Source organism: Mustela putorius, unplaced genomic scaffold (genome assembly GCF_011764305.1).
Source record: "Mustela putorius furo isolate JIRA1106 unplaced genomic scaffold, ASM1176430v1.1 tig00001059_pilon_pilon_pilon, whole genome shotgun sequence".
NCBI classification, from domain to species: Eukaryota; Metazoa; Chordata; class Mammalia; order Carnivora; family Mustelidae; genus Mustela; species Mustela putorius.
This window is the reverse complement of record NW_025421553.1, coordinates 4,111,913-4,184,001: the sequence shown is the minus strand read 5'-3', so window position 1 is coordinate 4,184,001 and position 72,089 is coordinate 4,111,913. Positions and strand designations below refer to the sequence as shown.

The 72,089-nt window shown below is 41.7% G+C and overlaps 1 protein-coding gene across 2 annotated transcripts; it reads right to left on the bottom strand.

Moving 5' to 3' along the window:
• Positions 1-28,642: 28,642 nt before the first annotated feature.
• LOC101687358 (neuronal regeneration related protein) lies at positions 28,643-57,424 on the bottom strand. Of its 2 annotated transcripts, none has more exons than XM_013060857.2 (5): positions 57,341-57,424; positions 56,905-56,946; positions 55,516-55,580; positions 34,701-34,778; positions 28,643-30,407 (listed from the first exon to the last, which is right to left on the bottom strand). In XM_013060857.2, the coding sequence occupies exons 3-5, from the start codon at positions 55,516-55,518 to the stop codon at positions 30,282-30,284; spliced, it is 207 nt and encodes a 68-aa protein (XP_012916311.1). In that variant the 5' UTR covers positions 55,519-55,580; positions 56,905-56,946; positions 57,341-57,424; the 3' UTR covers positions 28,643-30,281. The 2 variants fall into 2 exon arrangements, with proteins under 2 accessions (XP_012916311.1, XP_012916309.1); XM_013060855.2 differs by lacking the exon at positions 57,341-57,424 and adding an exon at positions 57,098-57,285.
• Positions 57,425-72,089: the final 14,665 nt, after the last annotated feature.

Here is a 72,089-nt window from a genome sequence, read left to right as displayed (position 1 = left end):
ACAAGCCAATGAAAAGCATTAGCATAGAAGGATTTTTGCCCCACCATAGTCCTGACATCAGTTCTGTACGTTCCTTAAACATACTGTCAGAGGAAAAGCAGTGTGCCTGCTGGGCAGATGTGGCTTCAAGACACTCCCCAACAATCCACCATAGCCAGCCTCCTTTTCCATTGAAAACCTCTTCTGTAGACATCTTGGACCTCACCCCGTCTCGCCAAGTTTTCCAGGTAGTTGTGGAGGCAGCAGAAGAGCAGGCGATAGAGGATTCAGCCCAAGGGCTAGGAATTCAGGTTTCAGTGAGCAAGCCTGAGAAGCATCCCACAGGCACATCTGGACTCCCCACTGCAAGGCTGGCAACTCCTCCTAACTTCTGCCTCAGAGGAATGCTACTCCTTATTGGGCCTCCCCGACTGTGAACACTATAGAGCAAGAGATAATGCATGCTTCCGGCATCTCATTTTGTCTAGGTTTTCCATATTTTCTGAATTTTTTTCCTCCTGTAATCCTAAGCATTGTTTTTAATCATAAGACAAGATTTAGTCTAAAATTTTAAAAATGTTATCCCCAGGGAAGCTCTCAAAACTTCCAGGAAGAGTTTAAAGGAAGCTTCATGGGTATTTGAATGAATGAGTAAGTTCCTAGCACTTAGGAAGTTGTGGCTAGATGTCAGTTGTTATTATTACCATTATTATGATTGCTATTACCATGCAAAAAGAACCCATAAGCAGGTAGAATTAGCCCTGAGGGAGGGGCACACAGTTGGTTCTACAGTCCTTTCCTCATCGGCTCCGATTAGCCACATTTATGTTTGGGGTCTGCTGAAATTAGCCATATTTACCTTAAGGAACTGTATGAGAGGTTTTCAACTAGTGAGGTTCCCAGCAGCATGAAAGATGCTGATAGCTTGATGTTTCTCCCTGTGACTTGGATGGTGGCCCAATAAAAAGGAACTTTTATCAACATAAAATACGGAAGAGAGACTAGAAAAATTGGAAGAGGAGAAGGGAAGGGCTGGAAGGGCTGCCTTTCTACCTGATCCTGAGGCAAAGAAAGGTCATCGGTCTAGTAACAACTGAGGGGTGTGCTAATCATATATACGTAGGCTTTTCTGAGGTAGTTCTGATGTTAGATACTCTGTCCCCTCAACACATACAGGCAGGGGTTCTGATATTTAAATCAGAAAGCACGACCACCATATGTCTCTGTAAGCACAGAAAAATTTCTAGATGGTGCATGACTACTCCCTCTGTTTGGCATGCATTGTAAATCTCACATGCCCAAAATATTTTGAAGTTTCCCTTCACCAAGAGGAGTAGAGGAGCAGCAGCTCAGTGGTGCACAAGTTGTTGAGAACGCATTTCGACCAGAGGGTGCCGGGGCTTCCGTGGCTTCACGCCTCCCGTTCACACACAGGGCTTCCGCTGTTTGGGGTGCCAGGAGCCCTGCTGGGGATCCAAGTTCTCAGGGCTAATGAAGATGATTTAGATGTGACATCTGAAAGGGCTGTGTGGCATAAAGCCTTCCCTGTATGAAATCCTGGCACAGCTGTGTGGAGAAATGTGAGTGGGCGGGGTTGGCGGGGACATGAGAAGGCACAGGGCCATCTGCAGCGGGGCTGGCCGTAAAGACGAATTAGAGAGCACAACTCCTTTTTTTTTTTTTTCCTTGCTTTAGCTCTATCAATTTAATCATCATCATCATCATCTTCTTCTTCTTCTTCTTTCTTTTTTTAAGCTTCACTTGAAATAGTTGGCACTTCATCCACTCAAGCATGCCTCTGTGCCTAAGTAGTGAGATTTACTTTTTAAAATACAGGATTTATGATTACAGGGTGAATAAGAGACAATACAATTATTGGAACAAATGGCCACTGACCACACAGTGAATCAAAAAAACTTGAACCATAGGAGAACAACAGGTGGACTCTCATCTAATCACTCGTGAAGCATCACAAAAACCTGCATAATCCCAGAGGGAACACTCTGGAGTGTATATTGACTGGCCACGCCCTTAATATAAATACTCATCAGATACCGAGAAACCTAGAACCTTCCAACCCAGTAAGAGCAACACAACAGCCTGTTCTCATCCAATGGGGGTGGGAGGGAGGATGTATAGCCTTTCCCCTCGTCTCTTTGCTCTCAAGCCTGACCTTTTAGCCCCTTTTAGAGATGGTCAAGCCCAGTACAGTCCCTAATGCCCAGTGAGCTCAGCCTGTGGGTCTGAGAGCCTGACTTAGCAGTTAAACTTCTATGCTAACTGGTCTCCTTAGGTTTCTTCGTGTAGAAGGAGCATAGGAAAAGCTCTGTAGTAATAAGGAACATGGCTGCATAGCCACTGTTACTGCTTCACCAGGCTGATTTGTAAGATGAAAGTAAGCAATTTTAAACCTTGCTGTATTTTTCCTGAAGATGGTATTAATGCTTTTTCCATAGTTAAAACCAGAATGATCTGAGCTGATTTAAACCTCCCAAGACAAGTTGCCTTTACAGGAAAGCCTTTAATGACATGTTCAGAGTACAAAGAGAGTCACCAGTCTTGGTGTTTAGGAAGAGATCCCACAGGAAAGGCCTTGCTCATGTGTCTGTCCATTCCTTTAGCACCATGGCGTGGCACCTGATGGCATGGGACCAGAATGTTCCCTATTTTAAAGAACACTCACAGGACTTTCCTACTTCTTGGAGTTAGGCCCTTAATTATCTACTACCATACATTAGTGACTTTCTAGAAAGGGACACTTTCTTGATTTTTAATAAATGAGGACATTTATGAAGTGCTTTGTTAGACATTAAGCACAGTATATGGATTTTCTCTTTTATGCTCACAAAAACCCTATGGGGTCACTTTTATTCTCATCCCCATAATATGGATGAGAAATTGAGGTATTGAGGCATTAAGTAGCTTTTCCAAGGGCACAGAGCAATCTTTGGCAACACTGGGACTCTTCTGAAGATCTAGCCAACAACACAGTCCCCTGCGACTCTGTTTTTGGGGTCTGTTTACAGAGAACTTTGTCACATGTACTTCAAAACAGCCTTGTACACAAAATATTATTATTCTCGTCTTATAGATGAAACCTAAGGTCAAAACATATACTTAGGTCCATTAGCTTTTTAAGTAAATAATTTTAAATGCCAATCATATGAACCATTAAAAATTCTTAAATATGGTATTTTTCACAGGATATATTTTAAATATTCATCCCCTAAGAAAATGTTAATGTTTAATTTTAACATAAAATTTTGCCAGTTCCCTTTCTGGATAGGGATGCCAGGTTTAACAAATAAAAATACAGAACTCCTAGTTAAATTTGAATTTGAGATAAACAGCAAATGATTTTCATGGGGCACTTATACTAAAAAAGCATTCATTGTTTATCTGAAATTCAAATTTAACTGTGGGAACCCTGAATTTAATCTGGCAACCCTATTTCAAGAGACCTTTTAGTATGCAAAAAAATGAGGAAACTTGAAGCCAGTTGGAAAAGATGAGAAAACTATTCCTTTATCATCAGCTATGTTTGTACTATGCACAGAGTTGTGGAAGGCTGCGGCCCTAGCAGCCACACAACTCTGTGGTCTGGTGTCTGCCCTCCAGGAGTTTATGGTGTCAGACAATCATTATCAATGTAAAACACAGTGATAAAGGATGATTCTTTTGTATGCTTTCCTTTCTTGCTACTAGAAATTAATCATAGGGATTGCTACTTATATAGCATTTGATGATTTGTGCTAGTTTAAGCTTTATAAAATCGTAGGAAAGGTTTTCCCATTTCACAGATGGAGAAAAGATGGAACGGTGACCCGTCTAAGGAAACAGAGCTCATAAGAAGCAGAACCGGGTACAAGTCTCCTGATTGTGCACTCAGTCAGCCTTCCTCTACACTCCACAATACCATGCTTCTCAGAACAGAGGGCTGGTCACAGAGGAGGACCACAGAGAGGGTGCTGCTGGTTAAAAATAAATGCTCTGCCTTCCTGGGCACTGTTGTGATGATGCCAGATGGAGCCCCAGGTGACAGTACAGGGTGATGATTCTCCAGAGAAGTGTCTTTAGGTTGGCCTTGGGCCCCTCAGACTGTCAATGGAGCAGTCAGGATGGACTCAGGTAAACAACATGGAAGGCAAGTTTGTTTGGAGGAAAATGTATCCCAGGAAAAAGCTCAGGTCCTCTAGGGGTGGTCTGGCCTCCATCCAGGTCACATTTCTCTACGTGGATATGATGGTTAATTTCATGAGTTACCTTGACCAGGCAGCAGGTTCCCAGATAGTCAAACATTATCTGCAGTGTTTCTGTGAAGATAAACTATCTTTGGATGAGTTTAATATTTAAATCAAGATTATTTATTTATTTATTTATTTGCCAGTGATAGAGGGAGAGAGAGCGAGCAAGCACAGGCAGACAGAGAGGCAGGCAGAGGTAGAGGGAGAAGCAGGCTCCCTGCCGAGCAAGGAGCCCGATGTGGGACTCGATCCCAGGACGCTGGGATCATGACCTGAGCCGAAGGCAGCCGCTTAACCAACTGAGCCACCCAGGCGTCCCAATATTTAAATCAATAGACTGGTAAAGCAGATTGACTTCTCTAATGTGGGTGAACCTCATTCAATCAGATGAAGGCCTGAAGAGAACCCAGAACCAAACCACTGGCACTACTCCAAATAAGAGGAAATTCATCCTGCCTAATGGTCTTTGAGCTAGAAATCCTTTTTTTCCCTCTTGCTTTTGGACTTGAAGTATAGCATCTTCTCTTCCTGGGTCTCTTTCAAGCCTGTTGGCTTTGAATTGGAGCTATACCATTAGCAATTCTGGGGCTCCAGCTTGCCTACTGCCAATCTTGGGACTCATTAGCCCCCATAATCACACGGGCTAGTGAGCCAATTCCTCATAATCCCTTTCTTTCTCCCTATGTGGTGGGGGGGGGGGAGAGAGAGAGAGAGAGTATATGTATGTGTATGTGTGTGTGTGTGTGTGTGTGTGCACGCGCACGCGCGCACACACCTGTTTACACATCCTATTAGTTCTGTTTCTCTGGAGGATTCTAAAAAAATACAGTGGATGTCCCCATCACCACTTCTAGATCTGACAAGGAAAGCAAATGGGTCTTACCTCTTAAAAACCCAGCATGGCTTTATTCCCCAGTAACTCATGTTGTCCTGTCCTTACTGCATTTATCCAAGGCAAAGTTTTTCAAAGCATTATTTTTATCAAGTCTATTTTTTGCTAAGCTTACAAAGAATCTCAGTATAGAAAGTAGATAAAAAGGGGATCAACTCTGATGAAATTGGAGACCCTGGTGCAGGGTGGGGTGGTATGGAGGTCCCCTCTTGTGCTGGTAAATCCTTGCTCAGGGCCTGTAGGTTTTGTTTTCATCATGTGGTGCAGAACTTTATTTTTTAACCTTTTTTTCCTTCTTGAAAAAGATTTTTATTATACAGGTGACATATACTTACTGTAGAAAATATAGGTGTGCTCAAATAAAAGCAAGAATTACCTATTATCTCAAATTCTCCCACCCAGAAGAAATGAACACTTTCCTGTTTCTGAATTGTTAACACGCATGGACAAATAAACACATGCCTATTCATATTTATATTTGCATAATATACATAGACCAAAGCCCTTCTGAACTAATTCCTTTCAGAAAGGGATAGCCATAGAATTAGAATTCATCCTTTCATCACGAAGTGGTAGAGTAGAATTTAAATTGAGTAAGAACAGTTTCATCTATTTAAGCTGACTTCTGATTACACATACCAGAGTCTTTATATACAGACTTTATATATATATATCCTTTTCCTAACAGGTACCTAAATTCCAGTAATGCTGAAAAAGTTTTTTTTTGTTTTTGTTTTTGTTTTTTTTTTTAAGATTTTGTTTGCGTGATAGAACACAAGCGGGGGGGGGGGGGGGGGGTGGCTCGGAGAGGGAGAAGCGAGCTTCCTACTGAACAGGACCCTAGAATCATGACCTGAGCCAAGGCAAACGCTTAACAAACTGAGCCACTCAGGTGCCCCTGAAAAAGTTTTTTCTAGAATGTCTAGAGTCCTCAGTAAATTTCTCTTGAGTATTTCTATATTCTTCAAATCTCTATTCTTTAGAAGTGACTCAAATGTCTGAAGTTACGATAGACAAACGGTCTTTGAGGGCAAACATTTTGCAAGAGTGCTGATGGCCTTCAGTTCGGTGTCCAGAGTACCCCTCCAGTCTTTACTCCTGCTTCTTGCCTACATGTGCCTTACACTCTTGTTGCTTGGGTTCCCTAATATCTGTGAGTTTTCCCGCATCTGTGCTCTTGACCTACCATTCTATGTCATCTGTGGAAAGCATACTCATATTTTGAGCCAGTAGTTCTCCAATATCTGTGTCCATCAGAATCACCCAGGTTCTGGTTTGTAAAGTCACAGCTGGCAGGGCTGCACTCCTGGAGTTTCTGATTTGGTAGGGCCAGAGTGGGGATGAAAAATTTGCATTTCTACCACGTTCCCAGGAGACACTGATGGAGGTCATAGGTTTAGAAGCTCTACTCTGCAGGGATTCTCAAATGTTGTTGTGTCTGTGATCATTGGAGCATCTTGTTAAATGCAGGGTCTTACTCAGTAGGTGGGGGGTGGAGCCCGAGTTTTAGCATTTCTAACATGCTCCCAGGGACCCCACTTTGAATATTTTGATGACAAGGCTCAGCTCAGAATACCTCTAGTTTTTGTTTTGTTTTGTTTTGGAGGAAGAGGGCTCCCCTTTTCTCTTCTGTGTTCGTCTGCACACTGAAATCACCTGGAGAAGCTTCAGTACCTACTGGTGCCTGTGTCCCATCCCAGAGATCATGATGGATCTGATTTATGGCCTGTGCTTTGGGCTTTTTAAAGATCCCCAGGTGACTCTAACATATAAGTTGAGAAACTGCTACTCTAAACACTCAAAGTACCTCGCATGCCTCCATGATATTTTCCTTCCACCTAGTGCCCATTTGCTTATTTTGTCTTTGTTTTTGTCTAAGCTGTCCCACCAGCTCATTAACCCCCTGAAAGGAGGGATGGAGTCTTTGTTTCCCTCACCCTGTTTTATGCACACTAGTGATTAGTGTTGGTTGAATAAGTAAGTGACAAAAATGAAAATCAAAATGAATATGAATAAGACATTACCCAAGCCACCAGCCCTCAGTAGAGTAGAATTTTCTGAAAAACACTTTATCTACAATAATGTCTGACATTCTCAGAATAGACTTTTGGGAACTGCTGCTCTTTACATGTTCAACTTTCTCACCTTTTGCCTTATGAATTCCATCAAGAAACTTCTCTGATACAGGCTTTATTTCACACGGTTGATTTTTTTCCCTTGCTCCTGTGGGCAGGGAACTCAGCACCACCCCAGATCGGGGACCCCCAACAGCCAGCTCCCGGGGTTCCAGAAGTGCAGGTGCACAGACCCTCTGCCACAGGGAGGCTCTGTTCCTCATCTGCATGGGACCTGGAACATCAGGGCTTGGCCTCCCCCCTCTTCCCACGAAGGGGGCCCTCCCAGGGGCCAAATACCTGGGAGAAGATGCGCTCAGTTTTGTCTGCTGTCACTCTCCCCCGTTCTGGACCTCTCAACGACTGCAGATACAGCTAGGTCAGCTGAGTGTAGGCAGCTGAAGCCCGGGGCTCAAGGTCCTCTGTCTTGTGATGAAGTGACCACTTCACTAGATTTGTGATGACAAGCATGGTTTCCTGTAGTCCTGTGGCTCCATCGTCCCATCTGGAGAGGGCAAAGTTTTTCACCCAGCGTTTATTCTCTGAGGACTAGGAAGTCTTACACTCACCCTCTGTGTTCCTGTCTACTGCATTCACTTCCAGGTCCTCCGGCTGCTTCCTGAGGTTCTGAGTAGATTGGACCCAGTCCCACTACTGTGCCTCACCCGGGAGCAGCGCTGAGGCCCTGTAGCAGAAGGGAGCTGCTCAGAACAGAAAACCAAATCCCCACTTAAGCAAGTAGGACGTAATTTGTTTTTCCTCATCGAACAAGGCTTTTTGGTTGATGGTGCAACTCAAAATACCATTTGGAGTAAGGACCCTTCTATTTTCTTCTCTACTATCTTCACTTCTCTTCTACTGAGAAGACATTATGGTTCCATGGTTGCAAAATGCGTGCTGCCTCTGTGTGTTTCATGTGCTCCCTCCTAGACAGAAAGAATAAGGCAGAGGCAGGAGCAATCCTTCCTGAAATTTCCAAGAAACTGAGCTCATGTCACAAGGCTACCCGAGGCTGCAAGAGAGTCTGGTAGAGAGGAGTTTCGATTGGGCACAGGGCCAACGAATCCATTAAGCATAGCACCTTGAGCCCACCATAGTTTCAAGAACCTCAAAAATGTCTTAATTTTTCTTTTCCTTTTAAAATCAGAAGTAAAAAAGAATGTAGTAAACATGAGTATCAAATAATGAATCCATCCTGGATTGTATTTATCTTTCTACCAAAGCAATTGTAAAATACAGTTTTAGTTTTGGTTTTTAAAGTAGAGAAGGGGCCACAAAGGCAGAAGCCCCTAAGGACTTTCAGAGTTCTAATACAGCCCTGGTTGGGATGACCCCATTGCATTCCACGCTGGAGTGATGCCAGCCCAACACTGTAGTGTCTTTGTTCCCACATCTCGAAACCAGGTCTCATAAGATTATGAGCATTAACAAACCAATACAGGTAAATAATAACAACAGTTACGTTGTGTACGCTAGAAGTATTCTCTAGTGTTCTAGTATTCTCTAGTGTTCGTGTTTCTGAATGGTATACAAGGCAATTTTTTATTTTTCTTAAAATAAGATGCTATTGTGCAATGCTAGCTAATTCTCTTGACATCATTTTCCAACCCAAGAATCTCAGTAGCTTCAACCTTTGGCAACTCATTATTTATCATTGCCCACTCTGCCAATTCTTTTTCTTGCTGTTTTGTCAGTAAATTGAGTATGACTTAGACCAGTGACTGCCACAGGGTATGTACTTTCTAATTACCTGTGTACCTGCACAGCTCGCCACCTTGGCCCTTTCCCGAAAGACCATTTAAGGAGGGGTCAGGCTAGTAATGACGGTATTTTCATTTGTGGTTAGAAAAGAATGGGTTTCTCTGCTCCACAAACCAACTGCCAGAAGTACCACTTATGAGCCATTTGGAAGAGCTGCTGGTCCTTAATTGTTTCCAGATGACATTTAAAATGAATCATGTGGTTGAATTTGATTCCTGTTCTAGAGTGCAGAGGATAAGCTTAGCACCTTAAAGCCTCAGACCTGAAACATTCTACAGAGAGCACGTACCATGTAACCCATCCCTAAAGAGGAGACTTCAGCCAACAATACTAATGCAGAATCCTCAAACCAAGGACATTCACTTGTTCAACTTGGTATCCCATGGCACAGTGTACAAAGTGGCCTTTCCAGCCTCTCACTGAATCTTGGTGAATTAAATTACCAACCTAAAAGAAGTTGACCTTAAAACCATTTTATGCTTCCCAGACCAATTTAGGATATTAGGTTTTCCTGGGAAAAACAAACTGTCCTTACTTACAGTCTTGGCTAGGAGGAATGCCAGTATCCAATTAAATAAAGTATCATTAGACAAAAGGATATCCCTAGAATCAGCTTAAAATGAAAAAAGCAAAGATAGTGAAGGTTAAAAAAAAAAGATTTCTGAGAGGTGACATTAATGGGGGAAATGCTTCCCTTTCTAAACTGTTTCTTCATCTAGAAAATGGGATTATATTCCCAACTTGAGAGCAGGTTGTGATGAAGAGCCTCAGGAGAATGTAAAGTAAGATCACAGGGCCCCTCACAATTTGAGACCCAGAGAGGTGCTGTGTGTATTGTTACTGTTGCTGTTTTCACAGGGCAGTGCAGTTGCCAGTCTGGCTCAGGAAATCATAGTCGGGGTGTTGGAAGCTCAGAGCTGGGAAAGAAGAGTATGAGAAAAGCATGGACTCCTGAGTGCTCTCTCTCCTTATCCCTAAATGTTCTTTCATGTGGAAAGGTTTTCTTCTTCCTAGTTCACAACTGTCAACCACCATGAAGAAAACCTTTAAAGTTGTAACCAGAGGCACATTTCTTTTGCTGTCTACCAAATCAAGGAATGGAGTCCCGTGCCGATCAAAGACATTTTCTGTTTTTTTTTTTAAATTAATTTTTAGTTAATTAACTTAGTGAACCATCTCCTGTGTAACTTCCTTCCTTAGGTTACACAACAGTGTGCCAGATTTTGAAAAATGAAACATAGGAGTGTGGGACTGCCCTATTGTGGATGAAACCATACCCTGTTGGTAGATGCAGGAATGTTCTCTGGAGGGTGGAGATTTTCCTCTGCCAACCATCCAGGACAGATTATAAATCATGCCTTGATCCTCGCTTCAGAACAGTTCCCTTTTTTAAGGAATGAGATGATTTGGGAGGCCTCCGATCTGGCTAAAGGAGAGCAAGGTCAGTGCTCTTGTGTATAGAGGTAAGATGGTTCCTTTGTGGCACCTCAGGACCAAGATAGCCTAAGGAGGACCCAGTGGAAGCTCCTAGGAGGAGATTTTAGTAGACTCCTATCTAGAAACTAGTTTTTAATCTTGGTGGGGTTTTTTTTGTTTTTTTCTTTTTTCTTTTCTCTCTCTCTCTCTCTCTTTTTTTTTTTTTTTTTTTTTTTGGCATGATTATTGCCTAACAGTCTATACTTTAATAACCCTTTCTTAAACATTGCTACATGGCCTCAGCTGGTACACTTGGAGGAATTACCAGTGTCTATGTGGGAGAATCCAGCGTTCCTACTTAGAGAGGAAACAGGTTATAAGATGGTAAAAGGTGAATGGCTAGTTAGCAAGGAATGTCATTCAGAGCAGGAAGGCTGGCTGAGGGGTTTAGGTTCATCAAGTCATTTAATGGAACATGAAAACATTCCTAAGTGAATTCTCTAACAGGTAGTAGGGGCAGTAGGGTAGGTAAGAATCTGGTAGCACCAGACCTCTATCTCTCCATCACTCGGAATGGGATTCCAGACTATTGGTGTGTTTGTTTGTTTGTTGTCATTGTTTTCTGAATTGAAAGGATTACCCAAAAAGCTGGAGAGTTTGCTAACACTGGGGTTATATTAGTTTGCCGGAGCTGCCATAAAAAGAATGGTTTAAAGAATAGAAACTTATTTTCTCACAGTTCTGGGGGCTGGAAGTTGGGATCAAGGTGTAGGCAGGACTGGTTTCTTGTGAGGCCTCTCTTCTTCGCTTGCAGATGTCTGCCTTCCCCCTGTGTCCTCATGTGGTCTTTTAGTCTGGGCACCAGCGTCACTGGGGTCTCCTACCCTTATAAGTACTCCAGTCCTGTGCAGCGAGGCCCCACCCCCATGGCTTCATAATCCCTCCTTAAGACCTTATCACCACACACACTCATATTCTGCTCGAGTGCCAGCATGCTAAGGCTTCCACATATGAATTTGGGAGGTTAGGAACAATTGAGGGGTTCATACAAATGTCAAAATGTAATATCATCCAGGCCCCTAAAAATAAAATGAGGAGATGCAGGAGACATCAGTGTTGGGGTAACGCTCTTCCTTCTTTTCATTCTGATCTTCTCTCTTGTAGGCAAAGCGTGCATCATTTTTAACTGATTGTCTTTCTGGAAACCGTAGGCTGTCTTAAATGCTAACATTCTAGAGTTTTTGGGAGGTCTCCCTCAGGAATGAGTGAAATGGTGTGATGGACAGGACTGCAGGGTTAAACTCAGGAAACAAATGGAGCTCCCTACCCTGGGCCCAGCAAGAGGGCCTTGGCCAAGACTCAAGTAGTGCCGCTTAAATCTGCTTTCTGCGCTCCCAATTCCCAGGTACCCCTGGGCCATCCAGGACTTCATTCAAACACACTCAAGACAGGGCCTCCAACACTTGTGGAACATTTCTCTGGCAGGTTTCCACTGCTTCATTCTTCTTGTTAATGGTGGCAGAGGAAATTACACAGAGTGTCCAGGATGTTGATTTGCTACTTGCCTCACAGATTACTTCAAAGTCCCCTCAGAGTTTTTCGAATTTTACTTTCTAGAACAAATATTACTGGCATAAACTTCAAGTATGCCTGTGCAATTATTCTTAATGATTGTGGTAAGCAAGCTCTGGATTTTCAGGTCAGAAGCAATCTGCCTTTTAGCAGTTAGCAGTTCATGGCCATGTCGTAATACGTTTAGTTGGCACAGGCTCAGGTCTCCAGTTGACTGAATCAACAATGACAACAGCAACCACAGAGTATGAAGATGAGCAGGTTTCCATTGAGTTCTCTCCTTTAGCTCTTGTCTTTACACTGTAACACTGCGTGGCATTGCCCAGGTTCTCTTCTGGTTGCCTTGACTGAAGATGGTATCAAAGGAGACCAGTTTGATTAATCAAGCCATAAAATTAGACAGGGGCACAAGAAATTGTTCCATTAAATCTTGTAGGAAAACTCCAATGCAACCACACCATTGAAGTTTTCCAGGGCAGAAAGGCAGTATTTCCTATATATTTCACTGTCAGGTTTCTTGGGTCAAAGTCACTCCCCTGCCAGTGTCTGAACTTGAATTAACTCTACATATTACCATATCTCCTGACTGACAGCCAGTCTCAGGAAAAGGCCTGGTATTCCAACATTTTGGAAGAAAATACACTAACTGAACTCTGAACAGTGACCCTGGGTTACCCTTGAAATCTTGATTCACAGCATTAGTCATGGCTATGATAGAAGGCACTTAGCCTATGGGTGATCTAAAAAGTCTTGCTTAATCAGTGACTCATATGGTCAATCCCTTGAAATCTGGTCATAAATATGAAATTCCAGGGAAGCCCTCTGTAACATTTTTGAAAGCCAGTTGTTTTTCTTTTATGTCAGAAATTTGGCTCTTGGGGCGCCTGGGTGGCTCAGTGGGTTAATCCTCTGCCTTCGGCTCAGGTCATGATCTCTGGGTCCTGGGATCGAGCCCCACATCGGGCTCTCTGCTCGGCAGGGGGCCTGCTTCCTCCTCTGTGCCTATGTCTCTGCCTACTTCTGATCTCTGTCTGTCAAATAAATAAATAAAATCTTAAAAAAAAAAAAAAAGAAATTTGGCTCTTTGCTTATCACTTTTCTGTGCCTTTGCATCAATGATCAAAGCTTATTTTGTTGGGTTTCCTTCTTTCTGGGGTCTCCCATTCTGCTTTCTTTACATCTTTGACAAAGACGGGTGTTTTTAAGAGTAACACCTGCTCAGCTGGCAATAGGATTGGTCAGTTCTGGCTCTAGATCTCAGCCTGTGCTACTGGACAAATAAGAGGTGAGGTTTGCTCGGTGATCTGCTGTTTGCAAAAATGTAACCAAGGCTTAGTGACAAGTGGCCAGGGAAGGATTTGGACTGTACAATATTGAATGTTAAAATCCGAGATTTCTGGGCATAGAATCAAAGTGGGAATGCTTGGGAGCTGTCAGCATAGTTGAACGGCAACCTTCACCACTGCCACACCTCTCCCAGCTCAGATCCTGATTGTGTAGGTGAGGAAACTGAGTCTCAGGGACATATATGATCATTTGCCCAAGTTCATATAGTTCACTGCTGTAAAGTTGTGTCTGTAACTTGGGTCTCCTGACTTTCAGCTCAGCATTTACGACATCATACTCTCGGTGGCTCTCAAGGTCTTCTTCACCATCCTCCCCATCTCACAACGCCACCCTAACCATAGAACTGTCCAAGTCAGTTAAACAAAATAACAAGTCTGAGTACATGAGCTGTGCAGCCAAGAAAAACCCGAGTGTAATCTCCTTTCCACACCTCAGGAATTGTCTGCCTCCTCACTAACCAACAGTGGTGGATTTACATACCTGTTCTACGGAGAACAAAGGGATTAAAGAAAACAAACAGGGGCGCCTGGGTGGCTCAGTGGGTTAGGCCGCTGCCTTCGGCTCAGGTCATGATCTCAGGGTCCTGGGATCGAGCCCCACATCGGGCTCTCTGCTCAGCAGGGAGTCTGCTTCCCTCTCTCTCTCTCTGCCTGCCTCTCCGACTACTTGTTATTTCTCTCTGTCAAATAAATAAATAAAATCTTTAAAAAAGAAAACAAACATGTCATAGTATTGGTCTCCTCAAATTCCTTCAGCGTTTCCCTACAGAATATCAAACCCCTTGCCTCAGTAGTAGAGGCATCTTTTAGCCTGCCCTAAGCCTCCCTCCTTCCTTCTTTTCAGCTGCTTCTTACCCTGTTCGTCTTTGTCTTGCTGTGTTCTTGCGCCCCTGTTATCCCATTCACCTTGCCCACAGTGCCCCTCCTAAGCTATTCTTCACCTAATTCTAGCTGAACCTCTAGACCCAAATTCTTTTTCTCAGGTTTCGCTCAAGAGGGATCCCGTCCACGTCCTCTCCGAAGTCATCTAAGCACCCCCTGATCCCTGATTATATAATGTCTGATATTGTCTTCTGTAGGCACGTCAACCAGGTTTCTCCTTTCCTAAAGGACCCATGCTTTTCCATACCTATAGGGCACACACTTTATTCTTCTCACCTCTGTGCCATTGCCCATGCTGTTCTCTTCCTTGCAATTCTATTTCTCATTTCTGCCTACTAGAATCCTACCTATGTATCAAAGTTCAGCTGAAATAAACCCTCCATTAAACTTTCTCTTAATTTTCTGTATTCAAATGCTGCTGTGACATTACCACAAACGTAGTAGCAACACAGATTTGTTTTTTTATAATCCTAGAGGTCAGAAGTCTGAAATGGCTTGCACAATTGAAGTGACAGAACTGTTTTTTTTCCAGAGGCTCTAGGGGAGAATCCGTTTCTTTGCCTTTTTCATCTTCTAGAAGCCACTGGCTTTCCTTAGCTTGTGGCTCCCTCTTCCATCTTCAAAGCCAGCAGGGTAGCATCTGGAAATCTCTCTTTGTTTCTGTCATCACATTGCATTCTTTGTCTGAACTTCCTGTCTCCCTATAAATACCCTTGTGATTATATTAGACCCACCCGGATATTCCACGAAGCCTCTGCACCTCAGTATCCTTTACTTAATCACAACTTCTGAGTCCCTTTTACCTTGTAAGTGACATATTCATAGGTTCTGGGAATTCCCCTGACAAACATTTGATATTTTTTATTTCTTTTACCTTATAACATTGTGTTCGAATATCTGTAATTCAGGGTTCCTTGGAGACTGTCTTGAGCTAGAACAGGATAAATTCTTAGAGTGTCTTTATATTCTTAGTCAGAGCCCCAAGCTCAGCCAGTAAAGCTCTGCTACTGAGAAGTGCCTTGTTGGTTTGAAAGCCAGGCCATAGAGAGATTTGCCTTCTTTGCAGCTGACTGACTTGTATTCCAGAACTAGAGGCCCCAGAAAGTCAGGGAGGACAAGGCTTCCCGCTCCACTCGGTGTGGTCTATCCATGACACATGTAGAATGTAAGCATATACACTGGTTTAGCATGATGTATCTACACATAGAAAACCCAATAAAATATATCTGACCCCTGATATTTTTCTGTTGGTAGTTGTGTAAATTTTTCTAATGAATAGTTTGGCAACAGATTTGAACATTTTAATCATGCATAAACTTTTTCCTTATGATTTCATTTCTGGGAACAGTCCTTACTTTCTCTCTGCTGTGATCCCCAGACATGGACATAAAGATAATTTACACAAGTTTTGTTCATTGTAGAAGTATCTATAGTAATGGATAATTGGAAACAAGGTAAAAATCTGTCAGTATGGTTCTAGTTATTGAGTTATGGTATAGTAAAAAAATAGAATAGTAAGCAGACATTCAAAACAAGAGAGAGATACAAAAACTAGCAAGGAAAATGTTCACAGTATGTTATATATTAAAAAAAAACAAGTTGTATACACTACATCGAACACAGTTTGGCCTTTGCAAACAAAACCATATGTATAATATATACAACAGAAAGATCGAGAAGATAAAGATTATTTCTTGAGTCTATGATTTTGGAACATGTTCACCTTCTGTGAATATTTGAACTTGATTTTACAGTTATGGCTTGCTTTTATAGTTGGTAAAAGGGAAAGAAACTTATTTCTGAAAAAATAGAGCAACAGATGCTATGTGAATTCTGGAAATGAGAGAGGTCAGTAACGGGCATTTGGTTAGAGACCAAAACACAAGGCATTTTTTCAGAGGAAATTAAAGCCAAGAAGGAGGTGGCACCCCCCTTTAAACTTACAGAATCAGCTGCTTTACATTTCCTTTCTTTTCCACATTGTGACGGCAGTCACGTAAAAAAAAAAAAAAAATGTTTCCTAGTGGTACTGGGATGTCAAGATTCCACTACTCTCTACATCTGACACTTTTCATTTCTTCTGCAGCTTGACCAGAAGCTTAAGGAGATCTTCCAGAATTCCCAGGGTAAAGAGGAAGAAGAAATTCCTTTTTGTTATTGAATTGTTAACCGTCCTACACCAGTTTGATTATTCACCACATTGGAGGTTTTTCTTAGTATGTTTTCTTTGTTTGCTTTGTGGATAATGATAGCTGTTTTTGGTAGGCGATATTTAGAAGTGGGTGAGATTAGTTACTTCTCCACAAAGTCCCCATCAGTGGTTCATAGAGTCTGAAGTGCCAGCTCTCTGTCCTTGTAGGTAATCTGACCAGATTTTTCATAGAGAAGTCTCTGGAGGCAGATGTGACAATATGTTGGTGGCAGAAATGTGTAACTCTGAAGGAAGAGCTGGCTTTCTAGACTTACAGACTCTCCCAAAGGTACAGACTTTTGGGGCAGCTTAGCAGAACCTAACACAATACTTAAGAGAGAAAAGCCAGACACACACAGACCTGAATTCACACATTGGCTGTAGCCATACCCTAACTTGGGGATGTTACATAATCACGTTTGTTTCCATTTCTTTATCTGTAAGGTAAGGGTGATAAAAAAGGTGTTGTCAGAACTAAAGAAAATGATGCTGTACACAGAATCCAGTAGTCAGCATGTATTAAGTATCCACTATTGTTGTGTTATTTCACTTAGCACAAAGACAATTATCATACAGTTTCACTCATATGCGGAACATGAGGAATAGCATGGAGGAATACAGGGGAGGGGAGGGAAAACCGAATGTGAAGAAATCGGGGAGGAAGAGAAACCATGAGAGGCTCTGGACTCCAGGAACCAGACTGAAGTTATAGAAGGGAGGCAGGTAGGGGGATGGTATAGCTGGGTGATGGGCATTGAGGAGGGCACCTGTGGTGATGAGCACTGTGTGTTCTATGCAGAACACTACATCAGAAACTAATGATGTACTTAATGTTGGCTAACTGAGCATAAAAAACAACAAAACAACTATTGGGGTGCCTGGGTAGCTCAATTCTTATGTGTCTGCCTTCAGCTTAGGTAATGATCTCAGGGTCCTGGGATTGAGCCCCACATCTGGCTCCCTGTTCAGCAGGAAGCCTGATTCTCTCTCTCCCATCCCCCCGCTTATGTTCCCTCTTTTGCTGTCTCTTTCCCTGTCAAATAAATAAACAAAATCTTAATAAATTAATTATCTGTTGTGGTCACTGTTTTGTGTGACTCCAGGGGGGAGAACTAGAATTTATGGATGAGAATCAAAAATAGGAAAATAGTGAGTTAATTCAAACAAAGAATCTTCTGATAATTTTAGTATCATAAAAATAGATTAAACTATTTTTTACTGAAATAAATTCCTATCAAGGGCAGTATCCAAGAAGAAACTAAGTTCTTTTTGAGCACAAGTAGGGGGAGCAGCTGGCCGAGGGAGAAGCGAGCTCCCCACTGAGCAGGGAGCCTGATGTGGGACTCAGTCCCAGGACCCTGGGATCCTGGTCTGAGCTGAAGGCACTTAACCAACAAAACCACTCAGGCATCCTGAACTGTTTAAGTTCTTATCAGAGGTTTACCCAAGGCTTCTGGAGAAATTCTTGCTAAAGGTAGAAGATCGGATATAGAAAGTTCTCTTCACTTCTCTGCAACACAGATTTTGTAATGTTGGCCCATTTTCTTCCCTTGTAGGTATGATTTAGATGTGATTATCCATGTGTAGACACAGGGAGGGTCTTTTGTTTTGTAGTTTTACAGATTGAGAAGTTAGTTGGTGTGTGCCATTTTCCTGGGAACCAGTCAGGAGACCTTCCACTGCATCTCTAGTCCCATTATAAGCAGTATAAATAATTTTCGGCTTCTACATTTATTCAGGTACATACACATTCACCAGCCCGACATTTTCCATTTCTTTATTTACACCTATAGTCGTGCACATCTTCAAATAACCCTAGCCCCACATTTGTTTTAAAAGATCCGTCTCTACTGGAACAATAGGATCTTGTTTCTGGGATTAAATCTGTGCCTTGGGCTCGCTCTCTAGCTTTCTGTCATTTGTACTTCTATGCCATTTGATTCTTACATAATTTTTGTGTATTTACCAACCTCCCTGCTCCTCCCCCCCCCCCCCCCACCAAGGAAAGGCTCTACGGAGCTCTTTACTCCTGACCCCCATCCCCTGCCTCATACTGTTGCTATCTGTACCAATTACTTGCTGACTTCACCTGGACTTGAATCATATCTCATCTGGGCCCTACTTCTGACCTCGCTCTGGCTATGTCTGCTCCTCCTCCTCACTTCTTGGTTGTATTTCAGCTCAGGATTCCCCTAACACCTGTTGGTTGCTTTTGCTATAACCTTTAAAAGATTACAATCAGTTTTTAACCAGCTCATAATGTTTCTTGTGCCCATTGCTTCATGCATGAAGGGTCAGAGGAATCCCTTGGTCTTGAGGAATAGACTAATCATAAAACGATATAAATGGTTTAAAACATTAAAAATGTTCACCCTCACTAATACGAAAGAGGAAATAGATGCAATGGGGTACTATTTTTCACCTGTGAAATTAGCAGAGGTCTGCATCCAGGTATGCACTGCAAGGCTGATGGGGTTTCTAGGGCAGATATACTACCATATTGATAAACTTGTAACTTGGTATAAACTTTTGCGAAAGCACTTTGGCAAAATATAAAAGGAAACACTAAAGATACCCGAAGAGGTTTTGGAGCATAAAGGTTCATCACGGCATTATTTAGAGTGTGAAAGATAAGAAACAACATAAATGTCCAGTGTAGGTAATAGCTAAGTTTTGCTATAATGGAATATCTTGCAAATATTCAGTGTTTTTCTCTTCTTCTTTTTTAAATTAAACTTCCTAATTTAAGATAATTGTAGATTCACATGCCGTCATCGGAAATAATACAGAGGGATCCCATTTATGCTTTCCCCAGTTTTTCCAATGATATCTTGTAAAGCTGTAGCACAATGTCATAGGATATTGGCACTGATATCATCAATATGCAGAACATGTCTGTCACTACAAGGATCCTTCATGTTGAACTTTTTCTTTTTTAAATTTATTTATTTGACAGAGATCACAAGTAGGCAGAGAGGCACGCAGAGAGGGGGAGGAAGCAGGCTCCCTGCTGAGCAGAGAGCCTGATGCAGGGCTTGATCCCAGGACCCTGAGATCATGACCTGAGCCGAGGCCACCCAGGCACCCCTCATGTCGAACTTTTATACCTTCCCTCCTGCCCACCACACCCCCTCTTTAGCCCCCAGCAACCACTAATCTGCTTTTTGTATACGTTTGTCACTTCAGAAAAGTTATATAAATGAAATTACATGTAAGATTTTGGGATTAGCATGTTTTCACTGAGTGTAACTCTCTGAAAATTCCTCCAGGTTGTTGCATACATAAGTGATGCTTGTCTTTTTATTGCTGAGTGGTATTCCATGATATGGTGCACACAGTCTGTTTAAACAACCCATTGAAAGACATCTGGGTTGTTTGGGACTGTCATGAATCAGGCTGCTATAAACATTCACACATAGGCTTCTAAAGAACATAATTTTGTATTTTTCTGGGAGAAATACCCAGGAATGTAATTGTTGGGTCATATGTCAGTATGTTTAGTTTTTTAAGAAACTGCCAAATTGCTTCCTGAAGGGGCTATACATACCTTTTCACATTCCCACCAGCGAAGTATGAGTGACCCAGCTTTTCCTCATCTTCATAAGCAGTTGTCTCAACTATCTCTGATCGTTGTCTAGTGATGCTGCATTGTGGTTTTCACGTACATTTCCCTGGTGGCTAATGATGTTGGGCATCTGTGTACTCAGCTGCCACCTGTATATTTTCTGCAATGAAACATCTCTTCATGCCTTGTGCCATTTTCCAGTGGTTTATTGTTGAATTTTTAAAAACAGATATAATTAACATATGAAGCTCATCCTTTTAAGTATAAAATCCAGCAGTTTGCAGTGTATTCAGAAGACTGTGTAACCCTCACAGTTCTTACAATTCCAGAACATGTTAATCATCCCAAAAAGAAAGACCATTATCTGTTAGGAATCAATCCCCATTCTCTCCTTCCTCAGCCCCTGACCGCTTCTAATCTACTTTCTGTTTCTATAAAAGACTTGCCTATTCTGGACATTAAATACAAAGGAAATCCTACAATATGTGGCCTTTCATGACTGGCTTCTCTTAACTCACGTAATGTTTTCAAGGTTCAACCTAAATAGCCCATATGAATGCTTCATTCCTTTCTATAGCTGCATAATATGGCATTGTGTGGATAAACCACATTTTGCTTAGTTCTTTATCAGCTGACGAACATTTCAGTTATTCTCACTTTTTAGCTGATCTGAATAATGCCGCGACTTATGTTCATAGACAAGTCTTTATGTGCCCCTATTTTCAATTCTTTTGTTCTATACCTAGGAGTGGAATTGCTGAGTCAATGCGAAATCTATGTTTAATTTTTAAAGAAACTGACAAACTGTTTGCCAAAGCTGCTGCCCCACTTTACTTTCCCACCAGCAATGTTATGCGTGTGTAGGACATGTAAAGATTTAAGGAAAAGGCTCTGTGGACTTAGACAAGGTTCATTCTTTCCAGGCAGTGAATTACCCTTCAGCTGAGCTGCTGATTCTGCCCTCACAGTTGGGTCCATATGTGAAGAGATGTAACAGCCCCTCAAGTATCCCGCACAGTGGCAGTGAGCAAGGGCTATCCTATCACACCCTTCCCAGGGGCTGCTACCACAGTTTTTCAATGTCCCTGTGAGCTAATCCTCCTCCACAAGAACTCACATCAAATACTCCTTCATTATCACATCTGACAAAGGAAATCCTAGCTGTTAATGACAAATTAGAGAGTTACCCCTCTCTCCTAGAAAGCAGTGTCCCTCAGCTCTGCAGGGAACATCTGCTTTTCAGAAACTAGTTTTGAGATTTGAAGGCATGAGCCAGCAGGGCAGTCACCCCTGTGGAGGCCTGGGGAGGCACTGCTGCTTGCTCCCCTCTCCCACCAGCTGGCCCCTTTGGCACATACAGCTCAAGGAAGGAACAGCGGGTGTTCTAGGGCTTCTGAAAAAGAAGGGACTGTGTGTCCCCTTCTCAGGGGCCATGAGGGCAGCAGTGCAGGGAAGCGCATACTGGGGGCTTGGCTCAGTACTGGGGTTGCCCCACGTGTTGGGTTGGGGGAGCAGAGCACAAGTATCCTGAGGGCAGCCATTAGGCAGTAACCAGGACTCCCACTTTCTTTTTTCTTTTTTTAAAGATTTTATTTATTTATTTGACAGACAGAAATCACAAACAGGCAGAGAGGCAGGCAGAGTGAGAAAGGGGGAAGCAGGCTCCCTGTTGAACAGAGAGCCCAATGCAGGGCTAGATCCCAGGACCTGAGATCATGACCAGAGCCGAAGGCAGCGGCTTAACACTGAGCCACCCAGGCGCCCCTTTCACAAGTTAGCTATATCACCGGGCACCCTGATGGCCCGGGCCTCATTTACTGTGTGTTTTTTGTGGATGGTTCTGCCATCAGTCCTGTCATTTCTAAAAAGAAGCTGGGTCAGCTGCGAACCAAGGTTCTTGCAAGAGGGCAATAGGAGTGGTGAGAGTTCCAGAAAATGGGTCACAGGGACACTGGCTAAAGGAACTGAGGCAGTTTGGTCTAGAGGAGATAAAGGCAAGGGGAGCAGGATGCAGAAGGCTGCTGTGTGGAAGAAGGAGCCAGCCTAGTCTGTGCAGCTCAGAATGCAGCTAGGACCAAGGGCTGGGTGGAAAGTAATAGAAGGCATTGGGCTCAGAAAAGTTTCAGCTAATAATTAAAGCTGCCCAACTTGAAAGAATCAGCAAATGAATGCATTCTTAAAATTCTCACCTCTGTGAGGCTTTCATTTAGCCACATGGGTCTCGGTGAAATAGCCAAGTCTTGCATTAATGGTACTGTGTATTGTGTGAAGGAAGAGATTAATTTCGTGTTGCTTTCAGTAGTTATGCTTGGGAGTAAGACTAATAGACACATGCAATGAAAGAAAAGGTGACCCCCCCTTTTCCGTCCTCATTCCCGAGCTGCCTGCTGCTCTACAGGCTTTTCCCCAGAAGTGCTGGGGTCTCAAGGACTATGGAGTTGAGCACCTGATGTGCAATCCCTCTTCTCTCACCGCCCAGCCCCTTTCTCTCGTGACCATTAACCCGCCCTTTTGGATATGCTGGGCAGGGGTATAATGCCATGCTTGAAAGAATCTGGAGAAGAGGGATTTTAACACTAAAGAGATTGGACTTTGTAAGGGAATGAAGTAAAGGCTCTAAAAAAAATTGCCAGTCTTCTACAGACTCATCAAATATGCAGCTCAGGAGGGTTGATGTCTAGGATCTTCCCCCTCACCCCCATGTGATTAAGTTGGTGCCTTAGTAGACCATCCACTGACAGGCAGTCTGAATCTTTCTTTTACTTGTCCATCAAAATGTATTGGTGCTTTGTTTCCTCAAGGTCTTATACTTTGCAGTGCCATAAGTTCATGGTCAGCAACTTTGAAGGCTTCCATCAGAAAAATGGGGAAACTTAGGAATTGTGGCTGGTTGGGAAGTATTTCTGCCCAAGAGTGAGTTCCTCAAAACACAGGTGCATAGATGTTTGTCTAGCTCAGAGGTTTCCAGACTTTTTGGTTCTTACACTCTCCGAAAGAATCTTAATAGAATATGAATTATCATGCAATTTTTAAGTTAATAAAGTTTTTCACTATAAGTTTGAATACTTTCAAAGGATGTAATTTGGAGCATATTATAAATGTTAACATTTTAAAATCAAAGTTGAATTTCTTTTGTAAATGTATACAATCAAATCTAAACACTATGGCAATTGATAATACATCATTCACTTTAAATAAATCCACCAGATTTTATTTATTTAAGAGGGAGAGAATGGGGGTAGGGGCAGAGAAAAAGGGACAAGCAAAGTCCCTAGTGAGCAGGGAGCCCAACACAGGGCTTGATCCCAGGACCCTGAGATCATGACCTGAGCCAAAGTCAGATGCTTAATTGACTGAGCCACCCAGATGCCCTATCATTCTATTTTTAAAAACCACTTATTTAACTTGGAGAAATTTGACTTTTTTTTTCTCCTTCAACCCAAATTTTCTTTCCATTGCCCCCAAATTTTACTTTAATATAATTTTTGTTTAAAAAGACTATTAATTACCCTGTTACATTTACTTTACTAAAATGTATTCAAATTAATTTTAACTTTTATTTTCTGTGACCATAAAACTCTAAGCATTAAAAAAGTGTGATTGAATTGTCATTATTAGCAATGTATTGATTAAAATAACAAATACATTATACTAATTATTAAATACAAAAAGTGAAATTATATTGTAAGTGCATCTCTTAATGAGATGAAGAACTTTTGTCAGTTCATGTTTCTGTAGAGGAATATTACTTTTCGCTAGAATGAGATGGGTTGGCTTCAATTCTGTTTTTTGTTTTTTATTGATGTAAGCTGCAGGAATTGAAAGTGTTTTATTATAGCAATATAATTCAATTATTTGAACTTCTTCTATGTTATATGCCAAAATTCATATAATGAGCTATTATCAAAAAATACTTTTAATGCTCAGTCACCTGAAAACTTGATTAGGTTCTTCTTCATTTTTCTTACAATCAGTGAATTGGAAAACACGTGACGTGCAAAGAGCTTTTGTTCTTGTCATTAGCATAATTCACTTTCTCGTTTTATGGGAAGTATACCAAAAGAGCTCTGCTAAGATTCCTCATTGTTTTTATGCCATAACACTTTCACATAGACTCACCTTTTAAAATTCTGTCTTCAGAAATGTATTCTTTTAATTTCATTACAGTTTTGCTAAAACAATGCCTTTTGATAAAATACTTTGACCTTGTTTTTGCTTTAAATGTGTTACTATTACTTTAGAGTTGCAGATTCAACTCATTTATAGAAAATGTCTGTCACAAACCACATTGGCAGAGCCAGGGTTCACTGCCAAACCAAGTAGCCAAATCAGGTAGCCTTTCTGTCAGAAAAAAACTTTGACTTCATTTTTCAGTTCACTTAGCTGTTTTGAAGACTATGATAATCAATGAAGATTAAAAACATATCTTGTGAAGCTGATCACTAACACAATAAAAATTAAAATGATATAGTTAATTCCATGTTTAAATTATAAAAACAAGATAATAGACTCTTTTCATATAAAATAAGAATGGAAACAATCTGAGAGTTTTGGAGGGGAGGGGAGTAGGAGGTAGGGAGAGCCTGGTGGTGGGTATTATGGAGGGCATGTATTGCATGGAGCACTGGGTGTGGTGCATAAACAGTGAATTCTGGAACACTGAAAAGAAATTAAAAATATAATGATAAAAGGCAGTATGTCTCTGGTAAAAATGGTATATATGGCTGACTGGCTTTGGAGAATAAGAACTAGTGTAAAAAGGGCACCTGGGTGGCTCAGTGGGTTAAGCCTCTGCCTTTGGCTCAGGTCATAATCTCAGGTTCCTGGGATGAGGCCCGCATCGGGCTCTCTGCTCAGAAGGGAGCCTGCTTCCTCTCTCTCTCTCTGTCTGCCTCTCTGCCTACTTGTGACCTCTCTGTTAAATAAATTAAAAATCTAAAAAAAAAAAAAAACAATAAAAAAACAAACCCTAGTGTAAAAATATTAGTAGAAATACTACTAATAATATGGAAAGGTCCTATGCTGCTAATCAGTCTGGCTGCACATAATTTTTTATTATTATGAAAAAGATATTAAACAAGAGAATATGATGAAAACTATATGACTATAACTGAAATAATTATTTCAGTCTCTGGTTTGATACAACAGGTTTTGACAACTGTATTAACTAATGTGCATTGACTATGAAAATGCACAGGAAAGTTTATCCTTGGGTTTTATCCATCTTATCTTGTAAAAGTTAGTATTGCCTGAAGGCATTCTAATTACATTGATAGTAGTCACCATTGCAAACCTATATATTGCTGTAGCTGCTCTAAGTTGCATTTCTTCCCAGTTCAGATATATCCTAGGGATGAGTATGGAAAATTGTGGAAAGTAATTGTGTACAAGTGCGCAAAGAGGCCATTTTTGGTATTCAGTTTCTCTGATTTTCTCTGTGCTTCATTCTCTCAGGTCTCCTCCCCCTCAAGAGCAAGGCGTTCTTTGAAAAGAGTGAAGAGATGGAAGAGGAAAAGGTATTAAATAAAAATTGTCTATCATTCCACTTTACCATATATATCTGAATTCTGAAAAACCATATATGAGTCCAAACACCTTATTTCTGTGTTTTCTAACATAGCAGTTTTAACATGTGTTTAAGAAAGGAGAGCCCAGAGTTGTATGGATTTCTGATTAAAGGAACCTTCAAAGGACCATAAAGTTTCCATTAAAGGGAATTTTCCCTTTGTTTGCCACATCTGGGAGTTTGGGTTCATATTAAGGGCCTTGTGTCATATTAAGATTTGGGATAGGTGAGACTAACATCTTTGTTCTTATAATGTGGGGCAGGGACTAATATGAATACAGATTTGTTCTCTAGTAGATCCATTTTGGGAAAGAGTAGGATATGTGTAGGGGATCTGGAAATTAGTTCCCTTAAAACTACCCAGGAGCATGTGCTCCTTGGAAAGACTTCACATGCCCTGAGGCACACACTCTAGTTTAAAAATCAGGAGTTTATCAGACCCCTATCTAGCCTAACCTGACCCAGTGCAAGATTTTTCTTAACCATAGGGATCTCAGTCCCAAAGAGTTTAAAAGAGACTCTGTGGATGCAGATGGAACAGCAGAAGCCCCTATTTGGGGAGCAGTATGAGAAGCCTATTCCCTGTCTGGTGTTCACAGACCCACGTGGGCTCCAGTTGCCAAACAAAAAGATGTGAGACGGTCTCCTGATCCTTTGTGGGTGAATAAGCAGGCCACTGTTGTCTGAAACCGGCCATGGGTGCTGTGACCCACAAGCCGATGGTGGCAGGCAGGGTATAAGAAAATAAGAGGTTATGAGCTCTGGATTGTTGGGGAGGGGGGTTATGCCTCACCAAAGGGGGAGGCCCTACGTGGCTCTAACCCCTCTATTGCCAGATTTTTCAGTTTTCCAGGGAAGACAAAAACCTGCATTTTCACATGAAATCTTCCCATTTGTAAACTTTGGCAATCAAATTAAGATTTTTTAATAAAACACTTAGCAGGCAAAACAAGTCTACACATCCTATCTGATCCGTGGTTGTTGGTTAGCAATCCCTGCCCAAAGGCCACAGGGTGTTATTTTTGCCTCCTGAGAGAACAAAGCAGCTCCTAATCAGAGTTTGTGTCTCCCACATGGACTCCAGCTAGCACTCCAAGTTCTTACCTCTGCCTCAGCAGTTATTAACCCCTGAAGTGCATAGTTCAGCAAGTCAGAGCTGGCTCCCACAAGTTTAAAATGCAGCAAATATTTCAGGCTTCACGGAGGCTGAGGGAATTGTCATCGGCAAACCCGACTCCACTGCACTGAATAGAACTTTAGACAGTATTTATTCTAGCTTTCCTGTTTTTACAGTTCCTGATATATTCTCTAAGTTTTCCTTTCGGGGCTGGCACCACTTGTCTTAATAAATGGAGGGTGTGCATCCCCAATATTGCAGTTCCTGGATGCTCTCCCTTACACACCTTCAATCTGGAAAGCTGGACCTTCACTCTGGAGCTATAAAGACTGTGAAAACCTCTTCAGTGAAAGAAGTAGCTATGATTCTATTTCAGCCCTTCTCACTTTCAGCCCTTGGCTTACGATTACCCTCAGTGCTTTAACTTCAGATGATGTGCTGGTTTTAAAATGTGGCCATAAATTCTTCAGTATTCTTCCCTTTAGGAGGTAGAGCTTAATTCCCTCCCCATGAATGTGGGCTATATTTAGTGACTTGATTCTAATGAATAGAATATGACGGATGATAGTGACTTCTGAGAATAGGTCACAGGCATTATGGCTTGTTCCCAGCTCTCGAATTACTTGCTCTGAGGGAAGCCAGAGGTCATGAGGACACTTAAGAGGCCTTGTAGAGAGGCCCATGAGTGGAGGAACGGAGTTCTCCTGCCAATAGCAGATTCTCCAGCCCTGGTCAAGCCTTCAGAAGACCGCAGCTTGCTGACTTGACAGCAAGCTAATGAGATCCTGAGCCAGAAGCACCAGTTAACCTGCTCCTGAATAGAACAGAATCTGTGAGCTAAGAAAAGTGTTGTTTTAGGGTGCATGGTGTGGCGGTAATGTGTTTTGTGGCAACAGATTACTGACACAGATGGGTGTAAAGCCACCTAGGCCATACCGCCTCTGTGGCATGGCCTCATTGCTTCTTCGGTTTCCCATTTAGCGATGGCAGGAAGACAAGATGCATCCCTTCTGAGCTGTGAAAACATACAGGGGATGGGAAGCTGCTGCATGAGGAATATGGCAGTTGTTTGTAAGGTGAAAGGCAATTTAGTTTAAGGACGACTTATCTTATATTTGGAAATGTTAACCTCTGGATGAGATTACCGAAAAAGCTAGCGGTAGCTCCATTTAAAGAGTTTTCTTTTGGATTGAACAAATTCTGAGCATGTGGTAGGCAGTTGGGATTTAGTTCTGCTCTAACGTTCTTTTCTCTTAATAAAAGTTGAAGGCAAATAGGAAAATTAACCAAAATCTGCAATGCATGTGAATTTCAAAAATAACTCCCCAGCATAAATGTCCCTCCTGACACACGGGTGTCAAGTGGGCATCTGATCCCCAGTTTCCAGAAGCTGAGCACCCAGTTGGGAGCCGTGCCCCCTTTGGTTCCTCTCCCCCTCCCCTCTGGCCTTTATCTCAGAGGCCTGGGCCTTAGCCTCTGTTCAGGTGAAATTGAAGTACCTGGACACAACCAGCCACTTCTGCAACTTGTGGTAAACCGGGTGAAGTTACGTCCTCATGGAGGAGGGAGCAGCTGCATTTCTCATGCGCAGGGAGAGGATGAACCGCCTGAATTTCTGGTTGTGGGGGTCACAAGGAGACCTCTGGTGATGCCATCTCATCACGTGCTAGATCCCAGGTAGCTGGGTACATATGAACTAATGACTTAAAATCCCGCCTCAAATTCTCATCTTCCTCCAAGCGGAAGCCTTTTGTCTATGTGTAAGTGCAAATATTCCCTGAGGAAGGGAGGTCTGGTATCTTTTGGATAGAGTGCCATAGCCTCGCCCCTAATCGCATAGAACCTTCGGGATGGGAACACACGTGAAAGGCAGAGCTCATTCTCTCCCTTTTGACCTTTGCCCTTCGGTCTCCTCTGGGGGCTCTGAGAACACACGAACTAGCACAAACCAGTGAAAGCATTCAGAAGTAGGCCTCTCCAATGACGAGCCAAGCCAGTTACCTTACAGCTTGCATATTTATTGAACAAATACTACTAAAATAGCTAAAATACACTGGGTACCTGTTGTGAGTGCATCAGTAAAGATCACATTGTTACAAAAGCCTGCATTTCCAGCAGTGCACAACTGCAACTCTACGTAAATGCCACAGATGCAGAATACTGTTTTCTTGCTCTATTTACACGGCTGATATACCTATTCTAACAAAGGAGGGGGCAGGAAGATGCACAAGAAACTCAGGCCAATGGGGGAGCGAGAAGAGAACGAAGAAGTGCGCTGCATGCAGCATGGGCGGTAACAGTCAGACGCGGAACAGGGCGGAACACAGTCTGCCCTGTCCAAGGAAGAGCTGAAAGACAGTTATATAAAAATTAAGGTGGGCTTTCAGACTGGCTAACACAACAACAATCCGTGAGTAGATGGTATTGTCTGGTTTTATTTTTATTTATCCATTTCATTGGGAGCAAGGACAAAAATGTAAAATCTATACCTTGCTTATCAAAATTGCTGAAGAAAAGTGCTCTGCCTTTTTTCAGGTTTTTAAAAATTTTATAAAGACCTTTTTTCCAACTTAATTTTGGGGAAAGGTGTAATTTTCAGATTCTGACTCAGATGGCGGGGGGGGTTTTTTGTTTTGTTTTGGATTATTTTTCGGAGGGCATTTGTTTGAAACGTTTGCCCTTTCTTCCCTCCAAATATCCTTTCAAACAAAAAGAACCAAAAGAGACATCTAAAAACGCCTGTCAAATTATTGCTTTTCTTTCTCTAAGCTAGGCAGGCGAGGCTACCGGAAAGAAGAGATTTGGTAAGTAAATTACAGTTTTGTGATTGCTCCCGCTACTGGGACTGCTTGTCCGTGAGTGCCATCCTGCGAGACGTGAGTCTCTCACTCTCTCTGGTAGCGTTCACTCAACCTACAACGCTGAAGAAGAAAGCCACACTGAAGACACGAGGAAAACAAGTCAATCCAGTCTAGAGAACAACATTCAGGGAAACAGAGTACCAACACCTTCTTAGAACATGGAAATAAAATATAACTCCATCAGAGCTACCTCGCCAAGGAGCATGTTGAAAGTCCAAAATAGCACCATTCATCAGTGTCTCAGGTCCTGTGGCAGCATCTCGGTCACTTACCACAAGGAAACAATGAGTTTCAAACTACTTCTATACATCAAAAGAGTACATGGATAAAATATAGATATACAGACAATCGATGAACATAAACTACTAGGCTTATTACATCTAAATGGAAAAAAAAAATGGGGACTCTCAGCCTCTGCGAGAAGCTGTCAGGAGCTATGTGAGTGAAAAGGCAGGAGTGGACCGGTTGTATGAGAGCAGAGGGAGTTTGAGTTGTGGAAGACACCGTTGTTGAGAACCAGGCCTGAAGGCCCACCTGTAAGGGTTGTAAACGTGGATTCACAGTGTGAAATTCTGAGCGGTTTCACTTGAGTCAGAATGATTAAAAACTGGTTTGATGATACCTATTTGTCCACTGTAAATTCTCTAAAGCAAGGCTCAGAGTCCCATAGTTTCTTCTTATACTTGATGATTTACACAGAAAAAAATCCCATATATGATACCATGACCTCATCAATACCCATACACCATATGTAATACAAATGGAGGTGTGACAATTAAAAAGAGTGGAGGTAACCGATGCCTGGGGAGTGGAGTTCACTGCTGCCAGGTGGAGTCAGGGAGGCGGCCTCAATCTGCTCATCCTTCTTGCGGTTCACTTCCTTTGGGACAGGAAGTCTTCCCTGAAAACCAGGTGGGGACACACACACACAAACACACACACACAAAGACACGTAGTCATGTTTCTGAAACCATTTGAAATTTTTTCTTCTCCCTCCTGCCTTTTATCCTTGAACTCCAGATGTTTTGCAAACAGAGTTTACATATTAAACACAGTTCACCTGAATGTAAATATTAGGTCTGTGGGGGCATGAAGTAATTAAACACTCGCTGCCTTGGCTTCAGGGAGAATCAAGTGCTTCTCTAATGGCTGTGCCCAGCCATGTGGGAGGCAGCATTCCCCAGAGTCAGGTTTCTGAGGACAGTTTCTAGTGTGAGACAGGGCCCAACATGAGTCTGGGTAAGAGGTGCTCATTTCTCTTCAAAGCATTCAGTGACTGTGAAGGAGATGGGTAATTGCCTGTTTTCCAATATATAATAAAAAAATATTTAAAAGGAGATGACAGCCTATACAAAGGTAACTTATGTATGATTTATTCTTTGGACAACTGGCCCAGTCCATGTGGGCCTGATAATCAGAACCACAAGCAGGTACCAAAGGTGGGAGTGTTTGCAGGAAAGAGGACAGTGTGACACCCAGGACAGAATTTAGTGAGATCCACCTTGTTTGGCCTGCGGCTATTCTAAGTCTGTCCTCACAAATGTGAGTAAGGTGTCTCTGTTTCTGTCTAGAATAATCCAACCTCTCGAATAATCCAACCACAGTGTGACTGATGCTCCACCAGGCACCCAAGGGGAGCAGCTCTTCATCATAACCAGAGAGCAAGAGGACAGGAAGACCATTTGCTCAAGGGATGATAGGTCTTGACTTTTAACTTTACCACAAATACCCTGTATATCCCAATCAGATAGGAAAATAGTGATTTAACAATAGTCTTCTCTTTTAGCCATATCATTAATTGCTGGAGTTTTCTCAGACACATTATGCAATATGGTTTTAAAAGATTTTTTTTTTCCTTTTTGCTTAGATCATATGTTCCAATTAGACATTTATTAATCTATTTTGGCTGGGTATGAATACTTGAATTAAAATAATAATCTTGCTTTGAGATCTGTAAATTATCACATCTGAATCTCTTTTTAAGAATTCAGAAGTCAGGAACTTTCAAACAACTTGAAACTGAGTAAATGTTTTCAGCAGCCACAGGATGAACTAAATGTAACAGATAATTCAGCTTTAGTAAGTCTTATTTCCTATAAATATATTTTTTAAATGTTAAACACCTGGTATGCCTAAATTTTGAGTTTAAAAATCTCAGACTCTGGGAACATACATTTTCAGGATATATAGAAAATCCACTCAGTGTGTACTTCCATGTTCTAAGATTTTGATTTTTAAGTTGTTTTGGTATCACTAAATAGCAATAGGACTAAATCAGAAAACTGAATTAAAATGTAATTCATTACTCACACACACTTAAGGACCTAGGTAAACCTTTAGAATCATTATAATGGGCAGTCTTTTTCAGTTGTGCAAAAAGTTTTAATCTTGAAATTTTGACCTATAATCCCAAGATGTAGAAAAAAAAATCCACTCTGATCCTGGTGGTTTTAAACTGTTTTTCTCCTCTCCCTCAACCAGTTAGCCTAGTTCAAGATGTGACAAACTTGGGTTTCGGATGAATAAAGAATTCAGTGGCTGCTAATTATCACAGGCCAGGAAGGAAAATCAAAACTTCGTAAGTGTGATTTCACTCAGCTACACTCTGTCCATGGCTGCCCTTAAAGCGGCTTACTTCAGTTCCTACATGACTAACTAGCCAGTCTCTAAAGTCTCCATTTTCCTAACCCCATTACCTTCATGGAAAATACAAAACAAAACCAAATGATGACTGGGTGGGATTCTGGGTAATCTGGAAAGAGATATTTCTAGGGGGAAAAAAAATTTGAAGGATATTATTTCAGATGTGAATTTACCATTTTTACTACTTTTTCTGTTTTGAGACCACCCCCCCCCCCAAAAAGTTCATGTCTTCATTTATTATTCATGTTCTGAATACCTACTGTGGCTTGAATACTCAGATTTTAAAGCTACAGCGATTAAAACAGAGACAAAAATAGTCCCTGTCCATCCTGCCCTTTATTTTCTGTATGGGAGATGCCCAAGTTAACTGGACAATGGCAAGGCAACAGTGGTAAGCCATGCGGACAGGCATGCTGCGAAAGTGCCCTGAGGGGTCAAACCTGACCAGCCAGAAAGAGCTTTGCACATCTTCCCTTTGGTGGCTGGAATTTACTAGATTTCAGTCCTTACTTCCTGCCCCTCATTTTTTGAAAAGAATAAAGTCTGCTCCCTTACTGAAAGAACTATAGGCTTCTATAACAAGGGGAGAAGGTTTTTGAAGAGGAGATACAATGTAGTCTTACTTCTTCAGAAGTTAGGCCTTATAAGAATTCAGGCAAAAATAATCCTATCTTCCTCCATCATCCAGCTCCTCATGGCTCCCAGACAACTGAAGATCAATCTAGAAGGCTGGAGCAGCAGCAACAGATGTGTCTGGTGGTTCCCCAGACTGGTTCTCCCGGATGCTTCTATAACTAAGCTACCTCAGGTTGGCCGGCCCTCTCTGCTGATAACTGTTCGAGTCTGAATCCCCCAGTTTCTCAATAATGTACCTCGGACAACACAAGATTATTTTTGTCGATTATACAAAGATGTGCTTTTCCACAAGAAAACTTCTGGGAAGGACAAATATATTATGCTTAAAGGATTATTCACATATGGAGAGAGAAAAGAAATGAACAGAAGACCTGAATCTCAGGGTCCGTTGTGCCAACCGTGTGAAACGTGACTCAGTGGAGGCACGGTCTAGGTCCTGGGTTGGCCTTCTAAGAAACAGGGAGGGGCTGTTGACCTCACTGAAGAACTTGCCTAGTCTTGCCACTCTGGTTGATGTCACCAGTATCAAAGCAAGGACTTCTGGATGGCTGAATGGGGCAGAAATAATGAAAACACTGTACTCTTCCTTTCCCCTCCATTATCATGTCTTGTCCTCAGCTGCTCAGACGAATGATGCCCTGAGCTTCCCAGTAAAGAATGCCTAGAGTTATACTACTGCTGCTGCTGGGGTGGGAGAGGGGGAGCTTCTGGAGTGCTGGCGTGGAGGTGTAGGAGTGTGTGGTGGTAAAGTGGTGGTGAGGTGAGGTGGGGGGTATGGTGGGCGGTGGTGTTGTGAGGTGGCAGTGAGGTGGTGTTGGAGTGGTGTTGGGGTGATGGAGGTGTGCGTGTGTTTTAAGTAAAGCTCCAGGACACCAGCTCACTTCCACCCCAGCTCTACAAGATGGCACAAGTGTAGCTCAGGCAGGTCCAGAATCCTTTTGTTCACCTACTTTCCTAACACTGGTTTCAACCTGGACCTTCAGAAATTCTCTGGAAGATTTAAAGTGATTTAGAATTGTTTTCTCTTAGTGCTAACTACCAGTTGACACAATCTCTCCAAATGCTGCCTGTCAGTAAAAGGGCACTGCTGAAGCCATTTAGTTTAAGTAAGAGTTTCTCAAACATTAAAATGTCAATAAGAGCTGGGAAATGTGTCACCATGTGTCAGTTACACTTATGAAACTTCTGAATGGAAATTTTATTTTCAGTGCACATTTTCTATCTTAATTGCGAAATCAACAGGTCAGTGGTAAAAAGTACAGTCCTCTTCCTTAAGGTCAAATTGATATTTACCTTAACAAGCAAGTCCAAAGGAATCTATCCTAAAACTGCTAAGTGCTGCTGTTGTTAGAAATGGTGCTAAAATCCAAAATGTAAATCTGACAAATTTTCTTAATGCAGAGAATTATCACACCTAAGATGTCAGAACGAAGAAAAGATGTTTATAGAAAATACTTTTAAGCTTGAAAATTAGAAGAAAGAAAAATAATAGTTCATGTTCTGTTTTGTTTCTTGGGTGATTTCATCAGACATTTAGGCACTATTACCAGACAAAAGTATCATCATTTTGTACTTTTAAGATATCTTTTAGTTTAATCATACTTGAATGGAACAAAGTAAAAACCTGTAAAATGTGCATTTGATAAATTGATTCCGTGATTCTTAAATGAAAATCTGCTTTGAACTTGTCAAAAAGAAAGATAATGTGAACCTTAAGAATCATAGGACTTTTAGATATATATGTATCTGTAGTACATATGTACTATATATTATTTGTAAGATCATTACAGTATCATGTTATTAGATTCTTATTGTAGACTAAATGGATATTAAAATAAAAAAGAAATAACTGACTTTTTTAGTTGGCTTTAAACTGAAAAAACATTTTTAACAAAATGGTAGCTAGGGATCTTACCTTAGGAAGCCTTCCCTCCATTTCCTTATTTGGAAATGGTTCTTGACTGACCCAGACAGAGAGCTCTGGGTAATAAACCTACAGAGACATAAAAGCACACATATTCAGATTAAAAACAACATCCACTCTGAAACCACATGGGATCAACTTCATGAGCTCAATCCTCAGTGTCACTTCTTTCCTGATTATAACTTAGAGCAGTGGGAAAGCCCTTCACCTCTTTCAGACAGTGTGCATCCAGATGTATAGCACTCAGGGGACTTCTGGCTCAGGGTCTTCTAAGACTAAGTCCATCAGAGCAAAGATGTCAATCAGTGTTACCTTCAGCACTCTTAAGTGGCAGCCTCCTGAAGTGACTGGCTGAGCAAACTAAGGCACTGGGGAGGCCTAACTTTAATAGCAACCTATGGTAAGTATACCTACAAACCTCCATGTTTATAAGATAAACATGCCACACACCCATACCACTCTGTGAGGGGTTATCCCAATAATCAATTAAAAGGCCCAACATTATGCGCAAAGCATAAGGAGGACAGGAACAAGCAGCTTGCATTCTCCCCAGGTCCACGTGGCCACTGGCGACGCTCTGCCCCATGCCTGAATGTAGCCAAGTGTCAGAGAAGCAGGGAGATGGGCGGCATGGCCAGGAACTATCAGAGAATACCAGCTGATGAATCTGGGGGAGGGGCCATGCAGGACAAGGGGGAGAGCCCAGAGTGGAACTGAGTAAGTCTTCATTAAGTGTATACAAAGGGTTATTAGCATAAGAAAGTTGCAGACCAGCTGTTCTCCATCTCCAGGAAAGACAAGAGTAGAGGGTTAGGAATTAAATTACAACATGGATTTAGGTCAGCTATAAGGAAGGACTTGGCATAAGAATTGCTAAATTGCTGAAAGAATTTAGAGAGGAAAGCTGTGAAATCTCCTTTAAGAAATCTAGAAACAGAATCTAACAACCATCTGCCAGAGTTAATTCACATTTGATGCAGCCCTGCTTGAAGGGAGGGGAGGAAATTAGGTAAGATTCCCTCCAGATCTGATTCACTAAATGCTCTAAATAAGTCTCACATTCAACAAATAATATGAAGAATCACATCTCATTAATAGGTTAACAAACAGGCTTGGACGACGTTTTTGTTTTTGGAAGCCACAGATGTGGGAGCCTAGTCATGCGGCAACTGCAATGTCTTCACTGTCCTGGTCAGGAGGCCTGAGCTAGGAAATGTGGATGGTTGTGTGGATTCTTCAGGATAGTCCAACAGCAACTATCCTTGCTTTACCCCAGTAACGTTTCAGCACATCCCAGGTTAGCAAGCAGCTCTGCCTACACTAATTACATCCTGATAATAAACTTAAGTCTTACCATTTCAGAGAGAAGAAAACAGAAACTCAGAAAGGTCACCAGCTTGTCCAAAGCCACACAGTGAGAACAGGAGAAGACTTGAACTGAAACCAGATTTCCAGAGTCTCAACTTCCCACTATCCTGATGCCCTCAAATCACCCCAGAATGCAAATTGCCTACCACCTCTCTCAAAATGACACCAGTCCACAGACACCACACACATTTCTATCTTACATATTTGAGAGCTCTTTCTGTAAGAATGGAAGTCTGACTTCAGACTGGGTCTGCTTTCTGGGTCTTGTGGTTTCCCCAACCTGAACCTCCTTCAGCTTTCCCCTCCGAATTCCACCATCTGCCTTGTTTGGGACAAACAAGTCACCCCTAACGTACCTTTGAACTGGGAATGGGTGAAGAAAAAGAAATGCCATCTAAAATATACAGCTTTTTTTAAGGCTTAAAACAAAGTTAAAGCATACTGAATTCCACTTTGTGCTTGATTTAAGGAGATCCCAACTGGTATCAACTATAGATTCACTTAATATAAATAGATATAAAATTCACTTAATATAAATAAATTTCTACATTACTACTTTTAAAAGTGCAAATTTTAAGTTTTATACATATTAGCAAGAAATAAAGCTCTATTGTAAATAAATGATAAAAATACATGTAAAAACTTAGGTGCACGGACACAGTGAAAAGAAACATCAAGTAAATGTTTTATCTTTGTTCTTGAGCTTTTCTGTGATAGTCTATTTTAACAAAATGTCACTGCTTTAGCATTTAACTTTCAGGTTCAAAGCATCACTACAAAAGCCACCCAAGTCCAATCTGCAGGGAAAAATAGCGTCAGAAATCATTATACTTATTATTGTTAGAATTTGTTTTCCCAAAAACATTTTTTATTTTCCTTTTTTTTTCCTTAAGAAAAAGTGATTTATCTATCTATCTATTTATTTATTTATTGCCAAAGAACTCAGGAACGTGGGTATCTGATAGCAAAACCCACAACTAAAGAAACTTCTTACCCTATCCCAATTTGTTCTTTTGAAACATAATTTAGCCACAGATTGACCAAGGGCACTTCTAATTAGGTACTTTTTAGTGTTTGAATCATCAAGTAGTCATGGTATACTTTAGGAAAAATAAATGTCCCTTTAGCCGTGTGGTAAATTCTTCCAGTCTCCTTCAGGATCACAATTTGAAGCCAAAAAATGGCAGGGATAGAGGCATCTGTTACATCCTTAAATCTTGCTTGGTTGGTCTCTAAGAACTCAGCATATCCCTGGATATAGCATCTGAAGGGGATGTTTAAACTTTTTTTTTGGATTTGGAAAAAGTTGGTTGATTATTGGAAATATATACTACCTCCATTACAGCTTTGTTTGTTCTTTTACCTGTGGTGTTTTGAGACTCTAAAGTGAAGGACTTAAGAGAAAAAAATCTATGACAAACATTACCCTTGCTCTCAGATACCTCAGAATACCCTTGTCTAAGCATGCATTTGCCACAAGTTTTCGGGGCAACTGCAGTGTGCTCTACACTGCTAGGTTCTAGGGATTACGAGAAATACAGTCCCTGCCTTCTCGGAGCACCAACAATCATTTTATAAAAGTGTGTTCTGTGGGCTAAACTGTACATTCCCCACATACAAAATTCATATGTCAGAATCTTAATCCCCAGTTAGATTGTGCATATATTTGGAGATAGGGTCTTTAAAGAGGTTATTAAGTTAAAATGAGGTCATGAGTGGAGACCCTAATCCAGTACGACTGGTGTCTTTATAAGGAGGAAAGGACACGCATAGAGGAAAGGCCACATGACACAGGGAGAAGATGACCATCTACAAGCCAAAAAAAGCGCCTCAGAGGAAACCAACCCTGCTGACACCTTGACTTCAGAGTACCAGACTCCAGAATTGTGGGAAAACAAAGTTCTGTTGTTTAAAAGCCACCTAATCAGTGGTACTTTGTTGTGACAGCCCTGGCAAATTAATTATGTGCTTTAAATGAAATTAAAAAAAAAAAAAAGGAATGTATAGGTTATGTCAAATAGAGTAGCTGTTGGAAAATGTATCAACAGACTAAAAAAAGAAAAGAAAAAACATTCAGCAAGCCATCCAGCAGTGCTGTCAAGAGAAGAAATGGGGGATGGCAGTGAGCCGATCTGGGAGGGCACGTGATGGCTAGCAGATGTAAGCCAAGGAAGACAGTGGGTTGAGGGTCAGGGCGTCATGAGCACCATGTGTGAAAGCACCCTACGGCCAGGAGGTCACGCTGCAGCTCTCGGTGGCCATCCAAGCAGCAGCACAAATGCAGCCCCACAGCTGCTCTACCCCATCTTTTGGCTCCGTTCAGAATATCAGGAGCTACCAGTGGCCCTAGGATTAGGGTTTTTGAGTACTGATCAAACATGGGTCAGAAAACGTTGAAGTTGATCTGTCTTCCTGAAGTCCACCTGTTCTTGCTTGGACCCTAAACTTGTTCGTTCATATTGGTACTAGTCAGCTGATGGCTACGTGATGACACGTGGCTTAAACTTACTCCAGTTCATTCCATTTTCTGGATTCAAGACTGTGTTCCCCATGAAGACCAACTTAATTAACTGTTTCTTTTTTAAATTTACTGAGTTCTCTATTGGTTTGATGACGTGCATCTCAGCTATGTAAGCATTCCAGATAATATGAATGGCACTACCTCAAAACTACTGCTCTGTTACACAAGCAAACCAAAGTACGGCTTAATCCTAACAACAGAAGATTGTGTCCTGTTAACAAGATACATATTCTGTTAAAACTGTCTTCCATATAGACATAATTATTTGCTCTTGCTCAGGTAAAATCCTCAGAACCCCCTGGAATACTGTTCTTCTTGAAGTTAGGAATCACAGAAACAAGCTACATCCTCAACAACGAACACAGGAGTGTTTGAGAAAATACACTGGGAAGGGAACTATTTTAAATTGAAGAACATGCAAAGGTTTTGCTTGAATCCTGGGAAAGGCTAAGGGTTTATGCTTGTCACTGAATATATTAGTTAATGCATCTTTTTTTACAGTGCTGCATTATCTCGCTGACAGCTAAATTTAAAAACAACAGAACTGACAAAATGAACCACACTGGCTTAAGCACACTAATAATGATAGATATGTATAAAGATATCCATGAACAACTCTTAGGTAAAACCAATTTCCTGCTTTTATTAAATATATTTAAACCCACTATATATTTCAAAACAGTTTTATGGTGAAAATTTGCTCTTTCTTACAGATTCTTTTCCATGGATGTGATGTTTGGGTATTTAAGTTTCAATGGTCTATCCTATAAGTGGAGAAATGAAATGCTCATGGTTTCACCTTTGTAAATCTTTCTTTATTTCTTGGTTTTACTCTCTGGATAATGCATTATGAAAAATAATTTCATTTTTTTAAGTCCATAAGGTAATAAGCTTGCCAGTAATTACTACTTGATAGCCAAATTAGAAAAATAAAATGGGGAACTCAGAGGTCACTCCTGCAAAGTCCTAAAACCATGCAAACTGGGTTATCACTTAACTTCTTTTTGAAACCTCGCCTAAGCTTTTCATTTAAAAACTTGACTAATGTTTCCTAGTATGGTCCACACACCGAACCTAACAAACTGACATGTCTTCTGTCACTTTGATGCAGCATGTAAAATTCTAATTGTAGCTGTTTATAACCTGTTTCCACCTGTATTTTTCTCTGGAAAGCAGAGTAATTGTCAGTTGATGCTCAAGTTGGCAAACACTCTGGTTTGGGAAATAAATGAATTTGTATTTTTTCTTTGTTCACTTACTTTCTCAATCATCTTTGTTGATCTCCTTTGTTAAAGGAGAACAATCCCCAAATCAGGGCCGTGACTTTCTTCAGAGCCCAGACATATGTGTATGCTGCTTTCTTAACTGGGTAACATACCTTCTTAGAAACCTGCCATGAAGATGCTGCATGGCTTGGTTGTTAGTGACCATAATCATAATATTATTTTCTATCCTTGGTGGAGTTCTGTGTGCTTGAGGAATGCACACACATGGCCCTTTTATGACTTAACAAGGACAGGTGTCCGCCCCCCTGCAATTAGGAAAACAGAGCAGGGCAGCAGGTGTCCAACCTGCATAATTAATTCTTCTAACAGCAAAGGAGCATATTTCATAATCTCTCTGCCAATTAAACAGTGTGTGTGTGTGTGTGTGCACGCATGTGTACATGTTCTATTCCACCTAATTGGCTGGGAGGTCATGAAAGCTGGTACTGTATTACAAGGAGAATTTATATGCATATACCTGTACTTCGTTTCTGCAAATACCCTTTGAAGTGGTGCTATTAAGAATCTCCGTCTAAAACGACTCTGCTCCCAGGTGTTGCTGGCCATGTGAGAGAGCAGAATGTAAACTGAAACCATAAATGAGTTACAAGGATCATTTTCTCTGAACAGCATTACATCAAAGATTAGGTGGTGCCAAAAGATCATGCACTGAGCTCTCTCTCTAGAGACCTAGTCTTAGCAATCTGCCTAACCCTGCAAGTGCTCTCTGGAGCTGGAGCACACCTCTGAGGAAATGCACTGCTCCTAGAAGACAAAAAAGAACCCCAGGCCATTCAGATAATGTATGTAACCTCTGCCCATTCGGGAAAGCAGAGTGTCACTTGGTGCCTGAATTGGCAAACATTCTGGTTTGGGAACTAAATGAAACAAGCAGCCACCTAAATACATCCACCCTCACACACGCACGCATGCACGAGCTGGACGCTTACGGACCCCGCCCTTACGCACCTGACCATCACACTCAGCTGTAAATGCCCTCCCGCTGGAAAGGAGACCGTGGCCTTTTAGGGTGCTCGATTACAACACCTGCTGACACACTCAGCTTTTCCAAGGCCTGACAAGTTCTTAACCCAAAGAAATGGGGGAAGGGGAGACAACTGTGGTTCAAGGAGGAAGATGATGGCATCTCCAACTGCTTAAGCCCACTGGCATTTGCTTTGCTTCGGGTGCACAGGTCCACTATGGGCACAGAAAATGTCCACCTTTTATAGACACACAGCATAACGTGTTCCTGCCAACATTACCCGTCATGCAGGCCAAAGATTGGTAATTCTTTGTTTTCTGAGTTGGGGTGTCTGAAGCAAACTGTGTCGACTTTAATAGTAGAATCCTTTAAATTCACTCTGCTTGTGGTGAAGCCATCTTGAGAGGCCGCTGATGAATATGTGGGAACCTGACAGCTGTGGAATTTTATTTCTAGATTTCAAGGAGGCAGAGAAAGGAAAAGGAAATCTCGCTGGCAACAAAACGAAAGTGTTTACATGTGAAATTAATCGTCAGCACAAAGAGCTTTCCCAGTCACTCTGCTCCACAGTATAATATGCTGCTGGTTTGGCTGCTGAGTCTTTAAAAATTTGATTTCTAAGAATAATAGCAAAGACTTTCAGGAGGAACAACAAATCAAGTCAGGAGCAAGCCACAGGAGATTAACATCATTATCCAGCCTTGCGTTTTCACCACTCTGAGACTGTTAGGTGACCTGTCAGGGCTTTGGCAGTGCCTGGTTCAAGGCAGGGTGCAGTGGCAGCTGGCGGACATGGTCGGTTGCGGACACGTGCATGGTACAAATTCCTCCTCCCACCCAGCCTCATTCCTTTCCAAAAGGAACCTGCTCAGCACAAAACAATCCACCTAAAGACTCCATAAATCCAAAAAAGGGAGTTACTGATCGAGGAATTCTCAGATTTCTGCCAAGGCACCCTCCCTTGGGCTGGAGGTCAGCCTGGTACAATAATCAGAGCCAAACTGCGGACCGGACTCTAGGAATGAAGTTGAACACTTCAAATCTGGACTTTTAGTGGACAATTTTCCTTTTTGGTGATGAAGACAAAACAAAGTACAAACAGCTGATAACAGCTCAAAGTAAACCAGAGGAAAAAGTAAAAGAACAAAGCTTGGAAACAAAATTCATAAGAGATATCTAAGAAGAGATTTTCCAGACAAAGGGAAAAAACAAAGCAGCTTTTTAAAGCTCTAGTTTGAGATAAAGCAGTTTGTGAATGAACAATAAGAAAGTAAAGGCCACAAAAGATATTTGCTCTTTTCAGCAGGAAAAAAAAAAAAAAAAAAACACAAAAAACCGGCTTTTGTTAACTAGCAGCAGAAAAAAAAAAAAAGCCCCTCAGGCATTTAAGCATGGCATAAGCTTTTCCTTGGCCCTATGACCTCAACAAATATGTTAATAAAATCTTTTACCTCCCTGGAGTGGAACCAGAGTAAATATTTACTTAACACATTGAGTTTCTAAGTCTGGACCACCTTATTCCCTAATAGAACTTGATTTTCACTTGTAATTAAGAAATTACAAACACTACATTTTGCAATGTTTCTCCTACTTTTAAGGTGAAAGGAGAGAAGGGAAGTTGTGGGGGGCGGAAGGGGAGAGCTAAAGAAAGAAGAAAACTATATTGTGCCCTGTACAACAAACTGTGCTCGTGAATTTCCAAACAGGAGTCTCTGCCACAAATGTGGGTTATGCTGCCGACATGCTTTCCAGTACCAGACATCAGAGTTAGCAGGACTTCTTCCGAGCACATTCCAAGGTTAATAGGAAACATCTAGACTTGCTTTTATTAGCTGGTTTAAATAATTTTAGGTATGCTAGGTTTTAACTTCAAATAACTAAGATAGAAGTCTGATTTCTACTAAGAATGCCATTTTATCCTTCTTCTTGTCCTCAAGTATGTGCTACTCATTAAAATCTTAGGAAAATTTTCACCAACATAGAAGAAAAAGTCCTCAAATATCAGTTTATTTTGTTAAAGTCATCAATCAAAAGGTAGTAAGGTTTTTTGTTTAGTTTTTATCTAGACATAATGATTTGGTATTCTTCTTGGTCTGGGTGGAGGATGAGATAGCCAGTTGCTTTTGAGGAGTTTGTGGACATCTCAAAGCATTCCTGTGACTGACATGTTCAAGACTGAACTTACCAAAAAGTGCATTTTGTCCCAAAGAAACTGTCCACTCTCTCCATCAGCGTGCCCTCTCCTACTGGCTCCTGCAGACTGCCCCCACCGCCCCCACCCAGCACTGAGCAGAAGTCATTTACGGCTCCATGCGGGCCCAACCCTGCCTTGGTCATTTAAACATGGCTAGCTCTTCAACAACAAACAGCTTCATAACACATCACCAAATTTGGAGGGAAAGTCATTTCTATTGCAAGAGGATGTAATTAAAATTGGTTTAAATCAGATGCTGATTACCTCATTAAAAGTTTGGCTTTAAAAAAAAGGAAAAATCAAAAAAAAAAAAAAAAAGGAAAAATCAAGCCAGATCTGAATCCGCATGCTGTTAAGTGCTCAAGTCACATAGAGGCTATGGAGGGGATTCCCTGTGAAAACAGGCAAAAACCTAAAAGGAAGAGAGTAAGATTGGGATGGATGTGCCCCCTTTGTACCATCTGGATTTTCAACCCCACTGGAGGGTGTTGGAGGGGTGGTAGGAGGAGGAGGAGTGGACATGGTCTGATTCAGGAGGCTTCTCTCTGATGAGGGGCTCAGTCAGGCAGTACTGTGGGAAGTAAAGAAGACCCAAAGGGGCAGCCAACCAGCCCAGGGCTGGGAGTCACCAAAGAATCAAGAATTGACAGAGTGTGAAGATAAATGCAGAAGGAAGGCCAAGTTAGAGGACGCTGGGCTGTGTTCCCTCACTTAAAAAAATCTCATTGACACGAAAAGGGTAGGACTGGAAACTCAGGCCTTCCTTCTAAGTGCCAGCAGCATTCTCCAACAACAGAATATTTAGACCTCATGTTCTTGTTTTTCTTCCCCAGTCTTTCTTCTATTGTAAACCAGTCGTCAAAACTCTACTTCTCTAAAGGAAGAGGACTATAAGCAGTTCACGGGAGTTGTTGGAACCCGCACACGCAGAGCATGTAAATTTGGAGACCTGCGGTTTTTGGTGGAATGCACACACGGGTTCTTTATAATGTTTTTAGGCATGTTTCCCACGTGAACTTACTGAAGCCTCACAGTGTGGCCCCAAAGATGAAATTCATCAATCTAGTGCTGGCAACAGCATGGGGCACATAAGGGGATCTGGGCCGGGTGTCCTTTCCATCATCCTCTCCGTTTTACAGATGAGAATACTGTGGAAGAGCAGTCGAGGAGGCTGCCCACGGTCACATAACCCTGCCTCTCCTCTCATGGAATACTATCTGTCAACGTGGCCCTTCTCCCCACTTCCCCAGAGCCACCTGGAGCACCGCCATGAACTCCCCTGAGAGCCAGGGCCTGTTTTCCATCCCCCAAGAACCAGGCGTGTTGAGCATCTCTGCCTTCTGCCCTGGTGATGAATTTCTGACACCTACGATCAAGAGGAGTTTTCTCAAAAATATTTGCGGCTCTGCTGCCTGTGTTTCTGATAACTGGCTGCCCTTCAAAAATAACTTCCCTACAAACCAGTTAGCACAGTTTGAGGGCAGACAGGGTTTGCTCTCAGTAACCACATGTCACTAGAGTCCTCGAAGGACTGTTAGAGCAGCAGCTCTGGCTGGGTCACGTTAACACTTTGGATCTGGTTAAACCCAAGCTACACTGGTCATCACAGTTTTGTCTTTTTTCAGTTTTCCCTGGAAGGAAATATTTAGAACAAAATTAGTATCTAGCCATCACTGCAGCTAATTACAAAGGGCATTTGCTGAGAAACCAAATTGTTTTAATATGACCCCCAAATGAACTCTCAGACAACTTCTCAGATGGCCTAGCAATGCACAGTTGAATTCAGAATAGCTTTCCCTCATCAGATGTATTTGGACCCGTGTTCACTAGAAGTTTGCTTTTCAACATTTCCATTTAAAAACAAGCTGCTTAAAGGAGAATTAAAATTTTATCTTTATCAATGATCTTCAAATATAGAAACCATATATAGTTGACCCTTTAACATGGGGTTAGAGGTCCCGAGGCCCTGCACAGTTGAAGATCTTTGTATAACTTCTGACTCCCCCCAAACTTAACTATTAATAATGTAGTGTTGACCAGAAGCCTTACCAGTAAAAGAGTCAATTAACACGTCTTTCATATATCATATATATTATATACTGTATTCTCACAATAATGTCAGCCAGAGAAAAGTAAACGTTACTAAAAAATCACAAAACAAAAATACACTGACAGTACTGTATTGTATTTATAAAAAAAAAAAAATCTGCATATACGGGGACCAGAGTAGTTCAAACCTGTGCTGCTCAAGAGTCAGTTCTACCACATAAAAATATAAAGTGGTCCCAATTGAGGAAGAAAATAAACACATATTAGCCTAGAGAGACAATGTATCAACTACTAAGAATAGTAATTTCCCATTGGGAAACTTCTAATTAATGTAAAAATGCAAATAGTTCTAAGACAAAAAATGAAAAAACTAGAGATGGAGTAACAAGCCAATCACTAGTTATTACCATCATGAAGGTACGAAATAATAATTAACAAGGTACATAGCATTTGATCCTCCGATTATGTGTGGAGTACTGTATTCAATCACACTGAAAGATAGGGCGCCCCTCTGGCTTTCTCCGAGGGATGTAAGGGCAGCTGATCAGTTTAGGAAAAATTCACATTAATAATCAGATGAATTGTTTCTATGAGGCCAAAGAACAAGTTTAATTGAATTTCTGATTGAATTGATTGTGACAGTGTAGACAGTTAAGCTTCATATAATAAAATTAACATTTAAAAAACATTTTTAAAAAAAGGAAAAAGAATATGCTTAATAAAGATGAAAAGAGGTAGAGACTTGGCTTCCAGACCTTGATAACAAGATCAGAACAATTTAAGATTCTATTATCAAGAAGTGAGCAAAATATCCAAGGGCCGGGGGCATTTCCTGATGTATAATTAGACCCAAGTGTCCACAGGGCAGCATGAAATGGAGACTCAGTTATGGTCCACAGCATCTAGGCTTCAGAAACAGTCAAATCCAGGTAATTAAGGATCACAATTATGTACAAGAGAAGGACTCAGAGATGATGTGGACAGAATTTCTGATGCTGGAGTAACTGAATTGGGTTGAGCATATAATCTCAATTATCCAGCCAATTAATCAGAAAATATGTACTACCTACCTACTTTCCATGAGGTCTTGAATATGTGGTAGGTAGCTTTCAATCCTATAGAATGAACATCTTATCAAGAGTACATCCTATTAATTCAGGCTGCAAGTGCCAGGGTAGCAAACACATTTTTTCCAAAAACTTTTTTTTTTTTAGAACAAAGCCACCAAATCCTGGGATGTCTATCTGGGAAAGGAGTGGGCTTATAATTAAGTCATCTTTTTAAGTCTGAATTCTCTGAAACATACAACTGGAAGTCCCTGATCGTGCATATTTCAAAGAGTGGCTCCATCCCCTGCACACTCCACATCCTTTTTGCCCATGTTCAGAGAGTCCCCATAACGCAGGAGGCACTAGGCTAAGTATTCAACCATGTGCTGCCGCCAAACCCACACAGCACACTGAAACACTAAGATTCAGCAACTGCCTGGCCAAACAAGAACAGACGTCCACATCGTGGTCCCAGTAAGCCTTCTGGGAAACTTTCACTACGATCACTTGATGAAGGGCATGAAACAGTACTTCTTGGAAAAGCACTTAATAACAATCCCTTACTTGGGTCATGTTTACTAATATCTTTGTAAGTTTTATCCAGCTAACTACTGACTCTAGCTTTTCCTTGACAGTTCTGAATGTTGGCTGCCAAAGATGCAGTATCTTCTCCTAATTTCCCCTCTTTCCTGTCCAGGGACGGGCTCTATATCCGACACGGACTTTGTCCAACAAAAGCGTCCTCAGAATGCCTGGACCTGCTTTAAACACGATGACTTGTGTAGATTTTTCTCTGTTCAGCCACTGGACTGCAGTACTTTTCCCTGCTGGAAGTGTATCAAACACAGTTCAGACAGGAAGGCTGTTACCTGCCCCAGTAATCAAAGGACAGTGGTGTGTGATGGTGATCTGAGTACCAGTTGGAGTGGAGAAGGGAAAGGAGCTAGAACTGGACGACCCCACCAAACGTCTGTGCACATTACGAATATCCCTCTTGTTTTAATCACTTATTGCTACGAGGCTTTGGCTTGTATTTTTACTGGCAATGACTACTCAGCTATTCTCCCTTTCTTTCCACTCAGGGGCTCTGTTTCCCAATTTTGGCTTCAACAGGGCAAACAGACCTTCCTTTCATTGGCCACGTTCTCTCATGTATCTTCTCTTTCTCCTTTTCAGACAGGAGTCACATTTGTTCACATTTGTATTTTAGTCTACAAAAGTAAGGATGGATGTTGAACAAGCGTGGTCTCAAATTGGGGGTTTAAGAACATCTCCAGCTAGATAATCCTAACACTTTTTAAGGCACAATGCTTAGAATGGAAAGCACTTTCAGGTAGTAACAGGCAGTGATTTTTTTTTTTTTTTTTTTAATGAAGATATGGTCCCCTTGGTCACCAGAGCTGCTGACGCTCTGCTGTCACAACGGCCTCAGTCAGGCTGCTAACACACCATGTGTGGAAACTCTAGGGACACAGAGTTACTCCTGCACAGAGCAGCGCCACACGGTCCATGTTTTGGAGGAGACATGTGACTCTACCCCAGAATGAGATTTCTCTTTGAGCACACCATTCCAAGTGAACTTTTTGGACTCTCTTAGGACCTCCTCTGTTGAAGGACATGTACAAGAAAGGAACTGTTTCTGTAGTGTGTTTACATGTCATACCCCTACCTCCTTTCATACCACTATACCCCTAGCCTCCTTTAATGATCGGGGAAGGGGGCTTTTCAGTAGTCAATTCAGAATCCGTCCATGCTCATCTCATTTCCTGGGCCATACGTTTTATAACCTGAGCTGTCACAATTCTACAAAGCACTGGGCAGTTACTAGCTATAAATCTCAAGGTGAGTCTCCTGGTTCTGCCTAGAAATAACAGATCTCCATGTATCCATGACTACTGACTCATTCATTTATTCCACAGACATTTATTGATCGCTAAGGATACACCAATTCCTGGATAGGTACTGAAGCAGCGATCAGACTGATTCAGAGACATCAAGGGGTCTGTCCCAAGGTCCCATTAGAACATGTCAATGAAGGTTAGGGCTTCCTTCCACTTTGTGGAAAGAGAATGCTAATCAACTTCACTAGCTGTTCGAGAGTTCCCTCTCAGTGATAAAACCTTCCCACATCTGAATTCACCATCCTAACCGTAGAGGAAAACAAAACAAAACAAAACAAAACAAACCAAGGCATTACAGCCTCACCTGCTACCAAAAAGAAGGTTGATGCTCATTTACCAGGGGTCAGTGTTCTTGTCTTGAGTTTCCAGTCTTGGAGGGTAGAAGAACAGATTGGCAGAAATAAGCCAGCCAACGAGTAGAATGTTGTAAGGGTGATGCCTGTACAGAGGAGCATGAGATCATTCCTGCTGGACGTGTGGGGCTGAGTTCCACAAAGGAGCTGTCATTGGCACTCAGTCTCGAAGAATACATTTATTTTGTCAGAAGGAACCTTCTTTCCCAGGACTGAGCAAGCAAAGACACAGGAAGGACCCATGGGGTATGTTTAGAGTAACAAGTGGCTGGTCCCTCTAGGAAAATACATTCCACTGTGGTTAGAAATAGAAGATAAGTTTATATAATTCTTGGCATGGCTGCCCAGTCACAGAAATTAAACTTCTGAAGGTCTAAACACTGAAATTAAAATAAATTATTTGGAAGTAATGAGGTGAGAGTAGGCATAAAGAATTCAAGGAACCATGCTTATCTACGTTACTTTTATCAAGAGAATTGGGTAAGTCCAGCCACATCTGAAAGGACTAAAAGAGCTAGTGGAATCACTTCACATTGAAAATCTCGAGGCTGATGTATTCTAAGCTAGGAGTCTGGTAAGCTGTATCGAGAAGAAATTCCAGAAAAGTCCTTCTCAGTCTTGGCTTTCCCCAACTTCTGTTTATCCTGTGATGAGATTCCCTTCTCACTAGACTATTGACTAACTTAGTAACAGCCTGCAGGACCTCAAACTATGAACAATTTTATGATGATGATGTCAGTGTTGGCTTGAATTTTGAGTATGTCTGGCCAATCAGGAAGAAGTGGAGAGAGAGAACCAACTGGGTCCATGTGGTTGCAACTGATTAGCACATGGCTACACCCAGTTAGCCTCACAGAAGGGAAGTGTGGTGCTGGCACAGCAGCAACACCCCCTCTGGCCACATGGGCACTGACGGAGCAGCTGGGCATGGCCAGCAGAAGTGCTGCCACCTTCTCGAGAGAAAGGTTAGCTGTGCTCTCTTCTTCCTCTGCGATTCCTTGTAGCGAGGGGGTCTTCCTTCTCTCCACCACTCCACCCTAGCCAAGGACAGTGAGGGGAACCACGACAGTAAGCTGACATCTAACCAGAAGTATGTGTAAATCTGTGATCTTTTCTGTTGGGCACAGTCCAAAGGCAAAGAACCTGACAGGTTGGAACCTGAGTGACAGCCCTAGGCCACCTTTAAGATGCCGGCTTGGTGGTGGCTCCCTCTGACTTAGCACATCAAATCCTGACTTGTAGGTTTAGTTTGTGAGGTCTGTCCTTGACAGCACAGAGGCCCTAAACAGGAAGGAGGACAGTCCCCACTGTATAAAAATGCACCATGCTTACTCTTGCAAGTAAGTGTATCTTTCTAATGCAATCCCTTCATCTGGAATTCACTTCTCTCTCATCTAAATCTCTCCAATTATTTCTAATTCTTCATTCACTTAATAATTATTAAGGACTAGTGTTAAGCCCTAGGGGTAAAAAGCTCAAGAAGGCATGGTACCTGCTCTCAAGGAGCAAAGAGTCCACTTCTAGGTTTCAAATTTAATGCCGACTCCAATCACTTATTACTGAGCTCTCTACTCAGGCTGAATAATGAGAATAAGAATGAGGCTTGATTGGCCTTTCTGCCACCAGGTTAGTAGGAGTTAGTGGAGGTGTGCATATTTGCTGTCTCTGGGTCTAGCTTAATTTCTACCTCCTTAAAAAAAATGTTTCCTCTACCATTCCCATTCCCCAGTGTTCAATAACATCATTCTTCTGCTTCTTACAATTTAGAACCAGATTATACCATCTGACATTAAATTCGTCACACACGTTAGTCTTCCTTCCACAACTAAAATACAAGTCGACTGAAGGCAGGGGCCAAAGTGTGCGTCTTCCGTAATGCGGGAGAACGAAGCACCAATAAAATGCTCAGAAAGTACTTGTACAGTTGGCATGGGAACAGACACCAATCCTACAACTAACTCTTCTCATTCTCTTCAATACTTTCAGTCATAGCACCTTTGTATTCTCAAGGTCATTTTCATAATATCACAGAATCAGATTATACTAGAAATAAGTGAGGGCTTTCACGTTCCAGTACTAGGGGGTCAGAGCTCCCTCCGGATCTCAGAGGGGATTCTTAGGGCTATGGGAAAAGTTGCTGTAAGCTTTGAGCGCCACAGCTGGATTGAGTCCAGCATATCACCAGGTTGATCAGAGTGTGGCTCTAACAGCTGGTCAGTGGGAACAACTGCAAGCCACTCTCTTTTGGCAAGTGGCTTTATGGCCTAACCACAAATTTTGTCTCTTATTAATAAATCATGGAAAATAATTTACTGTGAAAACTAAAATTACATTTACTTCAACTTCCTAGCTCGTAGAAAAAGGTAAGGATGCACATTACTTCCAGATCACTAAAACTAAACATGATTCGTCATTTAGGATGAACTTTTACAAGTCCAACCCAATATTTATTGAGCTTCTAACATGTATTTAAAACTTTATTAAGCACTGCATATGAAGTTTATGAACCCTCTGGGATCCTATAAGTTATTTGGTCAACAGAAGAAATGAATATGACTCAACCAACAAATAATGCAGGACAGTATAATCTAGTGTTACACCCAGGTTAATACCAAGTCATTGCTACTAATAACTGAATTGATATTTAGAATTTAGTTGAGAGCCATGTTAATGCTTAAATCCCAAGCCATTAGAGCTGCTAATACTTGTCATGCACTAGCAGATCAATTTCAGGGTCACTGCTATTTTTTTTAAACCACTGAGACAAAAATCCTTGGAAGCTGTCCCTACCTGCAAAATATGTCTAGAAATATCTATTTCAGATAAATTTTGACCCAATAAATGGTATTTTTAGCAACCATAATTTCTACAGATGTGGGCTAATATTTATGGTTAATCTGTTTTCCAGTTCAAAGCAAAAGAGCAGTTTAAAATTGGAATCTTTGAATAGATCTTGATCAACCAAGATGACCTAGCCCAAGTACATTCAATACATTTTCCTCTGATGTATTCAAACTGGATTTGCTGATAAGATTTCCTTATCCCTAGTCTTTTCCTGTATCACAAAGAAATTACACAGATCATTTAGGCAAGTCCTTCCCACTCCTCTATCACTCTAGCAACATTTTGAATAACAAAGACGAATCAGGAAATCGGAGTTTTTTTTGTTTTGTTTTAGGCACAATTATTCCAATAAGTGATCAATGCTCCATTTCACTTTGGCTGTGTGGATAAGACCTTAAAAGACTTTTTAGCCAAAAATACCACTAAGAAAAAAAATATGCCAGACCAAGGAAGCCAGTAGTTCACCCCAAGGCTCCCCACTCAGTCCAAGGTGGATGAATGCTTCATGTATAACACTCATCATTTAGAGGTCCCTCATCTAATTTAGTGAAGTATTCGTATTTTATTGCATTGTCCTGAAGTAGTCGCATTTCAGAAGTGTGTTTTTCTACTTTAGAAGTATTAATTTTAAGATTTAAAATAAAGCGAATTCTTTTAATGTAGTTATGATGATCTGCTTTACATACCAATTTTTAAGAATTCTATCAGGTTAAAATAGAGTGACGCTCTGAGTAGCTTCTAAGATTTCTGCTCAAATGTCTTCTCCTGCCTGAATTATCTATATAACTCTAAAGGAAGCTAGACTGGGTTTGTTAAAGCTGGATAGAAAATCCCTACTGTCCTACTTCCCCAAACAATCCCCAATTTCCCCCTCACAGTGTGCTGGAAGGCCTTGTGTAAGATAGCACCATATAAAATTACCCTCCTAGGTACTCTCCAGCATCTCCACAATCAACTGAGCAACCTGTAAATTTACATTCCAAAGCCCAAGGGCACAGCTACCAATAGGACCTCATCCCTCCTCAATCTTTGTCTTTCTCTTTAAACAAGAAAACCTTATGTTAATGGAGAGATTATTGAAAGAGTCTCCTTGTAAACCCATGAATGCCACTTCACAGACTGTACAAAAAGCAGAGCTCTATGAACAGTACAATAGAGTCAACTCATCTTTTTGAAAAGCTCAGCATCAGCCTTAGAGAGAACTTAAATTGTTCCAATTCCTAGATCTCCATTAAAACATCATGAGTCCATGTGTAGGTCACTGTGAACCCGTGCACACACGTAAGCAAGGGCAAGCTTACTGCACAGAGGGTGGTCCTGCTCAAAATCGGGACTTAACCTGGACACTGGATTAAATAATTCATTTTTTTCAAACTGTCCAATAAGATCATCTGCTCATTCTTTAGTATTTTCTTACCATTGATGTACCTGAAGCAAGTACCTTGAAAATAAAACATCTAAATACCAAAGCCCATATAAAATATATCTCAGGAATTCAAATTTAACAAAAAGCCAAATATAAATTAAAGAAATATGGATGCTTTCTGCAGACTCACAATATCTTGTTAATTGCAAAAAATAAATAAAAATTAAAAAGGGCAACTGGAAAAATGCACGTTTACTAGATAACCTAAAAAGTTTGGGAATGGGTTACTGAACTAACACTCTGGTCAACTAAGACACAGCAAACTATACTCAAAATTACACCTTTTAACAGTACTGAGTTGTACAACACAATACATTTTATCTATATACATGATGTGCCCCCCCCCCACTCCCCACCCTCAATTGTGCTCAGAGAATCCCCTACACAGAATACAATGTGATTAGTGCCTGGGAGAATTAACAAATTGTTTGTTTGTTTGTTTAATAAAAGCACTCTAGGATTCTTGAGTTTCTTCAAATTATTGCTGTGGAACATCATCATTTTAGGGTTTATAAAATGTCTAGATACTGAATCTCTCTGTTTAAAACTCTGAGGTCTACCAGTAATTTCTTACCCTGGAATGAGCTGATTATAAATTTGTATTTGGCATAAGCTCTTAACTAAACCAGCTAAGTACACTGAAATTAGATCCTCTTTAGTGTTTCAAATTATGTAAATGGAAATACACATTTAACAGAAAAGGCATGTTCGTCCATTTTCCAGAGGCAGCCAGGTGTTAGAGCTACTGCCTCCCCAGCCAAGGTTTCCATTGTACACAGGCTACATCTTTCCGCTAAGTAAGCCAGTCACGGAGATCAGCAAAGTAATTCCAGTTTTAATAGAGGAAGGAAAATAACTTCATTTTGCCAAAAAGGAGAAAAGGAGGTGCCATTAATAACGGATTTTTTAAAGAGTAAAACAGAAACTTTTTTTAAACATTAACATATGCAAAGCCTTCTAAGAGCTCAGGCCTCCCGGAATAAGCGAATTGCTAGAAAGTTACTTGGAATCACCCACAGACAATAACTGTCGGTGGTTTCATTTCAGGCAATGGGCTTGTGCCAAAAGGGACTGACATCTTGATGAAAGGATCACCAAAAAGTTGTGAGAATTTTTCCATTGAGTAAAAATCCTTCCAAGAGCAACAAACTGTGATTTCTCATCCTGCCACCATACATAAAGGACAACTGTAAGAAATTAACAACATGCAATAATAATTCAGATTTACTCTTGTGCATTCAAATCGTTCCAACTTTCATTCTCGGCTTTGGCACACACGCTGGCCTTTCACGAAGCTCACTGCACTCACTAACACAGAAACATGATATTTACTCCCAGAGCGTGACCTATAGGGCTAGTTCTGACAAGGAAAGCGGTCGGATTTATGTCTAACCAAACTGGTCACTGGACATATTACAACATACATGAACCTTCATGGTCTAACTACGGAGACACAGGGGTACGATTCTAGATAAAGAGCTACCAGACAAGTGGATGGGGCCAGTCTCAGTAAAAAGAAAAAGAAAAATACTTTGCGGCCGTGCATTTTATTATTATTTATTATTTATTATTTATCCTAGCACTCCGAGACAATGACTGATTAGGAGTTTAATAGGAAGTTAGGAATGTTCGTGCAAAACCCCCTGACCAGTTTAATTTTCTGCTCATCCGTTTTGCCCTTCCACCTCACGTTCCTTAATTTGGCCTCTATGCTCTGAGTCGGAGCAAGAGCTATTTTACTTGAGGCTTGGACACCCACCTGTTGAACTGACGGTGAGGCATACACAAAAAATAAAGAGCTTACTTGCTAATAGGATTCAAACTGAACTCATTTAATTGCTCTGATTCATTCTTCTCCTTGGAAGCTTATACTTGGGTTGTTCTCAAAGAAAACATCCAGTATATCAGATTCGATTTTGATTCATTAAATTCCACCCTCGTTTAAAAAAACAAAACAAAACCCTAAAACTAAATTTGGAAATCACACATTCTAAGTGGCAAAGAGGTGTTTTAGAGAGTATAAACATCTGCAGTGGGACATGTTGTACTTAACTGAAAAGTTGGACATTTCTGTTATGTTTTTGCAGTCCAACCTTATTTCCAAGGAGGACATTTTTTCATACGAGGCCAATGTACTTACTCAATGGCTTCTGATATGTATTTCATCTCTTTTGCTCTTTAATCAGTCACCAAACACGAAACTGCCCTCTCTGAGGATCATAATACTTGTCTGAAATAGTCACACTTTCCTTTAGAGGTAGCATGCTTGACTTCTGAAACTGAGTAATGCCCCTCAGAAGTGAAGTTACAAGTCCATAAAAAGTATCAATACCATTTGAGATACAAGAGACAGAGTGTAGTAATATCAAAGTCCATGCTCTTCATCTACACTGCTCTTAAAGGGAGCAGATACTCTGGCTGTTTGGTTAGCAGGACAAGGACTCCTACTCTGCGGGTAAGTTCTAGCTATCTCTAAACTAGGACCCACTGCTTTGTCTGAGATCTACTGTTGCCCCCTCTTCTCTGCGTGTCACAACACATCACTCTTCTTAAAGAACAGAACAGTTTCCGTTGTTCAAGTTAAATAAATCTTCGCTTCTGAAAGAGGAATTTCAGTCTTCTATTCAAAATGAATGCAAATCAAAAGATCTAATTCACCCCATCCAGCTCATATAAATTGCTGTACTGCAAAGTTCCCACACGCGGGAGAGAGAGAGACACCCTTTTAAAGGTCAAATGGGGGTAGGAACAATAAGGGGTTGAGGCAGGATGAAGGCGGGTGGTTGATATTTACATGAAATAAAGTCTGACAAGAATCTCCTGAGAATCCCCTCTGACGACCCATTCTTACCATTTTGAGAATCGCTAACAGTCTTGGCCTCGCACCCTCCCTCTCTTCAGTCCAGGGAGACCAACCTGCAAAATATGTTTAAACACAATAGACAAATCGCTTCTCCGCAGGTCAGCAAATGAAAAATGTCTGTTGAAAGGCTACGGACAAATAGTCATTTTCCATGGTTAAGATAAGTTACATGCAAATTATTGTAACCACTGGGGCTTTGGAGAGAGCTTTCCAAGGGTCTATAAGCTTAAACAGGGGACAAAGGAATCCCTGGTACCCGCTTTGCAGAGTCCTGGGCTATTCTTAGCGTTTGGTTCATCTTTAAATTGAAGGAGTTCAAAAGGTTTAGCAACTTAAAAGTAGAACCAAGTGATAAAGATAGATTGTTTTCTGGCTGCTCTTTGTTCCCAGACATACTACTGGCAGTATATTTGCAATCAAGACAGCAGAATAGGAATCAGCCTTCCACCGTGTAGTGTAATGCCTCAGAGTGGATATTTTTGGAAATGGCACTGCATTACATAACCTTCCGTGTTTAAAAAAAAAAAACACACACACACACACAACACTACACTGGGGGGTGGGGGGAGTCAGGAATATACACCATTATGCCCTTCTCTCTATACCAAACAAACACTAATGTATATGCTGCAGTGATTTTCCTCTCACCCTTCATGTCAGCAGAACACGGTTCTTTTGTTAACATAAGTTATGACAAAAATTAAGATGAATGGAGAAACTAAAAGTTCTCCAAGAGGGTATCATAAGCTCTTAGAGTCTTCCTATAATGTTATCATAGATACACATAAATGCAAATCAGGTTATTATCATCATCAAGCAGAAAGCAATCATTTCTTTTTAAGCCTTCCCTCCCCCAAAGTTCAAGTGCTTTATAAGAAAATGCAGAAAAAGTGTTGCAAGATCGAATGTCTGAGAAGACCCTTGGCGGCGGCAGCAGCGCGGAGAAAGTAATAAAGTGTACGGATGGAGGGACACGAATTCATTTAATCAAGGGGGTGGGGGTTCATGCACCAAAGTGCACCTAATGCAAAGAAAAAAAACAGTTCCTAACAATGCTTTATGAGCAAGAAGAACAAAAATTAACCACACCATCAAGCAAAAAACCCCACCCCTTCCCAAAAGAATTCTCCCTCTTAACTTGTGCATTTAAAAAAAAAGAAGAAGAAGAAGAAGAAGCCCAAGTTAAATTCCAGCCTTAATGCAGCAGGACCAAAATACCAGTATTTCTTCAAGGTACACGCTTCGGCTCTTTAAAATTGAGAGGGAAGAAGCATGAACTCTGCAGGGCTGAAGGGTCCAGCTAAGAGCAATGGCAAGAAATCGACACAAAAGAGAAAGCAGCGCTCCCGGCCGGGGATGGGAATAGCATATACTTACAGACAAAAGCCCCGCTCCCTGTTCACTCTCTCCTCTCTACACCTGAAACACAAATGTGGATGAAAAAGGGCATCATGCTAGAAAGACAGCTGGGGGGGTGGAGGGGGGGAGAGAAGGGGAGGGGGAGTGGAGGGGGAGGGGAAAGGGGTGGAGGAAGAGGAGAGAGGAGGGGGAAGGGAAACAAAACCCAAACCGGGTTCACTTCCAAGAAGTGCAGCCGTGGAAAAAGGAGGAGGGGAAGGTCTCCCTGCCTCCCGCTCTCTCCAAGAGTGTGTGTGTCTCTTTCTCTAAGAGTCTCGGTCTCTCTCTCCTCTCTCTCTCCCTCTCTGCTGCCAGTGTGCTAGTGAACAATGAGCTAATTCTGATGGGGCTGGCGCAGCGCCAGCGCCCCAGCCTTGCTGCCACTGTGCGGCCGCGGCGGAGCCAGACTGCTTACTCGGCAGGAATCGGCGACTCGGGGCCCCATCGGCGAGCGGCCAGCGCGCGCGCGCGCCCAGCCACCCCGCACCCCGGGCGCCCCGCGCGCCGCGCCGCCCCCACTGCGCCCGCCGGGTAGGGGGGGAGCGGGGGACAAAGGGGCCCCTGCAGACCCGCGCGCCGCCCCGGCCCCGCCCCAGAGCGCGGCGCGCGCACACCCCGGCCCGGTCTCTCCCGCCCCGGGCGGGCTTCTACGCCTCGACGTGCGGTTGCTTTTCAGACAAATAAGGAGGCGGAGGAGGCGGTTTGGGGGCGCGCCAGGCGTGAAGGCGGCCAGAGCGCTGCACAGCCCGGCAGGCCGCCAGGCCGCGGGGAGAGGCGGCGCGGCCCGTACTGTAATAATAAACCTGCAGCAGAGGGCATCTGAGGGAAAGAGGACGGCGACGGGCGGCAGCCGCCTTCCCTTTTATGTGCCTGTCCCGAGCGAAGCAGAAAATGGTGCCCGCCGGCGGCGCGGAGCCGCACACCGACACACAAAGAGCCGCGAGGCACGCGTTTGCGCACGGCCCGGCCGGCCCGCAGCCCCGCCGGCTCCGCGCGCCCGCCCCAGTCCGCAGGAAGCCCGGGCTGGGGAGCACCCCGAAGGCCCGGCCCCGAGGCCCCGTGGCTGCGCGCGCACACTGGGGCACACAATTGTGCACAGGCAGCACGCACGCGTGCACACTGCTGCACGCGCCCGAACAGGCAAGAGCGGCGACCTGGTGTGATCAGCCCGAGACACAGTCCGCTCTTGCTCCTTTTTCCTTGAAGGATTTAGCCGGTTACTCCTGCTCTTTGCCCTACTAAAATCATACTTTTTAAATTCGCAGATTGCATTTTTAAAAAGTGCTTTACATTTCGGATTTTTTTTTAAAAAATTGTTCTTATTTAAAATCTGACTATCTTCATAGTAGTGTAACAGCTCAAAATTTTGCTACAACTTGGTTTTGTTGCCAACAAAACAGAATTACCATATTATGGTAAATGTCAGATGTTAGAGGAGAAGATTATTTCCTAATTATAATGCTTTGCCAAGAAAAAAGATATAAAAGATCATAACCTCTTCTAAATTTACATTCACATTTTAGTTCTAATGACTGAAAGCAGTGTTTTCCCACCACAACAGAGAAGACGGACAAGAGGGTGCTGGGGAGGAAGAATTTACAGAAACATGTTTATGGATGCTCTTATTTTTTAGATTTAAGGTTTTTAGGGGTATAGATTGAGCACACCTTAAATAGCAATATTTTACACTCTTAATTCTGAAGAATAAATTATAAAGTTGTTGCCAGGCCCATAGATCTTTCATACTACAAAAGGCACTGCCGAGGCAAATCCTTATTAAGCTGCTGGTGAATGTGACACATAAGGGACCAGCTAGGAGTTTACCTGAATTAATCTAAAACATCACATTTTTCCTGAAAAAAACTTACCTTGGAGCCATTACTAGGAGCAAATCGAAGACACAAAACTCATCAAACCTCCTAAATGCCTTCAGAGCCAATGTTCACCTCCCAGGTAGATGGTCTGGGGAGTGAGTCAGAAGGTGGGACAGGAAGAAACTCAGGCTGCTTCGGTAGGTCTAAATCCCCAGAAGGCTGCTTCAAAGGCACCTCAACATTGAAATCTTTGGCCTCAAAAGTAATCCAAGAAGGCACTGTACTTCCACATCAATCAAAAATCTATCCCAGGAAGATACATTCAAAAATTACTTGTACAAGAAAACATACACACAACACACGGACTTTAGTATTTATGCAAAACTTACTAAGATGCCCTTTAAAGACACAGAGAAATTGGGATCTATTATATGTTATTTTTTCTTTGCTATAGCCACAAACATACGGGTGACACCGTTTTTCTTTGTTTTGTTTTTTTTAAGAAACAAGAACACTGGGTCAGAATCATAGTCTATTTACTGTGTTCCAGAAAATGGTTACAATCTGACTATCGAAGAAACATTCTTGAGCCCTTCTGGGTAAAGGAGACTTTACTAGACACTATGGACATGAAGGAGCTTGCACCACGCCACCTCAGGAGATGTGAGGATAGCCGGCTCCTGCAATCCTGGCTAGCACACTCCAGCCCCTCCCATCTGTCCTGAAGGTTGTTCGGCACACCCACTCTCCTGAAATACCTTTCTAATCACAGCACCCCCTGCTTCATTACAGGTTAAAAACCCCACTTTAGCCTTCCACTCAGATCTCACCACAGTGTGACCTCAATCCAACTTTCTAGCTTCATCATCCAGTTCTTTCCAAGTCGTAGAATAGCAGCCCTCCAATTCAGTCTCCTTGATTGCTTAGGGCATACATTTATCCCTAGACCATTGGGGAAGCAAAGTCACGCCAACACTGACTTCCAACAGGATGCCTCAACGTCAGTGCTGTTGACTTCTGGGGCTCAATGATTATTTATTTATTTATTTTTAATTTATTATTTGACAAATAGAGATCACAAGTAGGCAGAGAGGCAGGCAGAGAGAGAGAGAGAGAGAGAGTGAGGAGGAAGCAAGCTCCCCTCTGAGCTGAGAGCCTGACGTGGGGCTCGATCCGGGGACCCTGGGATCATGACCCAAGCCAAAGGCAGAGGCTTTAACCCCCTGAGTCACCCAGGCACCCCTGAATGACTTTTTGATGGGGCCAAGGTGTGGGGTGGAGGAAGGGAGAGGTCCTATTTCCTGTAGAATGTTTAGTGGCATCTCTGGCATCTACCAACTGGATGCCAGTAGCAAACCCTGGTGGTATGTCCAGAGATTGTCACATGTTCCTTGAAGGGGCAAAGTTGCCCTTGGTTGAGAACCATTGTCTTAAACAATCAGATCCATTTGTTGAGGTGGGAGAGGGGGCCTCGCCTGAGTCATGTGGACTGTGTGCAGGAGGGACAGAGACCTGAACAAAAGCAAGGTGTTCTTAGGAAAGATGGCAAAGAAGTGGGCAATATTCTTATCTTCATGGAATCTGCAGTCTGGGGCGAGAGGGTGGAGAAGCAACCTAAGCCAAAGCTGCAGCACAGAGTGATAAGGACAACTGTAGATAGAGCTCAGCACAGGGTGCCCTGTGAGGTCGGAGGTTCCTTTCTCAGTCACACCAGGGGGCTCAAAGACAGTTTTCTAAAGGAGGCAATGCTTAAGCTGAATTTGTAAAGAGCAAAGAAAAGCCAGCAAACTGAAGAAGGAGGAAAGTGACATTTGGGGTAGAGGCAGGGGTAAATCATGAGCTAAGGAATTTGCTTGGTGACTAGGGATAGCCAGGTGATTCCAGAACGCAAGAATCCTAGGTCAGAAGCTGACCCTTGTGTTCTGTCCTTTGCATGGTTGCCAAAGAACATTCCATCCACGGTTTGGTCAAAAAGAGGATACGCTTGGGGCACCTGGGTGGCTTAGTGGGTTAAGCCTCTGCCTTCGGCTCAGGTCATGATCCCAGAGTCCTGGGATGGAGCCCCGCATCAGGCTCTCTGCTCAGTGGGGAGCCTGCTTCCCCTCTCTCTCTGCCTGCCTCACTGCCTACTTGTGATCTCTGCCTGTCAAATAAATAAATAAATAAAATCTTTTTTAAAAAAAAGATTCATCTTAAAAAAAAATGAGAATAGGCTTTAGATGCAGACTTTTCCTTCAACCTCCCTTAGGTATTTCATTCTCAAATGTATCTTCATATACTCAAATGCATCTCAAATATATAGTCTTGCAATTGTGTTTATCTTCTGTGTCATTCATCGTTTCGGGTAACAAGTTCCATGAGTTTGGGCTCTGGGCAAAAGGCTGGATGTAAAGTGGTCAGAGTCAGTGCTCTGTGACCCCTGAGAACTGATTTAACCTTCTTTACTGTTCGACTGGGGTTTACACCAGAGGACCAGAGTGCTGTGTTATGGTGAAACTACAGACTATGTTTGGCCTTTAGTTGAAGTTACAGAGGCTCAAACAATAGGTATTATAAGTAACTTTATACAACCAAACTTATACAATGTATCTTCTCTGAGCCTCATCTCCTATCCCCTCTGTTCAGTCTCAATGCTGCACAGTTTCCGAGTGAGTGACTCTGTGGCATGACTCTTGGACCTTTTCACTTGCTGTACCTGCTGCCAGAATGGCCCTTTCCCTTTCCTCAGTGTGTTTCTTGCTTCATAAATTTAGGTTATATACCACTTCTTTTAGGAAATGTGCTTTGAACCTCTGGCCCGATTTAGAAAGGAGTCTTTGTGCTCAGGCGTTGCCACTGCCCTTATCACACTGCTGTAACCTTGGCTTTATTTTTCTGTCTTTACCACCAGACTGTAAATTCCATGAAGGAACAGACTATAGTAGACATTTCTGGTAACTTGCCTAACACCCATTGTTTCTTTCCTCCTCCTCTTTCTTAATGAAACCCTGATTTGTCCTAGTCTTCCTCCTTCCCAACCCCCCCACTCCCCCACCCCCCTGCCATATAGTCCCTAAGTTCCAGGGAACGTGAATCTGAAGAACACACCCTGGTGGTTTTAGCCCATCAGTGTATTAAATTGTTTGGAGCTGATAATGGGCTATAGATAAGCATGTGACCTAAATTCAACCATCAAACTGAAAGGAAAGAATTTTATTGCATGCTTGAGCTAAGAAATTTAAATTCTATGCTTAAAGCAATATACAATGATCGATGATATTTAATCTGAAAGTGACATGAACAGATTTTTCCCCCTAGAGAGATTATTCTTTGCACAATTCAGAGGATGCATTTGAGTAGAGAGAAGGGGAAGAACTGAGGAAGTGAGATCAATTAGGAGACTATTTATAGTAATCCAGGTGAGTAATCCTGAATGACCCATGGGAAAGGAGAAGAGGGAAGGAGGCAGAATTGCAGGGTTCCTTGGGGGCTTGATAGAGTACTAGAGATTAGCTGGAGAAAAGAGTCTAGAATGATCCCAGATTACTGGCTTTGTGACTGCTCATGTTCCTTCTTAAAATGGAAAATATGGGAAGAAGAATGGATTTGGGAGGGAGGAGTGACAATGAGTTCAGTTTTATATCTACTGAGAGTAGAACCCACATAGTCTATGTTCCAACAACAAGCCATGAATAAGTGTCTTCTCACCATCTCCCTCTTCCTCGTGCCTCCTTCCTAAGATGGGTTGACTGGTGTCCCCTCCAAAATTTGTATGATGAAGTGATAACCCCCAGTACCTCAGAATGTGACTGTATTTGGAGATAGGGTCTTTAAATAATTAAGGTAAATGAGGTCTTGAGGGTGGGTCCTAATCCATTGCGACTTGTGTCTCTGTAAGAAGAGATTTGGGCACAGTCACACACAGGAAAGCCCATGGGAAGACATAGGGAGAAGATAGCCATCTGCCAGTTTCTTTCTCTCTCAGTCTCTAGAGCTGTGATAAAATAAATCCCCCTGGCTTAAGCCACCGAGTCTGTAGTACTTTACTATGGCAGCCTTAGCAAATTTATGCACCTTCCTTGCACCAAACATCTGGAAGGGTAGAAGATCTGTAATATTTCTGTTTGTTACGAGTTTGGGGATACTATAAAAATGGAAGGTCCAAGAAAGATCTGGAAGCTAAAGAAGTAATGTGTTCTCCAAGGACAAGGCTTTGTCCCAATCTAGAAAGTCCCATTAAATATGTATATGAAAGTTGGAGTTGTGGAGGCTCATCTGAAATTCAGGGTCCGTGGTTCTCAGAACAGCATTCCGAAACGCATAAGGAAACCTATTTATGATCTCGCCCCTGTCTACTTGGAAGTTTCCAGCTGTATTTACACAGCTGGTGAAGACAGCACAGATGAGGATTCTCCCTTCACCACTTAGAAACCTACACTGAGAATAAGTTCAGAAAATGCCTCTGTATTTGAAAATTCAGTAAGCCTCAGGAAGGAACACAAAACATCAAGAACCAAGTCACTGACACTGGGGACACCGGCAACGAAAGGAGGAAAAATAGGTGTAAACTGAGCAAAATATGAAATATGAATGTGGAAGCAAATTTAGGATGACTCATAACCTATGCCACTCTAGAAAACATAGTGATGAGCATAGCATTTAAAAGATCAAGGACAAATGTAAGAGGTGAGGAACTTTTGAAAATCATGGTACCCACAGGCCTATATTTTGTCCAACATCTGGAAATAATTGGAAATCCCTGGAAAAATCAAGTTAACCTTTCTAGAGGTGAAGAACAAGCTAGCTATTGCAGAAACAAAGAGATAAATGGAAAGAATGCCTCAGAGGAAGATTTATCCAGATTATCCTACTCTACAAAACAGACCATATGAAACACATTTAAAAATTTGCCTTCTGCTTGTCTTAAAAGTTATTTGAATGGTGGTGCAAAACTTTAAAAATAATACTGGTGGTTAATGCTGTTCCAAAACAAGTAAAAGGAAATTATTTTAAAATTCCAGTGGGTGTGCCCCCTGTATGTGTGTATGTGTGTGTTAGTTAATTACACCTAACAAAGAATGCTTTTTTTACTATGGGAAATTCTGAATTTGAAAAGTGATTAACGTATCAGAGTTTATTCTCCATAATGCTAGAGAAATGCAGAATTAATACCCTAAAAGACTCACAAAGTATATATCATTACATGATGTGAAGGTAGTGCTTGTCTTATCATTCAAGAGGTGGAGTAAGAAAAAAATGTCCTTAGATTTAAACATCCCCGATACTGTGCTGTGTTTATAGTGTTCCACACATACTAACTCTAATTCTGAAACTAACTTGAGCAGCTTGAGAGCTGAGTGAAGTTCTGTCCCCATTACTGCCATCCTCAGACTCTAGGATTCCAGAGAGCCCGAGATGCCCAGGGATCTCATTTGGGGCACCTTCCCACCTGACCACTCAGTGGAGAGGGAAGGAGGGGCTGACACTGAAGAAAGAAATAGCTGATTGCAAGACAAGGCTCTTTGTCTTCAGAATGAGTTTTTTCTTCTTCTCAGAAGTTGGGGTAACTTACCTCTTCTCATTGTGGAGATACACAAGAAGACCTAGCCAGAAGCTCCAGATATCAGATATCCCTGGAATTCATAGAAATACAGATGTAAAGAATAACGAAAGTATTTGGGTTTAACTAATAATATCACACATGTTTGTTGTACTTTTTACACATGCACACACACATACATATATTTATGATGGGGGAAAGGGAGAAAAACAAAGGGAGCCCTTTAGGATCATAGCTGAGTTAGTAAACACGGATTAGACTGTCTAAGTCATGACTGCACTGCATTACTTTTTGCCAAAGGGCCTCCATTGCCCCAAGACTAGCATTTGCAACGAGCACTGGCCATGTGCAGGCAGTTACCTCATGGACTCCTTGTACCGATTCTGTGACATCCTCACCTCACAGATGAATAACTGAGGCAGAGGGAGATTACGCCCTCCAAGCGCTCAGCATGACGTCAGTAGTAGAGCTGGGACTTGAACCCAGAAGTCTGACTCCAGAACCCATTCTCTTCTCCACCATGTTCTCAGCCCCCTGCTGTGCACTGAAGTCTACAAAATATATACAGATCCGGTGGCCACTGGTTAGCCTGTCCCTCTCTGACTTCCCCTAATTCTTGGCTATACTCTCTGGCTTCTCTGACTTTCTCACAGACTCATCTTCCTTCTACACCATCCATTCTGACAGTTTACAGAAATGAGATGGTCCTTCAGGCAGACGAGTTTATTTAAAAAAAAAAAAAAAATCACCCAAACTGTCCCTAAAACAGCTTGTGATCCTCTGAGGTGATCAATTTCTTTTATAAGTGGTTTTGAGTGACACTATAAACCAGTTACGCCGCCAAATACTGGTCATGATATACCGTCCGAAAACACCGAAAAACCCAGATTCTCTTCTCCCACTCCACACGTACTCACTTACACACGCAACTGTGCTTACAGTTCCTTTTGAAAGCATACAGATTTCATAACTTCAGGTTTACCTCGGCTTTGGCCTTGTATGTAACCCTTTCGTTCTAAATTAAACACCTTGCCGGAGATGGAAAATGTGTCCTAATTGTTTCTTCAAAATAGTGTCAAAGAGTTTTATTTTTGTTGATCCTCAAAGGCATCATGATAAAGTAGCGAGAATTTGACGCTGTGATTAGGAAGGCCCACGAGACTTCCCTGAGAATTCTGAGAATGTGTACTTTAAGAAGCTGAAATCAGGACAGTTCCAAGAAAAATGGCCAGGTTTTCATCTTCATGGACTTGCCTTCGTTTTGTGCCAAAAGGTCTTAAAGTGACTTAAAGCATCCAGCTATGATCCCTCAGCTGTGCTCGGATGAGCTGACAGGGTCAAACACGTCAGCTCCTCACTAGAGAGAGAACCCTTCAGGCAGATAATCAAGACCACAGGTGTAGAGGGGGCCGTGCAAGGCAGTGCCGTGTCATCTTCCCACATACTGACTCCGCCCAGGAGATACCTGGAAACCTCTCCTCTTGGGTCCTCCTCCACCGTCATCTACTAGGTCTTCTCCCCCTCTTCTCCCTCTGCCTCACCCTCTCTTCCTCCTTTCATCCCCCCGGAGTTCTGTTGGTTCCGCCTCACAAACTCAAGTTCACATGACTAGTCCCTTGATTTCTCTCCCGTGGAATTAGGTGCCTTTTCAGCTCAGGTGGGAGACAGGGGCCAAAGGTCCAGGAAAAGCAGTGGGAAAGTGCTTTTTCCTGGAACAGTATGACAAGGGGAGAACATTTCTTTCTGACATAAATCCTCTGGGTGGTAACTCTTCACTGGTTGCTAAGTTCAGAAAATTTTTCATTCCTTCTGCCAACAAATGTACAGTTTTACAGTCTTACCTGTCCTGAATTCGTTTTGGCCACTTTTCATAAATTGCAATTTACTTCAGCATCTCTCCTATCCTAGGGAGTTAAGGATACAGATGAACAAAGCCTCCACTGGCGATATATAAATACATCCTTGGGAATCCAAACAGTGAAGAATTTTGATGTTTCAACTCGAATTAGGCTGACCTGAGAGGAGACAGAACTGTATTTCTGCAACATATATGAAAAGGAAGATTTTACAGGATAAATTAATGAGATAAACACGGTTCAAGCTTTTAAAAGTCTAGCTTTATGTTTTAGAGTTGAGCTTCAGCACCTTTTCAGTAATTTTCACAAAATGTGCTGTAAATTACAAAAAAAAAAAAAAAACAAAACAAAACAAAACAGAACTTACTTATTAAAGTAATCCTAAAAGACCCATGCTTTGGAGTAGTTCAATGGCAACTCTGCTAGTGGCTTTCCAAGGTAAAAAGTAGCAGAAATGTCTGTCTTCAACACAGACGTGTTAGTCTCCCTTGACTTAGTGTCCCTGGCACTTTGATATCTGTGTGTCCTGCAGGCATCAGAAACTCATGTTACCCCCAAACTGAAGTTACTTTCTTGGAAGTCTGGGAATATCTTCTGTTCTCTGTTTTCACAAATGGTCATGCTTCCATGTGCTCACTCACATCAGGTGGTAACCTTCCTCAACTCACTCTTCTGATCATCTCTGGTTGGTGTTAAGCCTATACTTTAAACAGCATCCTTCAGCCTCAAGTCAAACATTACCGCTTTTGTGAAGCTTCCCTGATGACCCATTACGCCTAGTGACACCATTCATTCGATTCATTAAGTCTTTGTTGAGCATCTGCTTATTATGCACAGAGGAAAAAGCTTAGCACTGGAAATAGAATAGTGAACAAGACAGACACTGGCACTGTCCTAATGGAATTTAATTCTACAGTCACAATTCATAATACAAATAAGTTAGCAAGCAAGGCATTTTAAGATTAAAAAAAAAAAAAACAATGTCTTAAACAATGTGGCAAAGAATGGCTTGGGGGTAAGGTGGGAGAAAGGGTATTGGGGGTGGGCTTCTTGAGCTCATACTTGAGATAAGACCTTCAAAATGAGCCAGAGCCAGCAGCTGAAAGATATGGGGGGTAAGCGTTCTATCAGAGGGGAGGAAAGCAAGGGCAAAGGTACTGTGGCATGAATCTATGGAGTATTGAAGGCATAAGAAGACACATTTCTGGGGGCAAGGAAAACTAAAGCGAAGATGAACTTTTTTTTTTTTTTAAGATTTTATTTATTTATTTGACAGACAGAGATCACAAACAGGCAGAGAGGCAGGCAGAGAGAGAGGGGGAAGCAGGCTCCCCACCGAGCAGAGAGCCCAATACAGGGCTTGATCTCATGACCCTGAGATCATGACCTGAGCTGAAGGCAGAGGCTTTAACCCACTGACTCACCCAGCTGCCCCCAAAAGATGAACTTTTGGGACTTTATCAAAATAAAAAGCTTCTGCACAGTGAAGGAAACAATCAACAAAACTAAAAGGCATAGGAGAAGCAAGGAATAGAAGTTATTTGCAAATGACATATATGATAAAGGGTTACTATCCAAAATCTATAAAGAGCTTATCAAGCTCAGCATCCAAAAAACAAAAAATCCAGTTAAGAAATGGGCACAAGACATGAATAGACATTTTTCCAAAGAAGACATAGAGATGGCTAACAGACACATGAAAAGATGCTCCCCATCACTTATCATCAGGGAAATGCAAATCAAACTACAACAAGGTATCACCTCACAGCTGTCAGAATGGCTAAAATTAACAACACAGGAAATGACAGATGTTAGTGAGAATGTGGAGAAAGGAGAACCCTCTTACAGTGTTGGTGGGAATGCAAGCTGGTGCAGCCTCTCTGGAAAACAGTGTGGAGGTTCCTCAAGAAGTTAAAAATAGAGCTACCTTACGACCTAGCAATTGCACTTTTAAGTATTTATCCTTAGGATACAAAAATACTGATTTGGAGCACTTTTTCATGTGTCTGTTGGCCATCTGGATGTCTTCTTTGCAGAAATGTCTGTTCATGTCCTCTGCCCATTTCTTGATTGGATTATTTGTTCTTTGGGTGTTGAGTTTGCTAAGTTCTTTATAGATTCTGGACACTAGTCCTTTATCTGATATGTCGTTTGCAAATATCTTCTCCCATTCTGTCAGTTGTCTTTTGATTTTGTTAACTGTTTCCTTTGCTGTGCAAAAGCTTTTGATCTTGATGAAATCCCAATAGTTCATTTTTTCCATTGCTTCCCTTGCCTTTGGCGTTGTTCCTAGGAAGATGTTGCTGCGGCAGAGGTCGAAGAGGTTGCTGCCCGTGTTCTCCTCAAGGATGTGGATGGATTCCTTTCTCACATTGAGGTCCTTCATCCATTTTGAGTCTATTTTTGTGTGTGGTGTAAGGAAATGGTCCAATTTCATTTTTCTGCATGTGGCTGTCCAATTTTCCCAGCACCATTTATTGAAGAGGCTGTCTTTTTTCCATTGGACATTCTTTCCTGCTTTGTCGAAGATGAGTTGACCATAGATTTGAGGGTCTATTTCTGGGCTCTCTATTCTGTTCCATTGATCTATGTGTCTGTTTTTGTGCCAGTACCATGCTGTCTTGATGATGACAGCTTTGTAATAGAGCTTGAAGTCCGGAATTGTGATGCCACCAACGTTGGCTTTCTTTTTCAATATCCCTTTGGCTATTCGAGGTCTTTTCTGGTTCCATATAAATTTTAAGATTATTTGTTCCATTTCTTTGAAAAAGATGGATGGTACTTTGATAGGAATTGCATTAAATGTGTAGATTGCTTTAGGTAGCATAGACATTTTCACAATATTTATTCTTCCAATCCAGGAGCATGGAAAAAGTGCTCCATATCACTCGGCATCAGGGAAATTCAAATCAAAACCACAATGAGATATCACCTCACACCAATCAGAATGGCTAAAATCAACAAGTCAGGAAATGACAGATGCTGGCGAGGATGCGGAGAAAGGGAAACCCTCCTACACTGTTGGTGGGAATGCAAGCTGGTGCAGCCACTCTGGAAAGCAGCATGGAGGTTCCTCAAAATGTTGAAAATAGAACTGCCCTATGACCCAGCAATTGCACTATTGGGTATTTACCCTAAAGATACAAATGTAGTGATCCAAAGGGACACATGCACCCGAATGTTTATAGCAGCAATGTCCACAATAGCCAAACTATGGAAAGAACCTAGATGTCCATCAACAGATGAATGGATCAAGAAGATGTGGTATATATACACAATGGAATACTATGCAGCCATCAAAAGAAATGAAATCTTGCCATTTGCGACAACATGGATGGAACTAGAGCGTATCATGCTTAGTGAAATAAGTCAAGCAGAGAAAGACAACTATCATATGATCTCCCTGATATGAGGAAGTGGTGATGCAACATGGGGGCTTAAGTGGGTAGGAGAAGAATCAATGAAACAAGATGGGATTGGGAGGGAGACAAACCATAAGTGACTCTTAATCTCACAAAACAAACTGAGGGTTGCTGGGGGGAGGGGGTTTGGGAGAACGGGGTGGGATTATGGACATTGGGGAGGGTATGTGCTTTGGTGAGTGCTGTGAAGTGTGTAAACCTGGTAATTCACAGACCTGTACCCCTGGGGATAAAAATATATGTTTATAAAAAATAAAAAATTAAAAAAAAAATACTGATTTGAAGGGACACATTCACCCCAATGTTTATAGAAGCATTTTCTACAATAGCCAAATTACGGAAAAAGCCCAGATGTCCATTGACTGATGAATGGATCAAGAAGATGTGGTATGTACATACATACATACATACATACAGGCACAGGAATATTACTCAGCCATCAGAAAGAATGGAATCTTGCCATTTGCAACAATGTGGATGGAAATAGAGGGTATTATGCTAAGTGAAGTAAGTCAGAAAAAGACAAATCCCACATGATTTCACGCATAGGTGGAAATTAAGAAACAAAACAGATGAACATGGAGGAAGGGGTAAAAAAAAAAAAAAAAAAAGGAGTGGGAGGCAAACCGTAAGAGACTCTTAACTCTAGAGAACAAACTGAGGGCTGCTGGAGGAGGGGGGGTGATGGGGTGATGGGCTAAATGAGTGATGGGCATTAAGGAAGGCACTGTTGTGAGGAGCGCTAGGTGTTATATGAACTGATGAATCACTCAACTCTACTCCTGAAACCAGTATCACACTATGTTAACTAACTAGAATTTAAATAAAAACTTGAACAAAGAGAAAAAAAAAAGGCATAGAAAGAGTGTGATTGAGATGATATGGCTGGAGAGTAATGAACAAACAGAAAAGAGTAATGAAGATGAGATCACAAAGGCAGGAATTCTGGTTTGGCACATGCCCCTTTGCATGTTAAGCCTTTCATTGTATCACCAGACTTTGGGGACCATTACTTTTGATTTTCAGACCCCTGATGTTTGACACAGTGGGTAGAACATCTGTTTAGTGTATAAATATTAAAGAATACGTGTTTTCCTTTAAAATAGAGTTTAAAGTGGCTAGTCAGTTCAAGATAGTGAAGTTTTACTAAAGTGTTTAATAAATCATCAATAGGTAATTTCCAAGACGCACAGAATTTGCAGAGAGTTATCTAAACAAACTGTAGTTTCTCTTTTCAGTTTATAAAGACAGCTCTTCAGAATTTATTTGAGGCATTAAAATGATTTTTTTTGAATCCTTAACCACCCCAAAACTCAAGTTTGATTTGAGTTAATGAATTTGAGATAATGAATGAATGTGATAATGAATTATGAATGAGTTAATGAATGAATGAGATAATGAGTTATTCCCGATGCCCTGATGGGCAAGCAGGGAAACAGGAACTAGAGCTTGACTTGAATGAGTTCTTTCAAAGTATTCTCCAACTCTCACACACAAAACCATTTTTTCTCCTAGGAAAGGAACTTTAAGCATAGAAGATTTGGGTTTCACCTGAAGAAGAAAAAGTGCTCAAACTTCTATCTCTCATCTTTGTTAATATCCTTTTTTTTTTCTTTTCCTACAGCTGTTAGGAGAACAGCACCGATAGTTCACTTAGAAACAATGAAATGATGCGGACGGCATTTAAGTGGTAGGTAAAGGTATAGGAGGAGTAGACCCAAGTCCCAAGAGGAGCAGCTGTGTGTTCTCAGGGGCGCCGTGTTAAGCACATTCACCTGTGCTTCCCTTAAACTTCACCAAATTCTTCGAGTTAAACATTCTTTAACTCATTTGAACAGATTTTAATACAGTTTAACAGATATGGGATTACTGAGTAAATAATTTGCCTGAGCCCACCCACACTCACACACAGTTAGTAAATGACAGAGACAGGATTTCAAAGCAGGACTGACTGACCAGAAGCTTCTTACTCTTTTACACATATATGTTTTACACGCACACACACACACAACTGAATATTTATGTTCTTTCTATATCTCTATCTGCCAATGGAAAATTTAGAGGCAGGGTTTTATTGTGCCATCAAAATTTAGTATTTCCCTATCCTCCTAACATAAACCAAAAATTACACCAAAGTCCCTAAGAACCTGCAGCATGACTTCAGTTTTGGCTAAATAATTGAAGCAAAAGAACTATGATTTTAGAATGATTTAAAAATATCTATCTGCTGTTACAATAGCTTAGCTATGAATGCCACTGTAAACTGCCACCATCAGGAAAAGTTTCAGAGGAAATGGAATTATGAGGTATTCCAAGGTCTGTGAGACAAGGAGGTTGGACTAGAATGTTCTCCAAATCCCTTCTGGTTCTAACGTTGTAAAAATTCCCATGACTTGAAAGCTTGGAATTGAATTTTTGTGTGAAAATTGACAAATGGCGTCTCCTACTTAAACGCATTCCTCTAGTTACCCTCAAACTGTGATGACTTGGAAAATTATCATCTCAATCACACTCTATTTGGTCAAGGGTCTCT

Coding starts and splice junctions, on each gene's coding strand:
- LOC101687358 (XM_013060857.2), bottom strand. Junction 30,408..34,700: donor TGGAGGGAAGGCTTCCTAAG/GTAAGATCCCTA, acceptor CCTGGTTTTCAG/GGAAGACTTCCTGTCCCAAA.